Source organism: Bos mutus, chromosome 5, assembly GCF_027580195.1.
Source record: "Bos mutus isolate GX-2022 chromosome 5, NWIPB_WYAK_1.1, whole genome shotgun sequence".
Lineage (NCBI taxonomy): Eukaryota > Metazoa > Chordata > Mammalia > Artiodactyla > Bovidae > Bos > Bos mutus.
Window position 1 is genome coordinate 116,734,565 of NC_091621.1, and position 56,991 is coordinate 116,791,555.

Below are 56,991 nucleotides of genomic sequence, written 5' to 3' on the forward strand. Positions count from 1 at the left end.
TTTGAAGGAGATCACCATTATCTTCATTACCTCCACCATAGTTTGGCCCCAGGTAAATAGCAGGGAGGGAACACAGCTCCACCCATCAATAGAAAATTGGATTAAAGATTTACTGAGCATGGCTCTGCCCATCAGAACAAAACCCAGTTTCCCCCTCAGTCAGTCTCTCCCATCAGGAAGCTTCCATAAGCCTCTTATCCTTCTCCATCAGAGGGTAAACAGACTGAAAACCACAGTCACAGAGAACTAACCAATATAGTCACCTGGACCACAGCCTTATCTAACTCAATGAAACTATGAGCCATGCTGTGTAGGGCCACCCAAGACGGATGGGTCATGGCAGAGAGTTCTGACAAAATGTGGTCTGCTGGAGAAGGGAATGGCAAACCACTTCAGTATTCTTGCCTTGAGAACCCCATGAACAGTATGAAAAGGCAAAAAGATAGGACACTGAAAGATGAACTCTTCAGGTCTGTAGGTGCCCAATATGCTACTGGAGATCAGTGGAGAAATAACTCCAGAAAGAATGAAGAGATGGAGCCAAAACAAAAACAACACCCAGTTGTGGATGTGACTGGTGATGGAAGCAAGGTCTTATGCTGTAAAGAGCAGTATTGCATAGGAACCTGGAATGTTAGGTCCATGAATCAAGGCAAATTGGAAGTGGTCAAACAGGAGCTGGCAAGAGTGAATGTTGCTATTTTAGGAATCAGTGAACTAAAATGGACTGAAATGGGTGAATTTAACTGAGATGACCATTATATCTATTACTGTGGGCAAGAATCCCTTAGAAGAAATGGAGTAGCCATCATAGTCAACAAGAGTCCAAAATGCAGTACTTGGATGCAATCTCAAAAACGACAGAATGATCTCTGTTCATTTCCAAGGCAAATCATTCAATATCACAGTAATTCAAGACTATGCCCTGACCAGTAATGCTGAAGAAGCTGAAGTTGGACAGTTCTATGAAGACCTACAAGACCTTTTTGAACTAACACCCAAAAAAGATGTCCTTTTCATTATGGGGGACTGGAATCAAAGGTAGGAAGTCAAGAAACACCTGGAGTAACAGGCAAATTTGGACTTGGAGTACAGAATGAAGCAGGGCAAAGGCTAAAAGAGTTTTGCCAAGAGGACACACTGGTCATAGCAAACACCCTCTTCCAGCAACACAAGAAAAGACTCTACACATGGACATCACCAGATGGTCAACACCGAAATCAGACATTCTTTGCAGCTAAAGATGAAGAAGCTCTATACAGTCTGTGAAAACAAGACCAGGAGCTGACTGTGGCTCAGATCGTGAACTGCTTGTTGCCAAATTCAGACTTAAATTGAAGAAAGTAGGGAAAACCAGTAGACCATTCAGGTATGACCTAAATCAAATCCCTTATGATTATACAGTGGAAGTGAGAAATAGATTTAAGGGACTAGATCTGATAGAGTGCCTGATGAACTATGGACAGAGGTTCGTGACATTGTACAGGAGACAGGGATCAAGACTATCCCCAAGAAAAAGAAATGGAAAAAAGCAAAATGGCTGTCTGAAGAGGCCTTACAAATAGCTGTGAAAAGAAAAGAAGCAAAAAGCAAAGGAGAAAAGAAAGATATACCCATTTGAATGCAGAGTTCCAAAGAATAGCAAGGAGAGATAAGAAAGTCTTCCTCAGTGATCAGTGCAAAGAAATAGAGGAAAACAATAGAATGGGAAAGACTAGAGATCTCTTCAAGAAAATTAGAGATACCAAGGGAACATTACATGCAAAGATGGGCTCAATAAAGGACAGAAATGGTATGGACCTAACAGAAGCAGAAGATATTAAGAAGAGATGGCAAGAATACACAGAACTATACAAAAAAGATCTTCATTACCCAGATAATCACAATGGTGTGATCACTCACCTAGAGCCAGACATCCTGGAATGTGAAGTCAAGTGGGCCTTAGGAAGTATCACTATGAACAAAGCTAGTGGAGGCGATGGAATTTCAGTTGAGCTATTTCAAATCCTAAAAGATGATGCGGTGAAAGTGCTGTACTCAATATACCAGCAAATTTGGAAAACTCAACAGTGGCCACAGAACTGCAAAAGGTCAGTTTTCATTCCAATCCCAAAGAAAGGCAATGCCAAAGAATGCTCAGACTACTGTAAAACTGCACTCATTTCACACACTAGTAAAGTAATGCTCAAAATTCTCTAAGCCAGACTTCAACAGCACGTGAACTGTGAACTTCCAGATGTTCAAGCTGGTTTTAGAAAAGGCAGAGGAACCAGAGATCAAATTGCCAACATCTGCTGGATCATGGAAAAAGGAAGAGAGTTCCAGAAAAACATCTACTTCTGCTTTATTGACTATGCCAAAGCCTTTGGCTGTGTGGATCACAATAAACTGGAAAATTCTTAAAGAGATGGGAATATCAGACCACCTGACCTGCCTCTTGAGAAACCTGTATACAGGTCAGGAAGCAACAGTTAGAACTGGACATGGAACAGTAGACTGGTTCCAAATAGGAAAAGGAGTACGTCAAGGCTGTATATTGTCACCCTGCTTATTTAACTTATATGCAGAGTACATCATGAGAAACACTGGGCTGGATGAAGCACAAGATGGAATCAAGATTTCTGGGAGAAATATCAATAACCTCAGATATGCAGATGACACCACCCTTATGGCAGAAAGTGAAGAAGAACTAAAGAGCCTCTTGATGAAAGTGAAAGAGGAGAGTGAAAAAGTTGGCTTAAAGCTCAACATTCAGAAAACTAAGATCATGGCATCCAGTCTCATCATTTACGGCAAATAGATCGGGAAACAGTGGAAACAGTGACTGACTTTATTTTTTGGGGCTCCAAAATCACTGCAGATGGTGACTGCAGCCATGAAATTAAAAGACACTTACTCCTAGGCAGGAAAGTTATGACCAACCTAGACAGCATATTAAAAATCAGAGACATTACTTTGCCAATAAACTTCTGTCTAGTCAAGGCTATGGTTTCTCCAGTAGTTGTGTGGATGTGATGTTTGGACTATAAAGAAAGCTGAGTGCCGAAGAATTGATGCTTTTGAAGTGTGGTGTTGGAGAAGACTCTTGAGATTCCTTTGAACTGCAAGGAGATCCAACCAGTCCATCCTAAAGGAGATCAGTCCTGAGTGTTCATTGGAAGGACTGATGTTGAACCTGAAACTCCAATACTTTGGTCCCCTGATGTGAAGAGCTGACTTATTGGAAATACCCTGATGCTGGGAAAGGCTGAAGGCAGGAGAAGAAGGGGACGGCAGAGGATGAGATAGTTGGATGGCATCGTCAACTCCATGGACATGACTTTGAGTAAACTCCGTGATTTGGTGATGGACAGGGAGGCCTGGTGTGCTGCAGTCCATGGGGTCTCAGAGTCAGACACAACTGAGTGACTGAACTGAACTGAACTGAGACGAAGCTGCTGGTCTCCTGCCTGGAGGATGTACATCCAGTTTTTGGGTCCACATCTCTCCCTTATTCCTTGCAATAGTGTTAGTTGCTCAGTCGTGTCTGACTCCTTGCGACCCCATGGACTGCAGCACACCAGGTGCCTCTGTCCATGGGATTTTCCAGGCAAGAATACTTTGTTCCTTGCAATGCCTAATGTTTTTAAGTCTGGAGTTTTTGCTGTCCATTTTCTGGGTGAATATAATTCTCTGTCTAGTAGTGGTGGGGTTGGGTACTTACCTGGCCTTGGTGGTGGGGAGGGGGCTTGAGCGTCCAACTTTTTGTTTCTTTTTTTGGCTGTACCTCTGGCATAGAGGGTCTTAGCTCCCTGACCAGGTTTTGAACCCATGCCCTCTGAGGTGGAAGCATGGAGTCTTAAGCGTTGAGGGGTCCAACTTTTTGGAGTCCAGGCTTTCGGGCCAGTCCTCCCGTTTGGGCTCTTGGTCAGCTGCCTCCCCTGGGTTGTCTCATCACTACTCCCCTGTCTTCTTTCCATTTTCCAAAACTGCATTTAAATGTTTCATCTGCTTTTCTTGTATTCACTTTGTTCCTATAGATTTGTACCTTCCTTAGAAGGAAATGGCAACCCACTCCAGTATTCTTGCCTGGAAAATCCCATGGATGGAGGAACGTGGCAGGCTCCATGGGGTTGCAAAGAGTTGGATATGACTGAGCAACTTCACTTCACTTTTACTATGTTTTAGTGGGATTTTAGGCACAAGAGGCAAGTTGATCTGCCATCTTTATGAGAAAATTTCCTCAAAAAGTTTTTTTTCTTTTTAAAAAATAATTATTTATTAGCTTTAAAATTTTTGGCTGTGCTGGGTCTTTGTCTAGTTTCAGCAAGGGAGGGCTTCTCTTCCTTGATGTGCTCAGGCTTCTCATGGCGGTGACTTCTCTTATTATGGAGCACGGGCTCTAGTCTCGGGCTCAGTAGTTGTGACTCTTGGGCTCTAGAGCACAGGCTCAATAGTTATGGGGCTCAGAATTAGTTGCCTCATAACATGTGGAGTCTTTCCAGATGAGGGACTGAACCTGCATTGGCTGGCAGATTGTTATCCACTGCACCGCCGTGGAAGTCCCCTCTTTGTTTTAAAAATATTCCTCTAATGGTCTACTTAGGAAAAGTACTTTTAGGGAATTCTGTGGTGGTCCACTGGTTAGGACTCTGTGCTCTCACTGCCAAGAGGCCAGGGTTCAGTCCTTGGTTGGAGAACTAAGATCCCACATCCCATAAGCTGATGACCAAAAACAAACAAAAAAACTTTTAGATAATCTATTTTTTGGAAGACTTTATGTCTTTAAAGAACATGCTTAAGCTTCTGTATTAGTCTGCGTTCTGCTGAGAAACAGAGCTAATAAGTGTATATATATCTAGACTAATACAGAAGCTTAAGCATGTTCTTTAAATAACCCTTGAACAACAGATGTTTGAACTGTGTGGGTTCATGGCTATACAGATTTTGTTTTACTGTATACATACTGTGGTGCCACACGATCCACAGGTGGTTGAACTAGTAGATGCGGAATCACCAATAGGGAACATCGACTATATAGTTACACACAGATTTTCAACCGCCTAAGAGGTTGGATGCCCCTAACCCCCATGTTGTTCAAGGGTCAACTATATATTATATATATTAAAGCACTGGCCCTCGTGAATATGGAGGTTGAGAAGTCCCAATATTCATACTTGGTAAACTGGAAGCCCAGGAGAGAAAATAGTTGAGTTCCAGTTTAATTCTGAAGGCCCGACAACCAGGCAAGCTGATGGAGTGATTTTTATTAATAGTCTAAGTTCCAGTCCAAAGGCAGGGGACCAATATTCTTGCTCAAAGGCAGGCAGAGAACAAATTCTCCCTTACTCAACCTTTGATTCTGTTCAGGCCTTCAAAGGATTGGATGAAGCCCACTCAATTTGAGGAGGGTGATCTGCTTTTCTCAGTCTTAATATTCCAATATTTATCTCATCCAGATAAACTCTTAGGCACACAACCAGAATAATATTTAGCCAACTATCTGGGCCCACATGGCCCGCAGGTAATTGACACATAAAATTGAGCATCACGGGTCTACCCCTGTCAACTTGTACTCTTTTGCATCTCCTGAAGCCATTCTTATTCTCCAAATAAAAATAACAACAAGGTCATCATTCCACCAAACATGATACAATCATCCTGTGTGCAACTGAAAATGCAACCAACCCCTTCCCCAGAAGAAGAAGTAAAGTCCTTGAGTGATGTTTGCTCTTCTCCTTGATCTCTCTTTTGAAAGGAGAGTTATGACCAACCTAGATAGCATATTGAAAAGCAGAAACATTACTTTGCCAACAAAGGTCCATCTAGTCAAAGCTATGGTTTTTCCTGTGGTCATGTATGGATGTGAGAGTTGGACTGTGAAGAAGGCTGAGCACCGAAGAATTAATGCTTTTGAACTGTGGTATTGGAGAAGACTCTTGAGAGTCCCTTGGACTGCAAGGAGATCCAACCAGTCCATTCTAAAGGAGATCAGCCCTGGGATTTCTTTGGAAGGAATGATGCTAAAGCTGAAACTCCAGTACTTTGGCCACCTCATGTGAAGAGTTGACTCATTGAAAAAGACTCTGATGCTGGGAGGGATTGGGGGCAAGAGGAGAAGGGGACGACAGAGGATGAGATTGCTGGATGGCATCACTGACTCGATGGACGTGAGTCTGAGTGAACTCCGGGAGTTGGTGACGGGCAGGGAGGCCTGGCGTGCTTCGATTCATGGGGTCTTGAAGAGTCGGACATGACTGAGCGACTGAACTGAACTGAACTTGGTCTCTCTTAACTTAATTGAAAGTGAAAGTGAAGGTGAAAGTCACTCAGTCATATCTGACTCTTTGCGACTGTATGGTCCATGGAATTCTCCAGGCCAGAATACTGGAGTGGATTGCTGTTCCTTTCTCCAGGGGATCTTCCCAACCCAGGGATTGAACCCAGGTTTCCCACATTGCAAGTGGATTCTTTACCAGCTGAACCACCAGAGAAGCCCCTCAATTTAAATAGTATGATGTAAAATTAAAAACATATCTGGGAATTCCCTGGTTATGACTCCACACTTTCACTGACAAGGACCCAGTTTCCATCCCTGATTGTGGAATCAAGATCCCACAAGCAGCATGGCATGGCAAAAACAAACAAACAACCCTAACCTCTCCCCCCTCAAAAAAACCAGAACACATAACTTGAATGAAAGAAAATCAATGTGTATTATGGTACATGAAAAGGATTAAGGGGGAAAAAACCCAAAGATTTTATATATATACGAAAGTAAAAATGAAAGTGTTAGTAGCTTCAGTTCAGTTCAGTCGCTCAGTAGTGTCCGACTCTTCGAGACCCCATGAATCGCAGCACGCCAGGCCTCCCTGTCCATCACCAACTCCCGGAGTTCACCCAGACTCACGTCCATCAAGTCAGTGATGCCATCCAGCAATCTCATCCTCTGTCGTCCCCTTCTCCTCCTGCCCCCAATCCCTCCCAGCATCAGAGTCTTTTCCAACAAGTCAACTCTTCACATGAGGTGGCCAAAGTACTGGAGTTTCAGCTTTAGCATCATTCCTTCCAAAGAAATCCCAGGGCTGATCTCCTTCAGAATGGACTGGTTGGATCTCCTTGCAGTCCAAGGGACTCTCAAGAGTCTTCTCCAACACCACAGTTCAAAAGCATCAATTCTTCGGCGCTCAGCCTCCTTCACAGTCCAACTCTCACATCCATACATGACCACAGGAAAAACCATAGCCTTGACTAGATGGACCTTTGTTGGCAAAGTAATGTCTCTGCTTTTGAATATGCTATCTAGGTTGGTCATAACTTTCCTTCCAAGGAGTAAGCGTCTTTTAATTTCATGGCTGCAATCACCATCTGCAGTGATTTTGGAGCCTCCCAAAATGAAGTCTGACACTGTTTCCACTGTTTCCCCATCTATTTCCCATGAAGTGATGGGACCGGATGCCATGATCTTTGTTTTCTGAATGTTGAGCTTTAAGCCAACTTTTTCACTCTCCACTTTCACTTTCATCAAGAGGCTTTTTAGACGTGTCCAACTCTTTGTGACCATGTGAACTGTAACCCACCATGCTCCTCTGTCCATGAGATTCTCCAGGCAAAAATACTGGAGTAGGTTGCCATTCCCTTCTCCAGGCCATATTCCCCACCCAGGGATCAAACCCACGTCTCCTGCATTGCAGGTGGATTCTTTACCATTTGAGCCAGAAGGGAAACCTTGAAACCATATATGTGTGTATGTGTGTTTTACATAACAAAATGAGAAGGAATACTTATGATAATTACAGTGTTTATATAACTGGTCACATGGTCATAGCTGGTAATTATCATTAGCTTCTAGTTGCGGTGAGCTGGCTTAGGTGCCCCACAGCATGTGGGATCTTAGTTCCCCGACCAGGGATTGAACTCATATCTCCTGGTTTGGAAGTTGGACTCTTAACCACTGGACCACCAGGGAAGTCCCTATTACTCATTCTATTGATATAATTCCTTTGCAAGCACCTCAGTTTGTTCTTTTCTTGGTGGAGTGACTTGAACCTTCATTCCTGAGAAGTCTGAGTCATTAATGGTCCTGCCTGGATTGGACTGCCAGTTTTCACTGACCTTTATCCCAGGGCATGTTAAGGGGAAGAGAAGCCCTATGGGCTCTTTGGCGTGGTCGGCTTATTCTCCCTTATGCCCAGTGTGGAGAAGCAGTCCAATTTCCCCTTGGAAGTCAGGGTCACTCAGTCCAGCCAGCACAGTAACCCCTTTCTTTGAGTCTCTCATGCCTCCAAATCAACAGGCAAAGTAGCCGGGCAGCAGTCTTAAATTGCAGTTCAATGGAATCATTGTTATGTCTTCTGGTGGAAGCATCCCTTCCTCTGAACTAAGACCTCCAGGCCAGCAGAGCATAAGGACATGGGGACAGGGGGAAAAAATTTCACTTGTGGGTTCTAGGGTTAGTAGTGATCACCTATTTCTACTCCCTGATACCTGGACCCATGAATCTTGGCTATGGGAGGAATAGCACCGTATGTTAGATGCTGATTCAGAGTATATACAGCCTTCTAGAGAAACTTGCCCCAGCCCTGCAAGGTATGACCAGTGTAGGGGAGAAAAATTTGCCGCCCTAAAATGTCTCTTTGGTATGTGGATTATCTTGAGCTGAAAATAAGGCATGAAAAACTCAGGAAGAACCTTTGACCTTCTTCCTAGCTGCCTAAAAGAATTCAGACAGAGGTCTTGTTCCTAGAATAGACCTATTATAGACCAGAGATATCTGCAAAGGATATGGGTTGAGTGGGGCGGAGGGTGGGGAAGCTCCAGGCAGGACCTAAGATCAGGGTCTGCTTTGTGTCCAGTGTATCTCCATATCCCAGCAAACATTTGTTAACCAAACACCCGCTTTTTTAAAAATATGATTTTCTTTATGATTTTTGGCTGTGCTGGGTCTTCCTTGCTGTGCAGACTTTCTCTAGTTGCGATGCTCAGGCTTCTCATTGCAGTGGCTTCAGGCTCTAGGGAGCGAGGGCTTCAGTAGCTGCGGTTCCTGGGCTCCAGAGCACAGGCTCAATAGTTGTGATGCACCGGCCTCGTTGCTGTGTGGCATGTGGGATCTTCTTGGATCAGGGATCGAACCCATTGGCAGGCAGATTCTTTACCACTGAGCCACCAGGAAGCCCACCAAACACTTTTTCATCTCCGTATGTATTGCCTTCCTCCCCTTTGAGATTCCAAAACCATTTTCCCATCATTTTCTCTCTTTTTTTTTTTTTTTCCTGATGTGGACCATTTTTATAGTCTTTATCGAATTTGTTAAAATACTGTTTCTGTTTTGCTGCTGCTGCTGATCGACTCTGTGCGACCCCATAGAAGGCAGCCCACCAGGCTCCTCCATCCCTGGGATTCTCTAGGCAAGAGTACTGGAGTAGGTTGCCATTTCCTTCTCCAATGCATGAGAGTGAAAAGTGAAAGTGAAGTCGCTCAGTTGTGTCTGACTCTTCACGACCCCATGGACTGCAGCCTACCAGGCTCCTCCGTCCATGGGATTTTCCAGGCAAGAGTACTGGAGTGGGGTGCCATTGCCTTCTCATTTGGGTATTTTGTCCATGAGGCCTGTGGAATCTTAGCTCTTTGACCAGGGATTGAGCCCAAACTCCCTGCATTGGAAGGTAAATTCTTAACCACTGGACTGCCAGGGAAATCTCCCCGCCATTCTCTTTTGTCTTTAGCTGAAGATGCTATTAAAGTTTAAGATTTTGTCCTTTTTGTTGCTCAGTTTTCCTGGGTCTCTCCTATGTAGACGTTACTAACTTTCATTTGATTTTCTCCTGTTATTCTGTCTTACATCAATTTAATTTTTAGACCAGCCAGAGGAATCTAGAATGGTAGAGGACAATTTCTTCCTCCTCAAAAACACTGTGGGAGAGGGAAATTTCCTCTTCCTCCTCTTAGTTCTTTTTGGTTGACAAATTTAAATGGCATAAGGCAGATGAACAGGAGAAAATAAAATTTATTATGTGGCATGAGGAATCCACATAAGCATGAAGAAGTCCAAAGACAGCAAGGGAAGACAGAGAATATATATTATCCTTACACTTTCCTGGCAGTCCAATGGTTAAGAGTCTGCCTGCCAATGCAGGGGACACGGATTCAATCCCAGGTTCAGGAAGATTCCATGTGCCTTGGAACAACTAAGCTGCAACTATAGAAGCTTGCATAAGAGAAGCCATCACAGTAAGAAGAGTACCTCAAAGAAAAATAACCCCTACTTGCTGCAACTGGAAAAAGCCTGGAAGCAATGAGGAAGACCCAACTGGGCCAAAAAAAAAAAAAAAAAAAAAAAGAGAGAGAGAGACAGAATATGTATTATCTTGGACTAAGGAGAAGGAGCTCTGGAGAAGGAAATAGCGACTCACTCCAGTATTTGTTCCTGGAAAATTCCATGGACAGAGGAGCCTGGCAGGCTACAGTCCATGGGGTCACAAAGAGTCAGCCACGACTGAGCACATCAGTACAGTAAGGAGAAGGAGGTAGGAGCATGATATTTCAAAAGAATGTAAGGTAATTCACAGAAAGATTAAAGAGTTAATATTCGGTAAATAAATCCAAAGACAATGATAGGACTTTGATCAAGTGGGCCTTGCTAGGTTCCTCCCTGCCCACCACACCTAATTTACACTTTGCTATAGTTACCTATCCTGATAACTCCTTCCTGGGACAGGCAATTAGTGGGGATGTTGTTCAAAGGTTCTTTCTGAGTCTTTCAGGTCTCGCCTATTTTCCGGCTCAAAGTAATCTGCATGCCAGCATGGCACATCTTGGGGTGGCCTGTCCTGAACCCTGTCATCATGGTAACTGAGTCTTCAGAAGTCCACAAAAGCTATCAAGCCAGCTGCTTCAGGGTGGTGAGGAACATGACGCAACCAGTGAATTCCATGAACAGGGACTCGTTGCTGCACTTCTTTCACTGTGAAGTGAGTTCCTGGATGTTCCTGGAAGCTTGGCCTCTCTGTACACCGGTGTCGAATCAAATCCTGGAGACAGTGTTTTGTATGAAGTAGAAAAGGATATCCTTATTGCTTGGCATCACTGATTCAATGGACATGCGTTTGAGCAAACTCTGGGAGACGGTGAAGGATAGGGAAGCCTGGTGTGCTGCAACTGACAGGGTTGCAAAGAGTCAGACACGACTGAGTGATTGAACAACAAAATTGCTTTGCTGGGCAAAGAGAGACACAGTGGGGTTCTGCTGTGGAAAAATTATGTGTCTCAACTCCAGAGAGGGCTTCCCTGGTGGCTCAGCAGGAAAAAAAAAAATCTACCTGCAATGCTGGAGACCCAAGTTCGGTCCCTGGGTCAGGAAGATCCCCTGGAGAAGGGAATGACAACCCACTCCAGTGCTCTTGCCTGGAGAATCCCATAGACAGAGAAGCCTGGTGGGCTACAATCCATAGCTAAGCTAAAAAAGCTAAGTCACTTCAGTCTTGTCCGACTCTGTGCGACCCCATAGACGGCAGCCCACCAGGCTCCCCCGTCCCTGGGATTCTCCAGGCAAGAACACTGGAATGGGTTGCCATTTCCTTCTCCAATGCATGAAAGTGAAAAGTGAAAGGGAATTTGCTCAGTCGTGTCCGACTCTTCACAACCCCATGGACTGCAGCCTACCAGGCTCCTCCGTCCATGGGATTTGCCAGGCAAGAGTACTGGAGTGGGGTGCCATCGCCTTCTCCGATACAATCCATAGGGAGTCAGACAAAACTGAAGGGACTATGTGCTAATGTATGCAACTCCAGAGAACTTGATGAGGCTTTTTATAACAGTAGGTCAAAGGTGGGGTCTCTGACAAGATTAGAGTGTGAGCAGGGCTTATACTCACTTTATCTCATTTTAGGTAATCTATCTCCTAATGAACTTCTCTGCTCCCTTTAATCTGCCCTCAGGTGATTTCTTGGTTGCTCCTCCCTTGATTAGCAACTGTTTGAGTCCATCCCTCGGAACCCAGGGAAGGTTATAATGGCTGAAGTCTCGCCTACAAGAAATGGGGGACAGAAAGTCTTCCATGTCTAGGAACCCCACAGAGCCCCACTCGGTTTCACTAAGAAGCAATGTCATCCATCCATGATGCTGGATAAGGTGTTCTGTAAGTCCACAGATGGTAGGTTGACAGAAACATTGCATGTGGGGAAGGTGAAGTCATATCTGAAGTGTCTAAATGCAGAAAGAACAAAATGCTGGCTTTCCATGATGGAAGTGAAATAGAGAAGAGGGCAGGGCACAACCTTTAAAAGAATGATGTCCCATTGAGATCATGACACAAACTGATTAGAATCATCCTGGTGTCTCAAACAATAGAGAATCTGCCTGCAATGAGGAAGACCTGGGTTCCATTCCTGGGTCAGGAAGATCCCCTGGAGAAGGGCATGACAACCCACTCCAGTATTCTTGCCTGGAGAATCCCCATGGACAAAGGATCCTGGCAGGCTACAGTCCATGGAGGTGCAAACAGTCGGACACAACTGAGCAACTAACACTCACTTTCTACAGGTCCAAGATGGCTGAAGATTTGATGTTCATTAGAGCTTGAGCCTCATTTACACTCACTGTAATACATCAGCATCTAAATGACACACCCACAGGCACCATGGTAGTTCCCAGGGTAACCATAAAAGGCCAAAAAGTGGGCAGTGGCCCAATACCTGGAAATCTCTGTCCCTTCTCCAAAATAGTTGGAATAATCCTCCCACTCATTAGTCTATGAAATTGTTGTTAATTACTGTTCAGTCACTAAGTCGTGTCTGACTTTTTGACCCCATAGATTGCAGCACGCCAACCTCCTACGTCCTCTACTATCTCCTAGAGTTTGCTCAGACTCACATCCATTGAGTCGGTGATGCTATCTAACTATCTGATCCTATGCCGCCTCCTTTGCATTTTGCCTTCAATCTTTCCCAGCAGCATGATCTTTTCCAGTGAGTCGGCTCTTTACATCAGGTGGCCAAAGTACTGGAGCTTCAGCTTCAGCATCAGTCCTTCCAATGAATATTCAGGATTGATTTCCTTTAGGATTGACTGGTTTGATCCCCTTGCAGTCCAAGGGACTCTCAAGAGACTTCTCCAGCACAATTCGAAAGCACCTGCATTTCTACAAATGACCCACTTTAATTTCTTTTTATGGCTGAGTAATATTCTGTTGTGTGTGTACACCACATCTTCATCCATTCCTCTGTTGATGGGCATTTAGGTTGTTTCCATGTCCTGGTTATTGTAAACAGTGTTGCAATGAACACTGGAATACATGTCTCTAATCTGTTTTTTAATCTTGGTGACTAATTAAAAAGTTTTAAAAGTGCTCTGTAGGCCAATACTGAAAAATGTAAGTGTTAGTTGCTCAGTTGTGCCTGACTCTGCGATAACAAGGACTGTAGCCCTCCAGTCTCCCCAGTCCATGGAATTCTCCAGGAAAGAATACTGGAGTGGGTTGCCCTTCCCTTCTCCAGGGGATCTTCCTTACCCAGGGGTCAAACCTGGATCTCCTGCATTCCAGGTAGATTCTTTATCATTTGATACACCAAGAAGCCAATACTAGACAAAGCAAATCAAACACATGTGTTGGCTAGGTTTGGCATATTTTCTTTCAGCAGCCTTATCCTCTCTGATCAGTTCACCTGTGTAATGAGAGGCAGAGGATGGTGGTACAGCCTGACTTAGGATTCTTAGCTATCTGGCTCTTTCTGGGGAATGGGACAGGTGAGTGTATCAGAAACCTGTTTGCTTGAGGAGCCTCCCCCAAGGAGAGAACTTGACCAAAAGCAAGGAGGAACCTGTTCTAATATGCTCAGTTCAGTGACAAAATCTCTGGGTCAGCACTGATGCAAGACTCCCCACACTGGACTGTGACTCCTGTGAGGGCAAGGGCTATGTCATTTGTTTACACTGTGCACTCAGAGCTTAGCGGAGCCTGGCACGCAGTAGATAGTAAGTGTTGACTGACCAACTGACAGTATTCTTATTACTGCCCAGTGCATGTCACTCAAGTCATTTTTCACATCAGCCCTGATGAGTTCCTATCTGGATCCATGAGACTGTGTGTAAACAATGCAAGAACCACGTCCCTGAAAACTCTGCAAGACACTGGAGTGCTGACGTGCTGCCCTGGTACTTCCTAAAAGAAGTAACCAAAAAGCAAGAAGGGGGATTTCCCTGGGGGTCCAGAGGTTAAGACTCTGTGCTTCCATGGCAGAGGGCACAGGTTTGATTCCTGGTTGGGGAACTAAGCTCCCACAAGCCACAGGGCATGGCCTATATATATCTATATATATATGTATGTTGTTCTTGTGTTCAGTCACCCAGTCTTGTCTGACTCTTCATGACCCCATTGGACTGCAGCATGCCAGGCCTCCCTGTCCCTTACCATCTCCCAGAGTTTGTCCAGGTTCATGCTCTTTGCATTGGTGATGTCATCCAGCCATCTCACTCTCTGACACCCTCTTCTCCTTCTGCCTATATATATATATATAGGCTTCCCAGGTGGTGCTAGTGGTAAAGACCCTGCCTTCAGTGCAGGAGATAGAAGAGATATAGGTTTGATCCCTGGATTGGGAAGATCCTCTGGAGGAGAGCATGGCAACCCACTCCACTATTCTTGCTTGGAGGATCCCATGGACAGAGGAACCTGGCAGGCTATAGTCCGTAGGTCGCAAAGAGTTGGGCATGACTGAAGTGACTTAGCACATATATGCTATACATATAATTTAATTTATTTATAATTTATATTTATCATTATGATATATTTATATTTTATAGAAACATTTTATTTTATAAATGTAAATTTTATGAAATATATGTATTCATATAAATATATATTATATATTATATAATATATATATTTAAAGTTTAAAAATTAAGCTCCTGGAGAAGGAAATGGCAACCCACTCCAGTATTCTTGCCTGGAGAATCCCATGGACAGAGGAGCCTGGTAGGCTCCAGTCCACGGGGTCGCAAAGAGTCAGACACGACTGAGCAACTTCACTTCACTTCACTTCACATGTAGGGCAGCAATAAAGATATAGATGTAAAGAACAGACTTTTGGACTCTGTGGGAGAAGGCAAGGGTGGGATGATTTGAGAGAATAGCACTGAAACATGTGTATTACCATGTGTAAAATAGATCACCAGTGCAAGTTTGATGCATGAAGCAGGGCGCCCAAAGCCAGTGCTCTGGGACAACCCAGAGGGATATGGTATGGAGGGAAGTGGCGGAGCGGGGTTCAGGATGGGGGGACACATGTATACCCATGGTTGATTCACCTTGATGTATGGCAAAAATCACCACAATATTGTAATTATCCTCCAATTAAAATAAATTAATTAACTGAAAAAAAATTAAGCTCCTAAGTATCGTGCTCTAAGAAGCCTTCTCTGAAACTTCAAACTCATTAAAATAAAAAAAAAAAAGGCAAGAAGGCAGTGTTTGCCTCTATGTTACTTACGGTGCAGTTTTAGCCTGTAAAGGGCTTCCGAGTAATAGCAGGAGCTCCCTTCCAGGAGATGGCACTGCTGGGTTGTTATAGTCCTCACAGCCTGGTGAGGAAGTTGTCGGGTCATAGAGTGTTTATGAATTGGAGAAGGAAATGACAACCCACTCCAGTGTTCTTGCTTGGAGAATCCCAGGGATGGGGGAGCCTGTTGGGCTGCCGTCTCTGGGGTCGCACAGAGTTGGACACGACTGAAGCGACTTAGCAGCAGCAGCAGCAGCAGCAGCAGCAGAGTGTTTATGAACATGAGGATCCCGTGTAAGTGGGGAGAGGGTACAGGAAGCAAAATTTGCCACCCTAGAGTGTATCTCTTTGGCATGAGGATTCTTTTAGGTTGGTTATTTGTAAGAAATAGAAGACTTAGGAAGTTATTCTTTTACTTTCTCTGCCTAAAAGAATTTTCTTTTATTTGAAAAGATTTTGAATTTTATATTGGATCATAGCTGGTTAACAATGTTGTGATAGTTTCAGGTGTACAGTAGAGTGACTCAGTCATACATATACATGTATCCGTTCTCCCCCTAACTTCCTTCCCATCCAGGCTGCCACATGACATTGGGCAGAGTTCCCTGTGCTATACAGTAGATCCTTGTTCATTATGCATTTAAAAATATAGCAGTGTGTACATGTCAATCTCAAAGTCCCTAAGAATTTAGATAAAGGTGGGAACTCCCTGGGGGTCCAGTGGCTAAGACTCTGTGCTTCTAATGCAGGGGGCCCAGGTTTGATCCCTGGTCAGGGAGCTAGATTTCACATGCCACAACCAAGTGTTCCCATGCTATAATGAATATTGAGGATCCTGCGTGCTGCAACTAAGACCTGGCGTAGCCAAATAAATAGATACCAAAAATAGAATCTGAATGAAGAGCTTGGTCCAGGAAGAGCACTCTTACCAGAGATGTCTACAGGGAAGAGGGGCTACGTGTCTGGTGGGGCCGAGATCAGTCCTCCCGTGTCTCATTGTCTCTGAACAGCCCAGCAAACGTCTGTCTGGCAAGCATTTGTTAGTCCATATCCACATGAATTGCCTTCTTCTCCGCTGAAGTTCAAATTCCGCACCCCCTTTACTTTCAGATGGCATATGAGCCTCCGTTGCCTAACTTGGACCCCACATTCTTTTCAAAATTTTTTAAAAAATTAATTAATTAATTAACCTTTTTGGCTGTGCTGGGTCTTCATTGCTGTGCTCAGGCTTTTTCTAGTTGCAGCCATCCAGGGCTACTTTGTAATTGTGGTGTGCTGGTTTCTCATTGCGGTGGTTTCTCTTTTGCAGAGCACGGGCTCTTGGCACTTAGGCTCAGGAGCTATAAGTAGTTGCAGCTTGAAGGCCCTAAAGTGTCGGCTTCATTCGTTATGGTGCAGTAGCTTAGTTGCTCCATAACGTGTGGAATCTTCCTGTACCAGGGGTCGAACTCGTGTCCCCTGCATTGGCAAGCAAATTCTTATCCACTGGACCACCAGGGAAGTCCCTATCATGTCAATTTAATTCTGAGATCAGCCAGAAGAACCTAAAAGGGTAGAGGAAAGTTTTTTCCCTCCCCCAGGTAGAAAAGCCCAAGAAATATTTGAGGGGTCTTATTTGTATCCACAGCTTGGAGAAATATCGGTTACATTTAGAGGTTGTGGCAGACACTGAAAGCTGCTAACCAAATCCTCTTCTTTCTGGGCACACACTCACAGTTAGATGTGAACTTGTGGTTGACTTCTAGCCAACGGAATGTGAATAGAACTTGTGTTTACCACACCTAGCCCTGGCCCATAGAAATCTCCAACTCTCTAATCCACTATGTTCTTTTCTTACAGTGGCCCTGGAAGTAATGTGTGGAAGATGGCAGGCCTTTGCTGTTCTGCTGACTTTTAAAAAACTTCTTGTTTTTAATATTTATTTATTTGGCTGCATTGGGTCTTAGTTGCAGTTCAGTTCCAGTTATCTATTGTTAAATAATGTGTGTGTGTACTCAATCGCTCAGTAGTGTCCGATTGTTTGTGACCCCATGGACTGTAGCCCTCCAGGCTCCTCTGTCCATGGAATTTTCCATGCAAGAATACCAGAGTGCATTGCCATTTCCTTCTCCAGGGGAGCTTCCCGACCCAGGGATCGAACCCAGGTCTCCTGAATTGCAGACAGATTCTTTACCATCTGAGCCACCAGGGAAGCCCTAAATAATGAAGTCACCCCAAAACTTAATGACAATACATATTGTCATTATTTCCTTTTCTCTGGCGAATGGGATCTTGTTCCCCAACAAGGGATGGAAACTGTGCCCCTTCAGTGGAAACGAGGTGGAGTCCTAATCACTGGACCACCAGGGAAGTCTCGTATTAATATTTCTGTATTATCTCTCATGGTTCAGGACATTCACTGGGTTCAGCTAGGTGGCTGTCACTTGTGGGTTTCCTGTAGTTGCAGTCAGATGGGGATGGAGTCATCTTGTGAGCGCTTCCTCACTCAAACCTGGTGTTGAGATTAATGTTGACAGCTGTAAGCTCAGTGGGTTCAGCCAGCACATCCACATGGCCTGGGCTTCCCCACAGCATGGCATGTGGGTTCCAAGAGTGAGTGTCCCGTGGGTATGAGGATGGGGCCTAGGTTCAATTCTTGGCAGGGAAACTATTACTAAGGTCCTGCAAGCCACACAGTATGGCCAAAAAACAAACAGATGAAAAACAATACCCCCCACAAAATCCCCACAAAGCAAAAAACTAAGAATAAAGCACTCCTGGGCATATATCTGGAGAAAAACATGGTTCGAAAGGGTACATACATCCCAGTGTTTACTGCAGTATTGTTTACAATAGCAGGGATGTGGAAGCAACCTAAATTTCCATCCATGGAAGAATGGATAAAGATGAAGTACATATATACTACGGAATATCCTCAGCTATGAAAAAGAACAAAACACTGTCACTTGCAGCAACATGGATGAACTTGGAGAGTACCATACTAAGTGAAATAAGTCAGATGGAGAAAGACTAATACCATATGATATCACCTGTATCTAAGAAAAATTGCGGAATTGAAGTGATACAAATAAACTTATTTACAAAACAGACTCACACAGACTTATGGTTACTGGGGGGAAGGGTGAAGGGAAGGGATAGTTAGGGAGTTTGGGATGGACATGTACACTCTGCTATATTTAAAATGAATTACCAAGAAGGACCTATTGAACAGTCCAAGGAATTGTGCTCAATGTTATGTAACAACCTAAATGGGAAAAGAACTTAAAAAAGAATAGATACACATATGACTGAATGACTTTTGTTGTATACCTGAAACTAACACAACATTGTTAATCAACTATAGTATAAAATAAAAATTAAAAAGATAAAAATAAAAGCTACTACAATTATTACTGTAGGAATTTCACACAATTTTCTTTCCGTTACTAGAAAGTTCCTTGAGGGAACTGGGCCTTCTTATTGGTGTTGGGATGTAGCTACACTTCTTTTTTAAAAGTGATTTTTCTACATGAAAGAAGTACATCAATAAACAATCCTCTTTTAGTGTTCCTGAACAGTACGTGAATTGGAATTTTGGCAAGCATGGCTTCTATTTGACCATGGTCCAGATCCCCTGTATGTTGTGGAACTAGGAAGGAAGGAGGGTGAAGTCGCTCAGTCGTGTCCGACTCTTTGCGACCCCATGGACTACAGTCTACCAGGATCCTCTGTCCATGGGATTTTCCAGGCAAGAATATTGGAGTCGGTTGCCATTTCCTTCTTCAGGAGATCTTCCCGACCCAGGGATTGAACCTGGGTCTCCAGCATTGTAGGCAGACACTTTACCATCTGAGCCACCAGTGGAACTAGGATTCTCCTTAATCCCAATATTTCCTTCTAGAAATACTTCCTGCAGGGAAGCGAAGCTCTGCAAGTGCTGCAGGGCACAGGGGAGACCTCAGCTTTAATCTGCGAGGGCCTGGCTAAGGTCGAGAGTGCTAAATTGGCCAACTCCATCCTTCATTCAGGGCCAAGGAGGAAATTGGAAAGTCTAATCTTGAATTCAAGTGGTTTGTTCAAAGGTTTGAGAGTAGAAAATTCTCAAAAAATTACTGAGCGGGTTTCCAGGTGATATACTTATTGTAGGTGAGCTTGCTGGCATTGCCTGTACCCTGAAGTCACCCTAATTTGTTATTGAAATTAAAAAGTGGAAGAAAGACTAGTATCAGGGGATTTGACAGAGGTATTATTCCTTAACTAGGCTCACAGCCTTCGAAGGAGTCAGGGCCTCAGTTTAAGAATCCACTGAGGGCGTTTTTTTCCAGCTGAAATAAGCATAGATTTGAAGGGAGAGAGGCTTTTCCCATCTCAGTGACTATAGAGGCAAAAGACACAGAGCCCCAGGGTTGAAAACATCTGCCCTCTTTGCACCATGGAGGCTGAATTACCAGACAGAGCTCATCTACCATTGCAGCCTTGAGAGCCAGAAGCTTGGGTCTGCAGAGGGGAAATGGAAATGAAAATGTCTGCATAGGAGCACCCCATCCCTACATGCTAAGTACGGAATGCCCAAATGAACCCTTTTCAAGATGATTTCTTCTGATTGTGTAACATTGCATGTGTGATTTGCTGTCTCCTTGAGAGTCTGAAAATGTTTCACTTGCGTGGCAAAATTGAAAAAGAGAAGACGGAACACGGTGTGCATCAGAGAGAGTCACCAACTTTTTGTGAAGTGTTGAATTCCACAGGATGAGGAGAAGGAATCACGGACAATTTGGTGACATGTTCTTTTTCCTTCTGCTCATGTTTGGAGATGAAGTTATTGCTGTTTATTTATTAAGGGCTTGAATGCTTAGTCACTCAGTCATGTCCAACTCTTGTGACCCCATGGGCTGACCTCTTCCAGGCTCCTCTGTCCATGGAATTTTTCAGGCAAGAGTACAGTGGGTAGCCATTTTCTTTGCCAGGGCATCTTCCTGACCCAGGGATTGAACCCTCATCTCCTGTGTCTCCTGCATTGGCAGGTTGATTCTTTACTCTATGAGCCATTGGGGAAGCCTTATTAAGGGCTTACTGAGTGCTGAATATATGCTGAATGCCTAGCATACATGATCTCATTTAATCATGGTCATAAACAGGCCCTGACAATGACAGCTGTTTTTGAGCTGGTGATATTATTCCAGCTGTTTTTGAGGTAGGTGATATTATTCCCATTCCACACATGATGAAGCTCAGAGAGGTTAAAAAACTTTTCAAAAGTCATGCAGCTAAAAGCAGCTACTAAATGGTCTGAACTCACTGGTGCACTCATGTAGTCATTCATTTCTCAGGTTCTCACTGAGCTTAGTTCTTTTTTTTCAAAATTATTCTATTGAAATAAAGTTGATATGCAATGTTGTGTTAATTTTTGCTGTACAGCACAGTGATTCAGTTATGTGTATATATATATTCTTTTTCAATTCTTTTCCATTACAGTTTATGACAGGATATTGAATATAGTTCCCTGAGCTATACAGTGGGACCTTGTTGTTTATCCATTGAGCATTGTTCTTAATTGCAAGAAATAGGAACCAATTCTGGTAGATTGTAGCAGAAGAGGAATTTATTAAAGGGGTCCTGGGATGCTTTTAGAAGTGCCAGGAGAGCTGAGGAGCCGGGTGTGGACACGTCACAGCAGGAGCAGTGGACACAGTGTGGCTGCCACTGTCCCTGCCATGTCCTGGTCACTTCCACCTTGCGAGGCTCACCCACTGGGGCAGGCTGCTGGATGCTGCCTGCAAGCCCCAGCTCCTCCTCCATCTTAGGGTGGCTACCACCTTCCCCAGAGGTTCTGTAGGGCCTGCTTCTTGGCATTACTGCTTCTGGATTCAAAATCTAGACAGTACCTCTGATGAATGGAGTGTGAGTATACAGTTTGCTCCAGAGCTGATAGATAGCTAAGAGACACGCTTCCTGTATGTGCATCAACTCTCCTGGGAGATGGGCTCTGTTCCCAAGACTCACAATGAGGAGCTCCCCAAATGTTGTAAAGATGTTCCGATGCTGGGCAGCTAGAGGAACACCTTTAAGTTCCTCTTTACATTGACTGCATGAATGATGCAGCTAGACGTGGTGGAGCATGCAAAGGTGGGTCCTAGAACCTGCCTGTAGACACCTCATTGACTCAGAATTCCCTTCCTTTCAAAGTGTGCATTTATTTGGCACCACAGTTTGCAAAGCCCTCTCTTCTCACTGTTTCCTTAGGTCATTCGGACAGACAGCCGTGCAAGGTAGACAGAAGAAGTGAAGAAGTGAAGTCGCTCAGTCGTGTCCAACTCTTTGCGACCCTGTAGACTGTAGCCTGCCAGGCTCCTCTGTCCATGGGATTCTCCAGGCAAGAATACTGGAGTGGGTTGCCATTTCCTTCTCCAGAGGATCTTCCCAACCCAGGGACTGAACCTGCATCTCCTGCATTTCAGGCAGACGCTTTATCCTCTGAGCCACCAGGGAAGGTAGACAAAACTGATATTCTATTTCATCCTTGAAGAAGCTAAGAAGTTAGATGATGAGCCCAAGGTCCCCCTGCTGGTGAGTGGCAGAGTGGAGACTTGGCCTGTCTGAGTCCAGGCCTGGTGTCAGCCGGAAGCAAATGATCACAAATATCATGGTGCATCAATTCCTAGGCATGTGGTTTTCCCCTGAAATTTTTTTTATGTGAACAAAACCAGCCTTCTTTATTTATTTTTAACTTTTCATCAGAGACATTTTCAATCATACACTAAAAGAAAATAACATAATAATTTCCTATTACCCATCATTTCAATAATGATAACCTAAGGCCAATTTTGTTTCATCTATAATCCCCACTCACCCCCACCTCCACCTCTAGAATTTTATTTTATTTTAATTTTGTTTTCCAGAACTCCCCTGACCAGAGATTGAACTCATGCCACCTGAAGTGGAAGCATGAAGTCTTAACCACTGGGCAAGTCCTACCTCTCAGTGGTTTTTTTTTTTTAAAGCAAATAGGTTTCCCTAAAAAATGGGACTTTAAACTTAGTGATTACACATGTCACATGCCTGTTTCTTTTTCATCACCTCACCAAGACACCAGATATGGTATGGCACCACTTTATGCCAGTTTGAAGTAGCACAACAAAAGTATCAACAAAGTCTCATTTTAGATGCTGATTACAAATTATTTTTTTTAAATACCAGGAATTGTGTAATTATTAAAAATTAAATAATTTCAGAGTTGGTAGGCTAGTAATCTGTCGTGTTTTTGTCACCACAGTTGCTTAACAGAAATGCCTACCTACCTTCATGATCACTCCGCTTGTATGGTTTAGAATGGAACAATTATCGTGACTATTTTTCAGATTAACACTTGCCATTATTTTAATGTAAAACTGTTTTTAATAGCTCAAACAATGCCATGAAGTGCTGACATTTATGTTTAAAACTCTCTTCCGGGGACTTCCCTAGGGGTCCAGTAGTTAAGACTTTGCCTTTCAGGGCAGGAATGTGAGTTCAATCCCAAATTAAGGAGCTAAGATTCCAGATGACTTGTGGCCAAAAAACAAAAACATAAAACAGAAACAATATTGTAACAAATTCAATAAAGACGTAAAAAGTGGTCCACATCAAAACAAACAAAAAACAAACAAACACAACTCACAGCCATATCAATAGCTCTGGAGTAGAAGTTAATGTGATAAATTGCTCTGAAGAAGGCCAGGCCCTACAACATCTGGCATTGTTTAGAACACTTCTGAATTCGGATGCATCTTGGAATCAATGATACGGCACAGTTTAATTGGCAACTTAAAAATTCCTGTCACTCTGCTTATTTAACTTATATATAGAGTACATCATGAGAAACCCTGGGCTGGATGAAGCACAAGCTGGAATCAAGATTGCCGGGAGAAATATCAATAACCTCAGATAGGCAGATGACACCACCCTTATGGCAGAAAGTGAAGAAGAACTAAAGAGCCTTTTGATGAAAGTGAAAGAGGAGAGTGAAGAAGTTGGCTTAAAGCTCAACATTCAGAAAACTAAGATCATGGCATCTGGTCCCATCACTTCATGGCAAATAGATGGGGAAACAGTGGAAACAGTGGCTGACTTTATTTTTCTGGGCTCCAAAATCACTGCAGATGGTGATTGCAGCCATGAAATTAAAAGACGCTTACTCCTTGGCAGGAAAGTTATGACCAACCTAGACAGCATATTAAAAGCAGAGACATTATTTTGCCAACAAAGGTCTGTCTAGTCAAGGCTATGGTTTTTCCAGTGGTCATGTATGGATATGAGAGTTGGACTATAAAGAGGGCTGAGCGCTGAAGAATTGATACTTTTGAACTATGGTGTTGGAGAAGACTCTTGAGAGTCCCTTGGACTGCAAGGAGATCCAACCAGTCCATCCTAAGGGAAATCGGTCCTGGGTGTTCATTGAAAGGACTGATGTTAAAGCTGAAACTCCAGTATTTTGGCCACCTGATGCGAAGATCTGACTCATTTGAAAAGACCCTGATGTTGGGAAAGATTGAAGGCAGGAGGAGAAGGGAACGACAGAGGATAAGATGGTTAGATGGAATCACCAACTCAATGGACATGAGTTTGGGTAAACTCCGGGAGTTGGTGATGGACAGGGAGGCCTGGCGTGCTGCAGTTCATGGGTTCACAAAGAGTCAGACATGACTGAGCAACTGAACTGATGTCAAATAAGGAGGCACTTTACTTGAAGAAATTGCAGATTCTTTGGAATGCGGTCACTAAGACAGGGGTAGAAAGTGACAAGGGACAGGAGGAGAGCTTAGGGGGTGGCGGAGGGTGTCAGGGAAGGATCTGGTGAGAAGGTCTGCCACCCTCGGTCCCTTATCTGAAGCTCTAAATTCTAAAAAGCTCTGGAATATGAGTGTTCATTTGTTTTCTTCTTCCAAATTTGGAACCAAACCTAACCTGAACTAATGCAAAGTAACTTTTAAACATAATCTATAATGATAACTTCATTCTAGTCACTGTGAAGATCAATCTGTTTAGCTGCAGAAATATTCTTTGTTGATGGAGCATTATCCCAGTCCCTCATGGGGAGGGACAACAAGAGTTGTTGCCTACTTTTTTTTTTTTTTTCTGGTCATTTTTTGAAGCCTGTGGGATTTTAGTTTCCCAACCAAGGATAGAACCTGGTCCCTCTGCAGTGAAATCACAGAGTCCCAACTACTGGACTGCCAGGGAATTCCCTGCACTGCCTTTATATTTTATTTTTAAACAAAACGTGTTTTATAATTTTTCTTTCTGTCCTTTGATATAGGAATTTCTTTTGACTTACTTATTTTTGGCTCTGCTGGGTCTCGGTTGCTGTGTGGGGGCTTTCTCTAGTTGCGGTTCTCGGGCTTCTCATTGCAGTGGCTTCTCTTGTTCCAGAGCACAGGCTATAGGTGTGTGGGCTTCAGTAGTTGCAGCTCAAGGGCTCCAGAGCGAGAGCTCAGTAGCTGTGGTGCGTGGGCTTAGTTGCACTGTCCCACCGTGGAATTGTCCCGGACCAGGAATCCAACCCGTATCCCTTGTTTTGGCAGCTGGATTCTTAACCACTGGACCATGAGGGAAATCCCTGATGGCTGGATATAATTTAGATATGTGGAGACATGGAAGGGTTTTAAGAAGAGGAAAAAGCATAATCTCACATGGCGACAGAGGATGAGATGGTTGGATGGCATCAATGACTCAATGGACATGAGTTTGAACAAACTCTGGGAGATGGTGAAGGACAGGGGAGCCTGGCCTGCTGCAGCCCACAGGGTCACAGTCAGACTCGACATAGCTGCTGAACAACAATAACACATCAGCTTGGGTTTAAGCGTAAGTCAGGATCCAACCATTACATTTGCCTTAGAGGCAGAGATGACCTGCATTTCTTTCTTTGTAAATATTTATACACTCTGTGTACTTTTCTTTCTTTAAAAGTTATTTATTTATTATTTATTTGGCTGCACCTGGTCTTAGTTTGGCATGCAGGGTCTTTTAGCTGTGGCATGCAAACTCTGAGTTGTGGCATGTGGGATATAGTTCCCTTACCAGGGATTGAACCTTGGGCCTCCTGCATTGGTAGCAGGGAGTCTTAGCCACTGAACCACCAGGCAAGTCCTTAAGTGGCATTTCTGATAACTCCTCCTCTTTTAATTTGTGTTTCATATGCAGCTGGAGGGCTGGACTTCCTGTTTTGCTTTTCCTTAGAGTATTAATCCCCTCCTTTTCGCACAAATCACCTGACTTCCCCGAAAACTCTAACACACCCTTTGGCTAAAAAAGAGTGTTAGGCAATCAGTGAAATTCCCCAATCCCTCTTTCCGCGCCTGCAGCCCAGGACAGAGGAGTGTCAGGCTGGAAAAAGGATGCAGTTCTTGTTTCAAAAGCAGAGGGAGCTCCAAGATCAAAGCTCAGCTCCACTTTCCCTAAGCCATGGTCTCCCAGCCCCCTCTTTGTTTGGATCAGGGAATTTCAGACATGCACCCTGGGGATCACAGGGAAGGAACCAGAGAACCAGATCCAGGGAGGCCAGCGGAGGTTGCTGCAGAGGGAGCGCCCAGCTCTGAGCCGCTCTTCCTGGGAGCGGGCAGGGTCGCTCGGCCTGCCCACTGGCAAGAGGGACGGGACTGACCCACTTGTTCCCATCAGCTTCTGAAGGTAAAATCCTTAAACTTGAAGAACAGAGCTTTGATGGAAGGAAAAAGGAAGGCAGAAAACTTTACATAGAGAACTTTTGGGCAGAGATGGAGGGCTGAGAAGAGCAGAATCCAAAGGAGGGAAAATATAGACCACCTATTTTTCTTAGGTTGACCCCATTCACCCTCATGTCACCCCCCCGCCCCAAAACAGTGTTCAGGGTTAGAAGCATATTTGGCAACACTTTTCTAGGGACTACGAGGAGATGTCTTATCTTTTTAGTAAAGTTAAAAAAGAAAAGGAAAAAAAGGTCTGGAAAATTAAGGTAGGAAATTGAAGAAATAGCTTTCGTCTCCTTTTGTGTTCATTCACCTGCCCCTTTTCTTCTCCCTTCACACAACTCTGTCTGAGACCACTTCTCCCAAGGTCACTGCCTTCCCCTAAGGAAACAAATCCATTCCTCCGTCAGTGGTCTTTGGGAGCATTAAGAGAAATACATGCAATAATACACAGGCAAGAGAGTTGGTTCGAAGTGATAAGGGGGCTCCTTGTCAAAAGAGGAGGGAGACCTGTCCTGGTGGATGGTCATGATGCGGACAAACTCCTGAAATTCCAAGTGGAGACGGGGATACTGTTCTGTGAGGGGAGAAGAGAGGCTGACAGAGCGGAGGCAGGGTGGAAGTTGGGGGTGAAGAAGGAGCACAGAGGAAGCAAAGCACTTGGGAAAAGTCTCATGCTTTTGGAAGAAAACCGGGAGAAGGTCCTGAGAAGCCATGGGAGAAGGATAAGGTTTAGTTTCAGTCTAGAACGAGAGCCAGTGTGAGAGGAGGGGTGTCATACACTGTTGCTTAATGATACAGCTCTGTTTAACCTCGGTGTTATTCACACCAAGGTGACACTGACCCCTTACCACTGAAACAGGTGCCTGTGTTTGTTCGACAAATACTGCTAGGCCTGCCACCCCTTTAGCTCCAAAGTCAGAGGTGCAGAGAGCCAGGACCAAGAGAAGAGCTGCTCACCAGGGATGAACAAATTGCCAGAGATGTGGTGAGTGATCCCAGGTCTAGAGAAATGTACATGGAACGCATTCCCTTCATCCTCTCAAGAGAACAGCTCAGATCCTAAGCCTGGGTTTGGCTTTGCCCTTGGTTTTTCTGCTTCATTCCAGCCCAAGACTCTATTCCATGTGCTGGTGCCCTTTGCCTCTCCCCTCCCTTCTCCCTGCCCTAGTCCACTCGTACCTGGGTCACCCACCTCTCCAATTGCCTTTATTATTATTTTTTTTTAGGTGCATTGTCCTGTTTTCCCTTGTGGCCTGGGTTTATGCCGAGCCTACTATGTATGGAGAGATTCTATCCCCCAACTACCCTCAGGCGTACCCCAACGAGGTCGAGAAGTCTTGGGACATAGAAGTCCCTGCAGGGTACGGGATCCACCTTTACTTCACCCACCTGGATATAGAGTTGTCTGAGAACTGCTCCTATGATTCAGTGCAGGTACACTGTGATGGGTGTGAAAGGATGGGGCTGGGGTGGTGGACTGAGAGCGTGAGCACACAGTAAGCCGGGTCACATAGTCCTAAGGTGGGAAGTGGTCTATCTCTCTACCCTCCATGCCAAAATATTACCCTTTCCTGGGTTCTTTTGACTCTTCTCTTAGATAATGTCAGGAGGCCATGAAGAAGGGAAACTCTGTGGACGGAGGACCAACAAGAATTCAAACTCCCCAGTGGTGAAAGAGTTCCACATCCCATACAGTAAACTGCAGGTGATCTTCCGGTCGGACTTCTCCAACGAGGAGCGTTTCACCGGGTTTGCTGCGTACTATGTTGCTGAGGGTAAGGCTCACCTCTTTGTGCCTCATTGATCCAGCCATGAGACTGGAAGCAGGGCAAATATTGAGCAATACAGGGAGTGAGGATTCCATTTGTAACTCTTATGAAGTATTGACTTGGCTTGGATCACTCCGTGAATTGCTTTTGTGAAAGTCAAACATGTAATCAAACGTGTATCTTGATGGTGATGATGGTAATGAAAAAAATAGATAAAAAACACCCCAGTAATTTGTTGAGAACCACTATGAGCTGGGTATTGTGTTAAGAACTTTACTTATATTAATTAAATCTTTACCTATATTAATTAAATCTTTACCTAAATTATATAATTTGAAGAGCTTCACAAGTGGCACTAATGGTAAAGAACCCACGTGCCAAAGCAGGAGACACAGAGTCACAGGTTCAATCCCTGGTTCGAGAAGACCCCCTGGAGAAGTGAATGGCAACCCCCTCCAGTATTCTTGCCTGGAGAATGCTGTGGACAGAGTAGCCTGGTGGTCTACAGTCCATAATGTTGCAAAGATTTGGACAGAAGCGACTTAGCACTCACTCAAATTATATTTATTTACTTATGGTTGCACTTGGTGGTCGCTGTTGCACACAGGCTGTCTCTTCTTGCTCTCTTGGGTGCTAGTCTCTAGTCAGAGTGCATGGGCTTCTCTTTGCTGTGGCTTTGGCTTCTGTTGTTGCAGAGCATGGGCTCTAGGCCATGTGGGCTTCAGCAGTCGTGGCATGTGGATTCAGTAGTTACCGTGCAGGAGCTTAGTTGCCCCGAGGCACGTGGAATCTTCCTGGACTAGTGATCGAACCTGTGTCCCCTGCATTGTCAGGCAAATTCTTAACCACTGGACCTCTAAGGAAGTCCTACCTCAATTCTGAAAGTAGGTGTTATTATCTCTACTTAAAGATAGGAAAAGTAAAGATTAACGAAGTTAAATAACTTGCCAAGGCTCACACAAGGAATGTGTGGTATTCAAACCCATTTAACATATAGCAAACAAACTTTCACATTCTATGTGCGTCTACACCTATCTTCAGGGTATCATGATGTTAGAACATCTCATAAAGCCAAAGCCTTGTTTAGATTTGACAGAAGTGCCAGCATCATGTAAGGAAATACATGTATTAGTTGTTCCTCCCTGCAGAAGACATATTATGTTAAGCTTGCAGAATGCTATCCCTGGAGCGGAAATGCTCTGTTTATGAAAAAGGTCAAGGGTCTTCGGTGTTGACAGCTCCCACTATAGATGCACAATGGTAAAGCAGAAGTCTAGAATCATATTTCAGGAGAGTAACATGGAATAACTGGAGGAGGGCAGGGCAAATACTGGCAACCCACTCCAGTATTCTTGCCTGGAGTATCCCATGGACAGAGGAGCCTAGTGGGTCCTCTGGGTCCATAGGGTCACAAAGAGTTGGACATGAATGAAGTGACTCAACACAGTATAGAGTATAGTGTCTGAGATGTGATTCACTGAATGTCTCGAAACAACAGACCCTTCCTACTTTTCTTACACTTGCAGTTTTGGGCTTAACTTCATTCTTCCTTCTAGGTCTTTGTCCTTGACCCGTTTTTCTCTACTTTTTGTAGATATAGATGAGTGCACAGCCTTTGCAGATGCTCCTTGCAGCCACTTCTGCAATAACTTCCTTGGTGGTTACTTCTGCTCCTGCCCTCCAGAATACTTCCTCCATGAAGACAAGAAGAACTGTGGAGGTGAGCTTGGCATCAGGAGAGGCGAATGTTCCCTGGGATTTGGGCTGGCTGGAGGCTTCAGTAAGGTATCTGTCTACCCTTTTCGATTTTGATTAGCCACGGCCTTGACTTGGCATCAATTTTTAGTTACTCATAAACAGAAAGGGAGCCACAAGAGTGGAGAAAGATAAGCCTACAGGGTCAAGTTAATTAATTGGAGAAGAGAGATAGGTGTCAACTTGGGCCTCTTCATAACCATGAAAAGCTCCCATTAAGCAATGCGATGGAAACCCAATACATATTAGGTATCTCTGCTGTTATGCATTGGTGTGTAATTGTGGCACATGGGCTTCAGTTCATAAGAAGGACCATAGTAAAGAGCTGGGACTCCTTGGCCTGACCCTATATTTTATTCTCCTTTTCTCTTTTTCTTCCTTAGTCAATTGCAGTGGGAATGTATTCACCACAATGACTGGGGAGGTTGAAAGTCCTAATTACCCCAGTCCATACCCAGAGAGCTCAAGGTGTGACTATCAGATCCAGTTGGAGGAGGGGTTCCGAGTGGTGGTGACCATGAGGAGAGAAGACTTTGATGTGGAACCAGCTGACTCCGAGGGCCACTGTCCCGACAGTTTGCTCGTGCGTGATGGATGATCAGTTTTCTTCCAACTCACTCAGAGAGAGTTCTCCCTGAAGACGCATTATCTAGCTTTCTGTCCCTTCTTTTTTTCTTTCTCTCCTTCTTATTTTATTTTACTTTTATCCCTTCCGTGTTACCTTTTTCTTTTAGTTCTTTCTCTCTTCTGATTTCCCCATTTTAATTCTCTTCAGTTTGTGGCAGGAGACCAGCAATTTAGTCCTTACTGTGGGAACGGCTTTCCTGGGCCACTAACTATTGAAATCCAGAGCAGTGCTCTCAATATCATCTTCCAAACTGATGGATCAGAACAAAGAAAGGGATGGAAATTTCGTTACCATGGAGATCGTGAGTAACCTAGAAGCTGCCCTCTGGTTGGTGGGACCAGAGTCCTTGCCCAAGGTAAAATCAAAACAGTGGATTGTTGTAGGGATGGATATCCTGAGAACACAGCAGCTCCTCAGCACCATGTAAACCTGTTAGTGGTTGTGAGAAACCCTCAACTTTTAGGAATCCTTCAACTGGATTTTCAAATGCAGATGGCCTGGAGGTGGTTAGTTAGTAATGTCATTATTCTATTTTATTTAATTTCATTTCACTGTCAGACTTGCGAGATTTTAGTTCCTTGATTAGGGATCAAACCTGTACCCTCAACAGTGAGAACGCTGATTCCTAAGCACAGGATCGCCGGGGAATTCCCTGCCATATTATTTTAACCACCTCCGTGTTGGAATGCTGGGTTTCAGGACTGAGGATGAGTCAACAACTGTAGAAAATATGTTGTTATTTAGTTGGTAAGCTGTGTCTGACTCTTTTGTGACCACATGGATTGCAGCCTTCCAGGCTTCTCTGTCCATGGGATTTCCCAGGCAGGAATACTGGAGTGGGTTGAAATTCCTTCTCTAGGGATCTTCCCGACCCAGGATCAAACAACATCTCCTGCATTGGCAGGTGGATTCTTTACCACTGAACCACCAGGGAAACCCAACAAGTGTGAGAATGATTATATGTAATAATGATTCTCCAATGATTTGGTAAAGTTCTTTTCCTATCCTTTTCAAGCAATCCCTTGTCCTAAAGAAGTCACTGCCAATTCCTTCTGGGAGCCTGAGAGAGCAAAATATGTGTTCAGAGATGTGGTGAAGATAACCTGTGTGGATGGGTTTGAAGTTGTGCAGGTAAAGCACTATCAGGGCTCCTCTCTAGTCCCTAGGTCAGGATGAGCACACTGGAATTATCTGATCAATTACGGAATGTTTTCGTTTGAATGAGGTCTAGCACCTTCTCCATCAAGAGAACCCCTCAGATCTCTAGTTGTCTTCTCAGCCATGAAGATCCTTGGACATTTTCACATTCTCCTTTTGGCTTCAGTTTTCCTGGGAAAGGGACTGGTATGCTGGGACAAAGTTCTTTTAGCTCCAACTCCTGGATGCTTTGGGTCATTCTGCTAAGATGTCCCCAGGCTTCTTGTAGTAAAGACTTCTCATTGATCCAAGGCCAGAGATCAATTCCATTTTTGGCTTTTGATTCCCTGTATCTCTCTTTATAAACTAATATTGAGGTTTATTATTTTCCAGGGAAGTGTTGGTTCCCCATCTTTCTACTCTACTTGTCAAAGCAATGGAAAGTGGAGTAATTCCAAGTTGCGGTGTCAACGTATGCATCTCTTTAAAATGGGACTACTTTTGTCAAAAAGTGGGCGGTGGCCCAATTCTTGGAAATCCCCACTCATTCCCCAAAATAGTTGGAATAATTCTACTCATTAGCCTATGAAATTACTCAGTCTTATGAAAACTCACAACCCTGGTGCCTCTCACCTTCTGAGATGGCCCACAGTCTGTCTACTGAATAAACCTTCTTTCCCTTAAGAATAAAGAAGGGAATAATTTCCCCTCTCCCAAAGGAAATGGAAAGATTAAGGCACTGAGATACAAATGCATGGTTTCTTCTTAGGCTTGTGAGACAGTGGATTGGGTTTTGAAGGGAAATCAGTCGAGAATCCTAGTCCTGATCTGACCCCAGGCCTGCCAGACTAGCAGCTTTCTTACAAAGAAAGGGGCTATGAGATTAGTAGAGTTAATAGCATTCTATGGGTCCATTTCTACAGAGGCCTCACCAACCACCGGGAAGCAGTTTAGTTCTTGCAGTGTTCTAAGGGCCATTTGAAGTGGCAGGACTCAGTAGGCTGGGGAGATGATCATGGCCACAGAAGCTGATGTGGGGGATTCACCCCAGATGTGCTTATGGATGGGGGAGGCAGGGAAGGAGTGAGGATCAGAGCTGGGAGGATGGACTGGCCCAGGGACTCTTCCTGGGAAGAAGTGTCTATCCTGACCATCTCTCTCCTGTCTTCCTCCTGTAGCCGTGGACTGTGGCGCTCCTGAACCCATTCAGCATGGTAGAGTCGAAGATCCAGAAAGTACTCTATTTGGTTCCATCACTCGATACTCTTGTGAGATGCCATATTACAGCATGGAATATGAAGGGAGCGGTAAGGTTTCTTTGACTAAAGAAAAGAGAAAGAAAGAGTGAGAGGGTTGGAGGGTGAATAGTACGATCTTTCTGGGTTGGAGAGAGTTTGGAGAGAATGAGGGAGATGGGCTGGGCTTTGTTCATCCTCTTTGTTTAGTCTAAAGATACAATTTTCACACAGGATAGGGTTGGGGGCATGGGTTGTACAGGATCACCTGTAGAGTATCATAGAGGTCACCTAGCTCAGCTTCAAGAACTCCCCCTAAAATATCCATTTTCATGTGGTCATCCAGCTTTTGACCAACTATGTAATGTAGAACCCACAGGAGTAATGCTTCCAGCTTCAAGTCTCTATTCTATGATGACTTTTTTTTTTTTTCCCCACACCATGTGGCATGTAGGATCTTAGTTCCCAATCAGGGTTCAAACCAGTGCCCCCTGCACTGGGAGCACAGAGTCTTAACCGGTGGACCACCAGGGAAGTCCCACAACTGACTTTCTTGATGGAAAGGCCTTGGTGGTGCTGGATGAAGGGCTGGATGGCTCATGATATGTCCCAGTTCATTACTTTCAATTTAATTTCCTACTTGAAGCACTTTCCGAGCCTCCACCTTAATCCTCTTCCTTCTGCTTTGGAGAATGTTCCTTCTAATTCCTGGGCAAGGGGATTGTTTGGGGCCAAAGGGATTGTTTGGAGGATGTTCTCAAGATTATTTTATGGTAGGTTTGATCCCATTGCCTCCTAAAATCCCAGAGGCACTGAGGCTCTGAATGGAAGGCAGAAGATAAGTGAGAAGATATGATGGTGAGTGTGTTCCTTCTCTCTGTGCTGTTTCAGAGGTGTATCACTGCAGTGGCAATGGGAGCTGGGTGAACAAGGTGCTGGGCATAGAGCCGCCGAAATGCATTGCAGGTAATCAGGGCTCAGACTTGGGGAGAGAGCGTGTTCTCAGGTGCGTGTGCATAGGGCTCACCTTCTAAAAGGAGTTGTAATCCTCTTGGGAAGGGACTTGAAGGGACTTGGGAAGGGACTTGAGCCTAGCTCAGTGAGGTGGAGACAAATTTGGGCATGGATCTGCCAGGGCCTTGGGGAATTCATCAACCGCACTGTCAGGGTGACTGACCTAAAGAGAAAAGTCAGCCAGTGACAGTTGGTGTCAGAGTCTGGGGTGTTAGATTTGGTAATGTTGGTGCAGGAAAAGGATCTAGGATTGCTAAAAACAGGGTCTGAAAATTGAGAGTGAGCAACCAACACTTAGAAACAGGATTAGTTGAATATCCTAGTTATTATATTAAAAGACTATCTGGCAACAAGATACAGAAGAATGAAAGAAATAAGGGGTTATATAGAGATTAGACGGCTTCTCCTGGTTGCTTAGATGGTAAAAAATCTACCTGCAATTTGGGTTCAGTCCCTGGGTTGGGAAGATCCCCTTGAGTAGGAAAATGTAACTCACTTCAGTATTCTTTCCCGAAGAATTCCATGGACTGAGGAGCCTGGTGAGCTAGTCCATGGGATCAGAAAGAGTTGGACATGACTGAGCAACTAACACTCAGACCATCATTATAGAGATTAGAGTTGAGTAGAAGAAGACTCCTAGACAAAGCCAAGAATATAATAATGATGCTCATAGTAACAACATTGTAATTGAGAGCTAGGGACTCAGCTAACTAATTGAAATTATTATCTCATTCAATCAAGTCTTTGCAATAACCCTCTGGGCGAGGTGTTATTGGTCCTGCTTTACGTTTGAATGAATTCATTGTGAGTTCACAGTTCAGGAAGGGATGGGATAGGCTTTAAACCCACATCTGTCTGTTATGTTCAACTCAGAGTCCATTCGGGCGGACCAGTGTGGGATTTAGGTAAGCCAACTTGATCTGAAATACAATTCAGTTTTAGTTGCATTGGGTAATGGCAAAGCAACCTTACCTGAGTCATTGGAGGATGAGATGAAAGATGGGAAAAGAGAACCCTCTCTTTGCCCTACATCCAGTTCCTAGGAAGTACTTGGCTGCAGTTAGGACTTGAGTGAAGAAGGTGATAGTTTTGGACCTGGGCATCAGAGGCAGATAGACGGCTTGCCTTCCCACTACATGTGTGAGAACAGAGACTCCCAGCTGGGGCTCCTAGTTGGGTCCCTGACCAGATGTGCTGAGACTGGGGTGACATGTGCCTCCTGTAGGACTGTGAGTTAAGCTGTCCATAGTGTGAGGCTCATTTAGGTTCAGTACTTTATACATGGGCTCTGTTTAACCAGTCTCCCCCACAAGCCCACTCTTGGCACTGGCGATGTGGGATATTTGATCCTTAAGTGAGTTCAGATAAGTCAGGCAGTGAGTTGGTTGACCAAATACAGTAAGTCCCCTACATATGAATGAGTTCTGTTCCAAGAGCATGTTCATAAGTCCAACAATATGAGCTTAGGTACCCAACTAACACAACTGTACTGTACTATAACACCTTATAGTATAATAATGGTTTATAATACTTTTCACACAAAGGGTTTATAATACTTTCACACAAGTAATACATACAAAATACAAAACAATACAAAAAATAAAGAAAATATTTTCTTAAAAAAATCTTTATTTACTTATTTGGCTTTGCTGTGTCTTAGTTGCAGCATGTGGGATCTAGTTCTCCAGTCAGGGATGGAACCCGGGCTCCTTGGTTTGAATGCACAGCGCCTTAGCCCCTGGGCCACCTGAGAAATCCGGAGAAAACACTTTTAATCTTACAGTAGGGGACCTTGAAAAGTACAGTAGTATCTTTCAACAGCTGGAGCTTCTTGACAATACCAGCCATATCACTGCTGTTTTTACACTGGCTTCCAGACATCCTGGGCTTGAAGTAGAGATGCTATACTATTGTACTTTACACCACTGTACAGTAAGTTCACAAATGCACAGCCGCTTGTAGAGGAGGTGTGCACAGGGCAATGTACCCCAGACACCTGAACCTACTTGTGTGATTGGATGTGCAAGCGCATGTTCACGTCTTTGAAAGTTTACAACTTGAAGGTTGGTGTAGGAGATTTCCTGCATAAGGTTGGCTGTGTTGTGCTGAGAACAATGAAGCCCAGCAGGTGTTTGAGTGGCTGGAGGATTGCTGGGGGCCAGCGACTACCCACCTTGTTCTTTTTCCTTTCTAGTCTGTGGCACCCCCAGCGAGCCTTTTAGATCAACACAAAGAATATTTGGAGGCTCCATTGCGAAGATTGAAAATTTCCCCTGGCAAGTCTTCTTCTCGAACCCATGGGCTGGTGGGGCTCTCATTGATGAATACTGGGTGCTGACAGCTGCCCATGTCGTGGAGGGAAACGATATCCCAGTGATGTATGTTGGGTCCTCCTCAGTGGTCACCTCACAATTGTCAAATGCTCAGATGCTCACTGCAGAGAGAGTGTTTATCCATCCAGGATGGGAGGTCCTGGATCCTTCGATAACACGAAAGAATTTTGACAATGACATTGCGCTGGTGCGGCTGAGAGACCCAGTGAAAATGGGACCCAAGGTCGCCCCTATCTGCCTACCAGGCACTTCCTCAGAATATGACCCTCCGGAGAACGTCCTGGGCCTGATCTCAGGTTGGGGTCGAACAAATGTCAAAAGTCATGTTATTAAGCTCAGAGGGGCAAAGCTACCCGTTGCTCCCTTATCCAAATGCCGGGAGATGAAGGGGGTCAATCCTGGAATAGATATCAGTTCTTTTGTTTTCACTGAGAACATGATCTGTGCCGGTAATGACAAGGGTGTTGATAGCTGTGACGGGGACAGTGGTGGGGCCTTTGCTGTACAGGACCCTAAGGAAAACAAGCCCAAATTCTATGTTGCTGGTTTGGTGTCCTGGGGCCCCCAGTGTGGGACCTATGGGATCTACACTCGAGTCAAGAACTACGTTGACTGGATAAGGAAGACAATGCAGGAGTATAGTGCCCCCAGTGTAGACTAACCATACAGGTCCCACCAGCCTCTCTAAGGGCTGTGACCCCTCTGGACTTTCTCTTCCTCACAATAGTTCCATTATTTCACCATGACTGAGAGAGGACACGGGAGTGAGATTGAGCTAGTGACAGGACTTGGTTGTCGGGACACTGGGTTGGAGGTAGGGTTCTGCTCCTGTGGCTGTGTTGGTCTTTCAGTATAGTTGGACTAACTACATGGGGTCCTCTCCCCCGAGTCCATCCTGTGGACTTCAGTGTGCAAGGGAAACCCTCTATTTCTCTATTCATGGGGTGGGGGGGTCCTCTTTCTGGATGACCCACTCCTGTTCCAGTTCTGACTCTGAAATTTGCTGTGGGGCATTCTCTTGATTTTTTTTGGTTTCCCTTTTACCTGTTTGAAGTTGACCACATCATTTCTGCTATCTACTTGTAATAAAGCATGTTTATAACCCAGCGCTGGCTGACTTGTCTCATTCCACATCAAGACCTCAGCACCATAGAAAAGGAGTTTAATGGGCTGTTGTGTCCTGGAAACTCAGGGCCCTCAGAGCTCATATTTAAATATCATGAAAACAGGGAATCAGCTTCTCTCCTCTCTTCCAATGGAGAGTAACTGAGCATTGTGGATTAGCATAACGTCAGTGCGAGATGCCATGTTCTGCTTTAGAAACTCATCAAACATACCTGAACCTCAGTTGGAAGTCCACATACAGCAGTTAGAACTGGCTATTTAAGATTTTAGAGTCTAAAATTTCAAGGTAAAAATTGCTTCAGTGTGTCTCCTGAAAGTCAGTTTTCCTTTTGTATTAATACAAAATTATGAGCTAATGAAAAAGAAAAACAAAATAAATTCTGCATGCTCTCATCTGCTTCCCTGGTGGTTTTGGTTAATTTGTCAGTCAGGCAACAATGTCTTCTCTGGGTTGAATGCTGCACTGAGATGTTACAGTTTATTCTGGTGAGGAGGGATCCAAAGTCTCCCTTTTACTCTTTTCCAAGGAAACAGAAAAACAAGCCAGCAAGCACACAAAGAGCTCCTCATTTTCCACAAAATGATCAGTGGTGAAGAAGGACTGGACAATAGAGACTAGTATTTTCTTTTAATTGAAGTACAGTTGATTTACAATGTTCTAAAATATATATATATATATATATATATATATATATATATACTTCCTGGTGGCTCAGCAATAAGGAATCTACCTGCAATGCAGGAGCTGCAGAAGATGCGGGTTCCATCCCTGGGTCAGGAAGATCCCCTGGAGGAGGGCAGGGCAACCCACTCCAGTATTCTTACCTGCAGAATCCCAAGGACAGAGGAGCCTGGCAGGCTACAGTCCATGGGATCACTAAGAGTCAGATACTACTGAAGTGACTGAGCACATACACATATATCAATTCAGTTCAGTTCAATTGCTCAGTTGTGTCTGACTCTTTGTGACCCCATGGACTGCAGCATGCCAGGCTTCCCTGTCCGTCACCAACTCCTGGAGCTTGCTCAGACTCATGTCCTTCGAGTCGGTGATGCCATCCAACAATCTTATCCTCTTTCATCCCCTTTTCCTCCCACCTTCAATCTTTCCAAGCATCAGAGTCTTTTCAAATGAGTCAGTTCTTCACATCAGGTGGCCAAAGTATTGGAGTTTCAGCTTCAGCATCAGTCTTTCCAATGAATATTCAGGATTGATTCCCTTTAGGATGGACCGGTTGGATCTGTTTGTAGTCCAAGAGACTCTCAAGAGTCTTCTCCAACATCACAGTTCAAAAGCATCAATTCTTCAGCACTCAGCTTTCTTTATAATCCAACTCTCATATCCAACAGTTAGAACTGGACATGTAACAACAGACTGGTTCCAAATAGGAAAAGGAGTTCGTCAAGGCTGTATATTGTCACCCTGCTTATTTAACTTATATGCAGAGTACATCATGAGAAATGCTGGGCTGGATGAGGCACAAGCTGGAATCAAGATTGGCAGGAGAAATACCAATAACCTCAGATATGCAGATAACACCACCGTTATGGCAGAAAGTGAAGAAGAACTAAAGAGCCTCTTGATGAAGGTGAAAGAGGAGAGTGAAAAAGCTGGCTTAAAGCTCAACATTCAGAAAACCAAGATCATGGCATCCAGTCTCATCACTTCATGGCAAATAGGTGGGGAAACAGTGGAAACAGTGTCAGACTTTATTTTTTTGGGCTCCAAAATCACTGCAGATGGGGACTGCAGCCATGAAATTAAAAGATGCTCCTTGGAAGAAAAGCTATGACCAAACTAGACAGCATATTCAAAAGCAGAGACATTACTTTGCCAACAAAGGTCCATCTAATCAAGGCTATGTTTTCTCCAGTAGTTGTGTGTGGATGTGAAAGTTGGACTGTGAAGAAAGCTGAGTGCTGAAGAACTGTGGTGTTGGAGAAGACTCTTGAGAGTCCCTTGGACTGCAAGGAGATCCAACCAGTCAATCCTAAAGGAAATTAGTCCTGAATATTCATTGGAAGGACTGATGCTGAAGCTGAAACTTCAATACTTTGGCAACCTGATGTGAAGAGCTGACTCATTTGAAAAGACCCTGAATCTGGGAAAGACTGAAGGTGGGAGGAGAAGGGGATGACAGAGGATGAGATGGTTGGATGGTCCCACCAACTCAATGGGCATGAATCTGAATAAACTCTGGTAGTTGCTGATGGACAGGGAAGCCTGGCATGCTGTAGTCTATGGGGTCACAAAGAGTTGGACAGCACTGAGCGACTGAAGTGAACTGAACTGAACTCATATCCATACATGACTACTGGAAACACCGTAGTTTTGACTAGATGGACTTTGTTGGCAAAGTAGTGTCTCTGCTTTTTAATATGCTGTCTAAATTGGTCATAACTTTTCTTTCAAGGAGCAAGTGTCTTTTAATTTCATGGCTGCAGTCACCATCTGCAGTGATTTTGGAGCCCCCCAAAATAAAGTCTGTCACTGTTTCCATTGTTTCCCCATCTATTTGCCATGAAGTGATGGAACAAGATGCCATGATCTTAATTTTCTGAATGTTGAGTTTTAAGCCAACTGTTTCACAATACTGTTTTCCATTACGGTTTATTATAGGATATTGAATATAGTTCCCTGTGCTATATAGTGGGACCTTGTTTTTTGTATCTACCCTGTATATAATAGTTTGGAATCTGCTAATCCCAAACTCCTCATTTATCCCTCCCACCCCTTCCCCCCTTCAGTAACTATAAGCTTTTCTACCCAGAGATTAGTACTTTTTAAACTGAGGACAGGAGAGCTATCTTGGGGTGGTCATTGCCCCAGATGAGGTGTCTTACGAAAGCCATGGCCTGAAATTAAGAGTTCAGGGGGACTCTGGTCTGTTTGATGTGACACGTGGCTTTCAGGAATCCAGTTTTTTTTTTTTTTTAATCAGAAGCCAAAAGGGGTGTATATGTGGCCCATCAAGAAAGGACTTCGACCTCCCACAGACCAAAAGGGCCAAATTCCACAGCTGACCTTAGACTGTATTAAAACATGGTGAAGTAACCAGAACGCTAATCAAAAGGTCTGAAGAACCAAGGGGAGTTACAATAGGAAGCTTCTGGAAGGATCTTGTCCAATTAAGCAAGGAGCATAAAGCCATTTATGTTACTCCTTAACTGTATACCTGCCAACTACCTTCCCCCCCCCCGCCCCCACCTGTCATTCCATGTGCCATGGAGTTGACTGTGAACCCTGGACTATAGTGCTTTGGACAAGAGAAGGGAGAATCTTCTAGAAAAAAAAAAAATTGCAAAAATATTAAGATTAAGAAATACGCTTGTGATGTAGACATTTTCTTTCTTTTTAATAACTGGAGGAATAGAAAAAAAGTTAATCTGGAATCTGACAAATAACAGAGAAAAGAAGTCTCTCTCTACCAGCAAGAGTCTTTAGTCTATCTGGGTTCTGCCGTCACTGGCGGAGATACTGGTAAAGATTTGCTTGTTGCTGCTGCCTCAGACAGGAGAAGGCAATGGCACCCTACTCCAGTACTCTTGCCTGGAAAATCCCATGGACGGAGGAGCTTGGTAGGCTGCAGTCCATGGGGTCGCTAGGAGTCGGACACAACTGAGCAACTTCACTTTCACTTTTCACTTTCATGCACTGGAGAAGGAAATGGCAACCCACTCCAGTGTTCTTGCCTAGAGAATCCCAGGGCAGGGGAGCCTGGTGGGCTGCTGTCTATGGGGTTGCACAGAGTCGGACACGACTGAAGCAACTTAGCAGCAGCTGCCTCAGACAACAAGATGGGTTGTTTTTCTCATCACTAGCTGTATTATCAGATAATTTCCCTGGTGAGTGGCAGGGAAGGGTTCTAAGTGAGTCATCATCAGAGACTTTAGAGCTGGGAAGGGCTCCTTGCCAAGGCCTTCTGGGCTAGAAAATTGTTCATTGTGGTTTAAATCAATCATACAGCCTTGCAAGTCACTTGGGAACAACATGTGTGCTTCATCTGAAACTCAAGAAAAGACAACTTTTCAAAAAGCAGGTGAACCGTCACATTTCTTTGGTCAGAAGAAAAGAAAAAGGACTGGTGGGTCAACGCCTCATGCCTGGGAAAAAAGATGTCGACCAGAGGCCAAGAGGACTCTCTGGGAAAGACCCTGGTTGAAATTGGACCAGAAGGAGCTGGTGGGATTTGGGGATTCTATAAATTGCTTTTACTTTGATTTCTATCGAAAAATATTCTGTGAAAATGTGACTTTTTAACTTTCCAAATATGCATTCTTTTTTTTTAATGTAAACATATGAGAAAACTTCTTTCCAGCTATTTTCAGGTATAACTCACAAGTAAATTGTAAGATAATTAAAGTGTACAATGTGATGATTTGACCTGCATATATATTGTGAAATGATGTCTTCTATCCAGTTAATTCACACACCTCTCACCTCATGTGTGTGTGTGTGTGTTACTCGCTCAGTTGTGTCTGTTTCTTTGTGACCTCATGGATGATAGCCCGCCAGGCCCCTCTGTCCATGGGATTCTCCAGGCAAGAATACTGGAGTGGGTTGCCATTCCCTTCTCCAGGGGATCTTCCTGACCCAGGGATCAAACCTGCATCTCTTGTATCTCCTGCATTGGCATGTTCTTTACTGTCTGAGCTACCAGGGAAGCCCTTAACTCACATATTTATCCTTAATTTTTTTTGTGTGTGGGAACACTGAAGTTCTACTCTCTTGGCAAATTTCAGTGATACAATATATTGTTATCAATTATAGTCACCATGTTACACATTAGATCCTCAGACCTTATTTATCTTATAACTATAATTTATACCCTTATATCGATCACTTTCTATTTCCCCTATGCCTCAACCCAGGGTGACAACTTTTTTATTTTCTCTTGCTATGAGTTTAACTTTTTCAAAAAGATTTGACACATATATGATATCTTGCAGTATTGCCTTTCTCTGGCTTATTTCACTTAAAGTAACCTCCTCCAGTTTCACCTGTTGCAAATGACAGGATTCCCCCCTCCCCACCCCCACTTTTTTTTAAGGCTGAATAATATTATATATATTGTGTACACACACGCATATACTTACACACTATTTTTTCTTGATCCATCCATCTATTGATTGACACTTAGGTTATTTCCAAGTCTTGGCTATTGTGAATAATGCTGCAATGAACACAGAAATACAGATGTCTTTTTGGGATAATCGTTTCATTTCTTTTGGATAAATACCCAGAATTGGGATTGATGGATGCCACAGTAGATCTATTTTTGATTTCTTGAGAAATCATACTGTTTTAGTAGCAGCTGTATCAATTTACATTCTCAAAAACAATATACGAGGATTCTCTTTTCTCCATATCCTTGTCAGTATTTGATATCTCTTGTTTTTTTTTTTTTGATAATAGCTATCCTAACAGATATGAAGTGATATTTCATTTTGTGTGTGTATGCATTTTTTTTTTGGCTGTGCCACGAGGCTTGTGGGATCTTAGTGACCAGGGATTGAACCCATGCCCTTGGCAGTGAAAGCGCAGAGTGCTAACCACTGGACCACCAGGGAGTTCCCTCACTGTGGCTTCGATTTGTATCTCCCTGATTATTAGTGATGCTGAGCATTTTTTCATGTACCCATTGGCCACTGTCATACAGCTTCGTTGGGGAAGGTCTGTTCAGGTCCTTTGTTCATTTTTGAATTGGGTTATTTCCTTTTTTTTTTTTTTTGGCTATTGAGTCATATGAGTTCCTTGTGTATGTTGGATATTGACCGATTGTCAGAGAAGCAGTTTCAGATTATTTTCTCCCATCATGTTGGTTGCCTTTTCATTTTGAAGATGGTTTCCTTCCTGAGCAGAAGCTTTTTAGTTTGATGTAGTCCCACTTGTTTATTTTTGCTTTTGTTGCCTAGTGGTCTTCTTTCCTGGGGGTGCAGCTTCTGTTTGAAAAGCCTCTTGTACAAAGGAATACAAATGAAATAGAATACCAACAACAGCCCAGCAAGGCGCTAATCCTAATTTTAACCACTGTATTCTGTCTGACCTCCAAATAGGCTGTTTGCTATCTGTCTTCCTTTATGTTTAGCGTGAAAGTAAATTATCTCTTTTGTCTTCTCTGCTTGGGATTGACTTTGATATATTTTTGGCACAGTATGCTCAGGTTTGTCTGGGTACTCTCTACTCAGGGGTAAAATGAAAATGTTTCTTCATCTCTCTTGCACAGGAAGCAAGAAGAACCTAAGGTTTCCAATGGGAAAAAAAAGAGGTTGGTTAGAATAAAAATTCACAGGAGCCAGGGACAAAAGCAAAAGAAGTGCCTAAGTAAACAGTGGAGACAAACTCAGGATAAAAGAAATACAATTCTGGAATCAGTGGAAGCAAAGACAGAGAATCTGGTCTTTACATGGAACCAAGCAGAGGTGGTGAGAATGGAAAAGGGCTGAACCCAAGAGGCTGGACAGAGGTATTCTGATCGAGATTTTGGAAAAATTAATTAACTAAATTGGACCTGGGCTTCCCCAGTGGCTCAGAGGTAAAATATCTGCCTGCAGTGTGGGAGACGCAGGAGACACAGGTTCAGTCCCTGGGTTGGGAAGATCCCCTGGCAGAGGAAATGGCAACCCACTCCATTATTCTTGCCTGAATGGACAAGAGGAGCCCCTGCACAGCTACAGTCTAAGGAGTTGCAAAGTGTTGGACACGACAGAGCGATTGAGCACACAGGTTGGACCTAGGTGAACTTTACATCTGCTTGGGCATGTGTGTGTGTGTGTGTGTGTGTGTGTATTAATACTTATGACATAATTTAATGTAGAATTTCCCCCCAGAAATTTATGAAATTCTCTCAGTGTGTCTTAGGTGGTCCTGACCCTTTCCAGTCTCTTTTCCTTGCACTTGGCTGCTTGCTTTGGCATCCTATGCTGTCTTCATTATCATCTTTTATCCTTCAGTGTGAATAGATATGGTAACTCATCGTGATGAGCAGAGATAGAGAGATTACTTGAGAGTGGGGATGTAAAATTGCCTTCAGTTCAGTTCAGTCGCTCAGTTATTACAGACTCTTTGTGACCCCATGGACTGCAGCACACCAGGCTTCCCTGTCCATCACCAACTCCTGGAGCTTGCTCAAACTCATGTCCATCGAGTCAGTGATGCCATCCAGCCATCTCATCCTGTGTCATCCCTTCTCCTCCTGCCCTCAATCTTTCCCAGCATCAGGGTCCCAGAATGAGTCAGTTCTTCCCATTAGGTTGCCAAAGTATTGGAGTTTCAGCTTCAACATCAGTCAACATTCAATATCCTTGCAATGAATATTCAGGACTGATTTCCTTTAGGATTGACTGGTTTGATCTCCTTGCACTGAAGGGACTCTCAAGAGTCTTATCCAACATCACAGTTCAAAAGCATCAATTCGTTGGTGTTCAGCTTTCTTTATGCTCCAACTCTCTAGAAATGCCTATAATGATAGTAGTAATCTATGTTGCATTCCACCAGACTGACTGAAAGGTGTGTTGCATTCCACCAGGCTGACTGAAAAAGTATGATTCTAAGATCATAGTCATGAAGAAGGATCCTGCCTTCCGACTGTGTATATCAAGGCAGTAAGACACTATAGGACCCCTCCCCAGTACAGCTCACAGGGTGCCTGATGCTGCCTTAAGCCTGCCTCTTGTAGTATCTCATTTAGCTCTTAAATATTGATTAAAGAATTTATTGGCATATGCTATACAGCAAAGTGATTCAGTTATACATGTATATTCTTTTTTCATATTCTTTCCCATTACAGTCTATCACAGGTTATTGAATATACTTTCCTGGGATATACAGTAGGGCCTTATTGTTTACCCGTCCTATATATTTAATAGTTTGCTTCTGCTAATCCCAAGCTCCCAGTCCTTCCCTCTCCCACACCCTGACCCCTTGGCAAGCACAAGTCTGTTCTCTACGTCTGTGAGTCTGTTCCTGTTTCATTGATAAGTTCACTCGTGTCATATATTAGAGTCCACATATAAGTGGGGAGAAGGCAATAGCAACCCACTCCAGTACTCTTGCCTGGAAAATCCCATGGACGGAGGAGCCTGGTAGGCTGCAGTCCATGGGGTCTCCAAGAGTCCGACATGACTGAGCGACTTCACTTTCACTTTTCACTCTCATGCATTGGAGAAGGAAATGGCAACCCACTCCAGTGTTCTTGCCTGGAGAATCCCAGGGACAGGGGAGCCTGGTGGGCTGCCGTCTGTGGGGTCGCACAGAGTTGGACACGACTGAAGCGACTTAGCAGCATATAAGTGACGTCATGTGGTATTTGTCTTTTTCTGACTTACTTCACTGAGTATGACAATCTCTAGGACCATTCATGTTGCTGAAAATGACATTATTTCATTCTTTTTTATGGCTGTAATTCTTTAATATTCATATGAGACTGCAAAAGATACTATTGTATAAGACTTGTATGAGTTACTTTTATTATTACCCACATTTTATAGAAGAAGAAGAAACTTAGGCTCAGTTTGCCTTATGTCTGTGGAAAAACTTTAGCCAAAGAATAAGTTTAACCAGAGAAGTGAGAACATGCAGAAACAAAGGAAAACAGTCAAAGGAGGTCAAATAATAAGAGTTAGACATTAAGCATGGTCAAAGGACCTCTAGTTCCTTCTCAAGGGCTATAGATAATATTCTGAGCCATATCCTGTGAGCTGCCTTATAGATATTGAAACCCCAGGTGGAGAAGTTAATTATAGGATGACTAGACTGTAGCCACGATATAAACTGCCACAATTCAAAGAAATGGCCTTAAGGAAATGAGAACAAACTGACCCTGGAATTGAAAAATAAGTGTGCTTAATCAAGGTGATGCTGCTCAGATAACTGATGACTAATTTCCAGATGACTGTAGAGCTGACTGTGCTGTTTCTGCACGTTGCCCCCTCCCTCAGCCGACAAAAGCTCTAGCCCACTGATTGCCAGCCTGTCCAAAGGCCAACTCCTGTCCTTTGGACAATCCCCACTGATCGTTCAGTCACTCAGTCATGTCTGATTCTTTGCAACCCTATAGACTGCAGCACGCCAGGCTTCCCTGTCCTTCAGTATCTCCCAGAGTTTGCTCAAACTCATGTCCATTGAGTGGTGATGCCATCCAAGCATCTTATCCCCACTAGTTGCTGGTATCCAAAATAAAGCAAACTTTCCTTTCCATCACCAGCCTGGCCTCTTTATTGGCTTTTGAGCAGCCGGTTTCCTTTTTGGGTTACATTACCTCCAAATACCATGATGTTAGAAGTTAAGGCTTCAACATATAAATTTTGAGGGAGAGACACAGACTCACTCCATAGCAGCCGCTTTTTCTGAGCCTGCTTGGATGATTTCTCCTGTTCTCCCAGACTTTTGATGGTGTGTCTCAGGGCATACTCATTGATCTTGATCTTTTTCTCTTCTCTATCCTGCTTCACTCCCTTGGCGGCATCATCCAAGCTGTGGCTTTAAACACCCATCCGTATACCTACCAATGACTCTGAAGTTTACATTTTTAGCTCAGACCTTTTGTGTCAACTCCAAATCTACACATCAGCCAACTTAACATCTCTCCTAGGGAGTCTCATAGACACGTTTGTAACATTTTGACAGTTATAACCATATCATTAGAACAATCATCTTAATGAGTCTGCTAATTCTTACATCTGTATCTGTTCTGGCTTGGTTTTGGTGAATTTTCCCCCTTGTTATGGATCATATTTTCCTGCTTTTTTGAATATTTCATATTCTTTGATTGGCTGTCAGACTGTGAATTTTATCTTGTTGAGTGCGGGATATTTTTGTAATTCTATAAATATTTTTGAGCTTTGTTCTCGGACTCAGTTAAGTTACTTGGAAACATTTTAATCCTTTGAGTCTTGCTTTTAACATTTATTAGCTGGGACCAGAGCAGCATTTAATCTACAGCCCATTGTTCCCTGCTACTGAGATAAGACCCTTCTACTAGAGGAAAACAATAGAATGGGAAAAACTAGAAATCTCTTCAAGAAAATTAGAGATACCAAGGGAATACTTCATGCAAAGATGGACACAATAAAGGACAGAAATGGCATGAATCTAACAGAAGTAGAAGATATTAAGAGGTGGCAAGAATACACAGAAGAACTATACAAAAAAGATCTTCATGACCCAGATAACCACGATGGTGTGATCACTCACCTAGAGCCAGACATTCTGGAATGTTAAGTCAAGTGGGCCTTAGGAAGCTTACTATGAACAAAACTAGTTGAGGTAATGGAATTCCAGCTGAGCTCTTCCAAATCCTAAAAGATGACATTGTGAAAGTGCTGCACTCAATATGCCAGCAAATTTGGAAAACTCAGCAGTGGCCACAGGACTGGAAAAGGTCAGTTTTCATTCCAATCCCAAAGAAAGGCAATGCCAAAGAATGTTCAAAATACTGCACACTTGCACTCATCTCACACGCTAGCAAAGTAATGCTCAAAATTCTCCAAGCCAGGCTTCAACAGTACGTGAACCAAAAACGTCCAGATGTTCAAGCTGGATTTAGAAAAGGCAGAGGAACCAGAGATCAAAATGCCAACATCTGTTGGATCATCAAGAAAGCAAGAGAGTTCCATAAAAACATCCAGATCTGCTTTATTGACTATGCCAAAGCCTTTGACTGTGTGGATCACAATAAACTGGAAAATTCTTAAACAGATGGGAATACCAGAACACCTTACCTGTCTCCTGAGAAATCTGTATGCAGGTAAAGAAGCAACAGTTAGAACTGGACATGCAACAGCAGACTGATTCCAAATTGGGAAAGTAGCAGGTCAAGGCTGTATATTGTCACCCTGCTTATTTAACTTACATGCAGAGGACATCATGAGAAATGCTGGAGTGGATGAAGCACAAGCTGGAATCAAAATTTCCAGGAGAAATATCAATAACCTCAGATATGCAGATGACACCACCCTTATGGCAGAAAGTGAAGAAGAACTAAAGAGCCTCTTGATGAAAGTGAAAGAGGAGAATGAAAAAGTTGGCTTAAAGCTCAACATTCAGGAAACTAAGATCATGGCATCTGGTCCCATCACTTCATGGCAAATAGATGAGTAAGCAATGGAAACAGTGAGAGACTATTTTTTTGATCTCCAAAATCACTGCAGATGGTGATTGCAGCCATGAAATTAAAAGATGCTTGCTCCTTGGAAGAAAAGCTATGACCAAACTAGACAGCATATTAAAAAGCAGAGCCATTACTTTGCTGATAAAGGTCCGTCTAGTCAAAGCTATGGTTTTCCCAGTAATCAAGTATAGATGTGAGAGTTGGACTATAAAGAAAGCTGAGCACCGAAGAATTGATGCTTTTGAACTGTGATATTGGAGAAGACTCCTGAGAGTCCCTTGGACTTCAGGGAGATCAAACCAGTCAATCCTAAAGTAAATTAGTCCTGAATATTCATTCGAAGGACTGATGCTGAAGCTGAAACTTCAAAACTTTGGCAACCTGATGTGAAGAGCTGACTCATTTGAAAAGACCCTGAATCTGTGAAAGACTGAAGGCCAGAGGAGAAGGCGATGACAGAGGATGAGATGGTTGGATGGTCTCACCAACTCAATGGGCATGAATTTGAGTAAACTCTGGTAGTTGGTGATGGACAGAGAGGACTGGCATGCTGCAGTCCATGGGGTCACAAAGAGTCGGACATGGCTGAGTGACTGAACTGACCCACCCTACCTAATGCCCCATACATTTGGAGGTTTTCCAGTTTGGTTGGGCTTCCCAGGTGGCTCTAGGGGTAAAGAACCTGCCTGCCAATGCAGGAGACGTAAGAGATGTGGGTTCGATCCTTGGTTGGGAAGATCCCCTGGAGGAGGGCATGGCATCCTGCTCCAGCAATCTTGTCTGCAGAATCCCCTGGACAGAGGGACCTGGCTGGCTATAGTCCACAGGGTCACAAAGAGTTGAATATGACTGAAGTGACTCAGCATGCACGCATGTTGGCTCTAATTTTAGTTTTTAAAGGAACCTCCATTGTGTTCTTCATAGTGACTGTATCATTTTACACTGCCACCAACGTGTAGGAGAGTTCCCTTTTTCCCACACCTTCTTCAGCATTTATTGTTTGTGGATTCTTTTTTAAACATACAATATAAATGATTTATTAACAGCAGATCATCCTCATGGGCTAAGTGGTCAACCAGACATCCAGAATGAAGCCACAAGTTCAGCACAGCCTCTGAGCCGCTTGTTCCGACTCCAGTAGGGTGAGCACGTTGCCCTAATGCACGGGGCCTTTCATACTTCAAATGATGGAGTTGCTCACACCATCCATGAATTCTACATGCACCAACATGACCGTCACTGCAAACCAGTCCTGCCCAGTACCTTGGTGACCCTGGCAAGCTTAATGGGCTGCACACAGCTTATGTCTGTGGTGGCAGCATGGTGGTGATTGGCTGGAGAGTTATTGTTTGGAGATTTTTTGGTGGTGGCCATTCTGACCAATGTGAAGTGATACCTCATTGTAGTTTTGAGTTTCATTGCTCTAATAATTAGTGATGATGAATATCTTTTCATGTGCTTTTTGGTAGGGTATTATTGGATCTTCCCTGGTGGCTCAGACAGTAAAGAATCTTCCTGCAGTGTGAGAGACCTGGGTTCAATCCCTGGGTGGGGAAGATCGCCTGGAGGAGGGTGTGACAACCCACTCCAGCATTCTTGCCTGGAGAATCCCATGGATAGAGGAGCCTGGTGGGCTATAGTCCATAGTATCACAGAGAGTCAGACCTGACTGAGTGACTTAGCACACACACATCCAGGCTGCTATTACCTCTAATCATCTCACGAGGCTTTTTTCTCCATCCTTCAGTGATTTCCTCGCCTGTGGGTGAATATTTGTAGGGATCTTCTGGAGTTCTTTCTGTGTGGCTGACTCCTCTCTGACACTAAGTTCTGTGCGCTTGTGGCTCTGTATCTTCAACTCAAGGAGTCTGCTGAGCCCTACCTGGGTTTCTCCTAGCACCTCAGCTTCGAATCTCTCTCAAGGCAGTTAAGCTGGGGCAATCATAGGATTCAGTCTCTCAGGAATCATTGTCTTTAGTACCTGAGGGCCAATGTCTCAAAAACCATTGTTTCACATATTTGATGTTTTTGTTGCTGCTATGGTTTGTCTGTTTCAGGAGGGAGGGTCCATCTGACCTCTGCTACTCCATCTTTCTAGGGTGCTAAGTCACTTCAGTTGTATCCCAACTCCTTGCGACTGCTAGACTCCTCTACCCAAGGGATTTTCCTGGCAAGAATACTGGAGTGGGTTGCCATTTCCTTTTCCAGGGGATCCTCCTGACCCAGGGATGGAACCCACGTCCTTTACATCTCCTGCACTGGCAGGCAGGTTCTTTACCACTAGTGCCACCTGGGAAGCCCTCTCTAATAGGCATTTATTAAAAACTTCATGGTCTTCCCAGGTGGCACAGTGGTAAAGAATACACCTGCCAATGTAAGAGATGCAAGAGACATGGGTTCAGTTTCTGGGTAGAGAGGATACCATGGAGGAGGAACTGGCAACCCACTCCAGTATTGTTGCCTGGAAAATTTCATGGACAGAGGAACCTGGTGGGCTATAGTCCATGGGGTCACAAAGAGTCAGACACGACTGAGCACATGGACATGCCTGAGCACACACAGATACACACACTCAATATGTTCAAAAGAGGATTCATGTTTGTTTGTTTTTTTAAATCTCCTCCCCTTGTAATCTTCTGCATCTGGTTGACTTCTTTCCTTTTCTCATCCTTCTCTCTCCAATATTTACTCCATCAGGAAATATTTTGGCTCTCTGCAAATTTTGACTACTTTGTATCACCTCCACTAAATCTACCTGGTCTGAGTTACCATCAGTTCTTACCGGGGTAACCATAATTGGTAGCCAGTTACTCCTAACTGGTCCCTTTCATGCCCCCCCGCCCCCTCCCCCCCATATATAGTGTGGCCACAATCCAGAAGCCAGAATAAGCCTTTCAGACCATGAGTTTGTATCACTGAGCTCTGTTTTGGCTGTCTTTGTCAGTCCCTAATGGAGCCAGCATGTTCTTGCCTCAGGGCCTTTGCACTGGCTGTTCCCTCTTCCTGAATGTTTTTCCCCTGGGGATTCCCAGGTAGCGCTAGTGGTGAAGAACCTGCCTGCCAATGCAGGATGTAAAGGACAAGGGTTCCATCCCTGGGTCAGGAGGATCACTTGGAGAAGGAAATGGAAACCCACTCCAGTATTCTTACCAGGAAAATCCTTTGGACACAGAAGCCTGGTGGTCACAAAGTGTTGGACACGACTGAAGTGACTTAGCACGCCTAGCACCTGAAGTCTCTGAATATCTGAATTTTTTCAATCTTTGCTAAATATAAGCTTTCTCAATGAGGTTATTTCCTTAAACCTTTCAAAAATTAAAAATATTTCAATACAGCTCTGAGAGCTGGAGCATAAAGAAAGCTGAGCTCTGAAGAATTGATCCTTTTGAACTGTGGTGTGGGAGAAGACTCTTGAGAGTCCCTGGGACAGCAAGGAGATCAAACCAGTCAATCCTAAAGGAAATCAGTCCAGAATATCATTGGAAAGACTGATGCTGAAGCTGAAGCTCCTATACTTTGGCTACCTGATGCGAAGAAGTGACTCCTTAGAAAAGACCCTGATGCTGGGAAAGATTGAAGAAAGGAGGAGAAGGGGATGACAGAGGATGAGATGGTGGGATGGCATCACCGACTCAATGGGCATGAGTTTGAGAAAGCGCCAGGAGTTGGTGATGGACAGGGAGGCCTGGTATGCTGCAGTCCATGGGATCACAAAGAGTTGGACATGACTGAGCAACTGAACTGAACTGACTACAGCTCTGTCTTTGCTTTTGGAACATCTTCCTATTGTTGTTTAGTCACTGAGTCATGTCCCACTCTTTACAACCCCATGAACTCTAGCCTGCCAGGCTCCTTTGTCCATGGGATTTTCCAGGCAAGAATACTGGAGTTGGTTGCTATATCCTTTTCCAGGGGATCTTCCTGACCCCGGGATGGAACCCACACCACCTGCATTGGCAGGTAGGTTCTTTACCACGGAGTCACCTGGGAATACATGGCTCAAAATTGGGAAGATCAAAAGAGAATACAGTGGTAACTTTTATTTTCACTCCTATCCTCCCCCAGAAACCACCATTGTTTCTTTTAACCTTTCGGTGATATTTTATACATATAAAAGCAATATATAACTACTCTTTTAAAAATACAAATGGTAGTATTTTATTACACTGTTCTGCTTCTTACTTTTTTCATTTATCTGTCTTAGAGATTGAATTACTATGTTGTATTCCATTATTTGGATATTCCATAATTTACTTGAAACTTTGGTACTAGAACTTTCAGAATTCAGGATTCCCATACTTTGCTATAACCAACAATGCTGGAGTGCCTGCCCTTGTACATAGGTCTTTTATCTCATATATGAGAATATCTGTGGGAAAAATTCATGGAGGTGGAATTGTGGGGTCAAAGGAATGTGCCTTTGTAACTTTGATTGCATGTTAGCAAATTGCTGTCTATAGAGTTTGTACCAATTTACATTCCAAACAAAACAAAACAACACCCCCCCCAAACCAAAACAATGCATGAGTGACTGTCTTCTCTTTGTCTTCACCAATATAATATATTACTGGTGAATCTTATTGGTAAAAAAAGTGGCATCTTAATTCAAATATATTTCTTTTTATGAGTTAGGTTAATCCCAAAAGTCCAAAAGCAATTTGTACTTTTTTCTATTAATTGCCTATTCACAGAATATTGGTTTTGTCCTTATTTTTCTATTCAGTGCCCTTGAAGAATAAGATGTACATGACTTTGGGGGAAGAGAGTGGGAACCAGGAAGGTCAGAGCAGTCATTGAATTCTCCTGAGGTCCAATAAGGATAATTGGACCATACAATAAGGTCCAAGATAATTACAATAAGGACCAAGGACTCAGAATCTTAAATTTGCCAAGAATCTTAGAAATAACATACAACTGAAATTTTTTAGATCTAGTTTTAGTTTTCACCATTTTCATCTCCACCCACTCCACTCCTATCTCCATCAGAATCCTGAAAATGTTTCACTTCTAAAAACATTTCTAAACAGTAAAAAAACTGCAATCAGCATATACTCTTCAAACGTAGCCCACGCCACTTGTGTATGCTTTCACGTAGACTCCATGAGAAAATGTTTTCTTTTCATTTTCAACTATAGAAGTCCACAATCCTGAAATCCCCAATCCTGACATCTAAAATGCTCTTAAAAACGGATAGTGTTTTAATAAGTTTGACACCAAAACTTATTTAGTGGCAAAACCTGCCAGTAACTGATAGGTAGCTATCCAGAGTGTTTATCACACTTACTATGACTATTCAAATGTTTTTTCAGAAGAGTTCTTCTTTTTAAAAAACTGGAGTATAGTTGTTTGCAATGTTGTGCTAATTTCTGCTGTATAGTAAAGTGAATCAGCTATATATATATATATATCCCCTCTGTTTTGAATTTCCTTCTCATTCAGGTCACCACAGAGCACTGAGTAGAGGTCCCTGTGCTGTACAATAGGTTCTCATTAGTTATGTATTTTATACATAATATTAATAGTGTACATGTCAATCTCCCAATTCATCCCACACTCCCTTTCTCACCCTGCTGTCTGCGGTGTCCACGTAGCTGTTCCCTACATCTGTGTTGCCTCTCCTGCCCTGCAAATAGTTTCATCAGTACCATTTTTCTAGAATCCACATGTATGCGAGAATATAGGATATCTGTTTTTCTGTTTCTGACTTACTTCACTTATCTGTGTTCTTGCAAGGTGCTGCCCTGGACACTGCTGTAATATGACGGTATTACATGACACAGATGGTATATTGCATTTCTGAAATCTGTAAAATGTTGAACATTGAAAGGCACTTGGACTTGAGGATGTCAGATAAGGGATTGTGGACCTACATTTAGACTTACAAACTCATCATTACTCAGGAATGTTTTAACTCTGCCTTGATCTTCCTTAATTCAGGCCTGTGTGAGTCAGCTCAAGTAAGGTTGTTCAGACAAGTCCAGCAGAGTCAGTTGTGCAATAATCAGTTCAGTTCAGTTCAGTTGCTCAGTTGTGTCTGACTCTTTGCGACCCCATGGACTGCAGCACAACAGGCCTCCCTGTCCATCACCAACTCCCAGAGTTTACTCAAACTCATGTCCATTAAGTTGGTGATGCCATTCAGCCACCTCATCCTCTGTCATCCCCTTCTCCTCCCTTCACTCTTTCCCAGCATCAGGGTCTTTCCCCATGAGTCAGTTCTTCGCATCAGGTGGCCAAAGTATTGGAGTTTCAGCTTTAACATCAGTCCTTCCAATGAATATTCAGGACTGATTTTCTTTAGGATTGACTGGTTTGATCTCCTTGCTGTCTAAGGACTCTCAAGAGTCTTCTTCAATACCACAGTTCAAAAGCATTAATTCTTCAGTGCTCAGCTTTCTTTATAGTCCAATTCTCATATCCATACATGACTACTGGAAAAACCATAGCTTTGACTAGATGGACCTTTGTTGGCAAAGTAATGTCTCTGCTTTTTAATATGCTATCTAGGTTGGTCATAGCTTTTCTTCCAAGGAGCAAGCATCTTTTAATTTTATGGTTGCAATCACCATCTGCAGTGATTTTGGAGCCCACCAAAATAAAGTCTCTCACTGTTTCCATTGTTTCTCCATGTATTTGCTATGAAGTGATGGGACCAGATGCCATGATCTTAGTTTTCTGAATGTTGAGCTTTAAGCCAACTTTTTCATTCTCCTCTTTCACTTTCATCAAGAGGCTCTTTAGTTTTTCTTCACTTTCTGCCATGAGGGTGGTGTCATCTGCATATCTGAGGTTATTGATATTTTTCCTGGAAATCTTGATTCCAGCTTGTGCTTCATCCAGCCCAGCATTTCTCATGATGTCCTCTGCATATAAGTTAAGTAAGCAGGGTGACAATATACCTGCAATAATATCATGATAATATTCTGGCGTAAATACTTATAATGTTTATCCCAAGTTTTCAGTCCTTCTCTGGCCTTTAAACATATCTTAAATGATATAAATTATTTGGAAATGCTGTTAATGGAATTTCCCTGGTTGTCCAGTGGCTAAGACTCTACACTTCCTCTATGGGGTACAGGTTCCATTCCTGGTCCAGGAACTAAGACTCCACATGCTGGGAGGTGTGGTCAAAAAGTAAATACATACATATGTAAATAAATGATTAGAAAAAGTACCGTTAGTGACTCAATTTGGGAACAAAAATTTCATACCACTCTTCTCTTAAGGAATATTTACAGACTGGAAACTGACCAGTTAAAAAAGATCTTGTATTTGTAGCTGTTTATGTGGGAAAATAAGGATTTTCTTTGCAGTGTATAATAAAAACAAAAGACAGAGATAAAGTACCTACAACTCTAATGATAAATGTGTGCAGCAACTTAACTATTCCCATTGTGCCGGGAGCCAGCGTGAGGAACTCCACCCGTGGCAAAGGTCATGAGGAAGGAGGCTCGGCATACGCAAAGGTGGGATCGAGCCTCAGGAGTCCCCCTGGAAATTCTTGAGCATCTACCCCCAAAACCAGAGTCTGCCCACTTTCTGCTTTGTGCTCTCACCTACACCTCTGACTTTATGGGGGGCTGTCCCCCACCACCTCTCTCTGAAAAAAGAGTTAACTTACAGCTCCGTTAATAAAGTTCCTGGGCGTGACAAGAGTGTTTTAGTTCACACCTGTGAGAGGCATGAGGTGTTCTAAACTGTCTGAATACAGATTCCTTTGAGCAGTTAAAAGATTGATTAGAAATTGTATTGGTGAAGGGTTTTTCACATGTTGGGCCAATGTTTGCTGCTAAGTTTCCATATCCCTTACCTGCTGTGTCCCTGGCAGTGTATTGATTAAAATAATTGGTGTAAGTAGTAGCTTTAATGTTTGTAACCTTGGACCCTTGAGTTAATTCTTTTTCTTGTTATAGCCCACCACACCTTTGCCCTATAGGAATGCAACTTTATCTAATGCTTTTGGAGGGTGGCGCCTGACTAATCACCTTTAGAGAAAAATAAGTTTTCTGAAGAAAGGGTCTTAAAATGTTAACAGGCCTCCGGGCCAGAAGATGATGCAAGTCACCTAAACTTTTGCATATGATAAGTTTGCAGGAAGAAAGCCTGGCTTACTTCATGACTCTACCCCTTCCCCCATTATCCTCTATGCATAACTTAAGGTATAAAAACTACTTTGGAAAATAAAGTGCGGGCCTTGTTCACCGAAGCTTGGTCTCCCCATGTCGTTCTTTCTCTCACCTTCTGGCTGAATTGGAGCATGGAGACTCATCAAGCCTACTAATTATGCCTGGGCTTCTAAGATCTGACCGGGGAGGCCTTAGTGTCTCCTCTCCTTCGGGAGAACGGGAGGATGCCTGCAGCCTACGTAGGTGATGCAAATTCCTTATTTTGAAAGTTTATTAGTTTTCCACGTAAACCAAGTTATTCAGCCTCTTTTCTCCACTGAATTTCCTCACTGAGCTATCCTTATTTAACCACTCTTTATATCCTTAATTAACGTTTAATTAAGCAAGTGTTTCCTGATCCTCGCCAATGCCGTCCCAGCTTCGAATTCCCTGGATCCACTAGGGCTGGACCCCGGCACCGCTGCCTTCCTATGGAAACATTTTACATATGACTTCACTAAATATTTTTAAAAATCAATAAATTTTTCTGGCTGTGCTGGGTCTTCACTGTTGCGTGGGCTTCTCCTATTGCCCAGCACAGGCTCTAGAGTACACTGG

The 56,991-nt window shown here is 43.6% G+C and overlaps 1 protein-coding gene and 1 long non-coding RNA gene across 2 annotated transcripts; both read left to right on the top strand.

The window, feature by feature from the left end:
- Nucleotides 1-15,585: 15,585 nt before the first annotated feature.
- LOC138987868 (uncharacterized) lies at nucleotides 15,586-25,291 on the top strand. Its single transcript, XR_011464147.1, has 3 exons — nucleotides 15,586-15,767; nucleotides 21,696-22,019; nucleotides 25,013-25,291. It is a non-coding gene; the product is annotated as an uncharacterized lncRNA (long non-coding RNA).
- Nucleotides 25,292-25,930: 639 nt separating this feature from the next.
- On the top strand, nucleotides 25,931-37,138 carry C1S (complement C1s). The gene is made up of 12 exons (XM_005907496.3): nucleotides 25,931-26,120; nucleotides 27,021-27,146; nucleotides 27,388-27,595; nucleotides 27,759-27,936; nucleotides 29,525-29,650; nucleotides 30,069-30,268; nucleotides 30,461-30,614; nucleotides 31,329-31,444; nucleotides 31,844-31,922; nucleotides 32,629-32,757; nucleotides 33,577-33,651; nucleotides 35,894-37,138. Exons 2-12 carry the CDS (start codon nucleotides 27,124-27,126, stop codon nucleotides 36,691-36,693), a joined length of 2,088 nt encoding a protein of 695 aa, XP_005907558.2. The 5' UTR covers nucleotides 25,931-26,120; nucleotides 27,021-27,123; the 3' UTR covers nucleotides 36,694-37,138.
- Nucleotides 37,139-56,991: the final 19,853 nt, after the last annotated feature.

Bases quoted from the DNA above. Each gene is read 5' to 3' on its own strand.
- C1S (XM_005907496.3), top strand. From the start codon at position 27,124: ATGAACAAATTGCCAGAGATGTG. The intron at 30,269-30,460 runs GTGCGTGATGGA...AATTCTCTTCAG, and splicing joins ACTGTCCCGACAGTTTGCTC to TTTGTGGCAGGAGACCAGCA. The intron at 33,652-35,893 runs GTAATCAGGGCT...TTTCCTTTCTAG, and splicing joins GCCGCCGAAATGCATTGCAG to TCTGTGGCACCCCCAGCGAG.